This window comes from Chroicocephalus ridibundus, chromosome 19, assembly GCF_963924245.1.
Source record: "Chroicocephalus ridibundus chromosome 19, bChrRid1.1, whole genome shotgun sequence".
NCBI classification, from domain to species: Eukaryota; Metazoa; Chordata; class Aves; order Charadriiformes; family Laridae; genus Chroicocephalus; species Chroicocephalus ridibundus.
The window spans coordinates 4,245,102-4,311,728 of record NC_086302.1 but is presented as its reverse complement, the minus strand read 5'-3'; the positions used below and the strand labels follow the sequence as shown (position 1 = coordinate 4,311,728).

Here is a 66,627-nt window from a genome sequence, read left to right as displayed (position 1 = left end):
TTTCACGCTCCTTCCCACGGCAGGTTTTACTGCATGGCTGAGTCGGGCTCTCAAAGTCCACAAAACGCTCTGAAATTAGTTAGACCCCCCGGTGAAGGGATCTCGCACCGAACACTTCAAACCCGCCAACCCCTTGCACGGTGCCTGCAGAAGGCGCGTGTGCTGCTGCATATCTGATCCTTCGCGAGTGGGTGCAGCGAGACAAAGAGCCAACCGCTGCCTTCAAAAATTAAAAAACACAAACTACAGGAACTCCCAGTCCCTATAAGAAATATTGCCTGAGGAAATTAAAACTAAGAAGTAGCTGAAGCAGCATATGCCTGCCTACACCTTAAACCCGCATACACAAGCAGGAGCCGTAAAAACTCTCAGCATTTCCCTACCCCATGTCCTTGCATGGTGCATCCTGGCTTCACACGCCTGTTTGTTTGTCACAGGTAAATGTCACCCGGCACCCAAAGAGCAGTTTAAGTTGCCCGAGTGAGTGCCCCGAAGGACAAGAAGAAAAGCACGAGCTTCATCATTCGGGTTTGTTTCAAGCGTATCCACAGCAGGAGCCCGTGGATACAGATCAACCCATGCAGATCAAATGAAAAAATTCAGCTACAAGCCACAGGACGGGTATGAACGCTAAGGCAGCTTTGTTACCCTCATGTAACTTCATTCCCAGCGAGCCAGCAAAGCAGATAAAGAGAAATCATTGCGACCAGCAGAGCTAATAAAAGCCAGTTTCCCTAGGGCACATGCCCTTGTCCTCAAGCACCCCTTTCTCCGCTGCAGCAACCTCAGCTCCCCTCTTCACCCCAGGAGCCTCCCGACACCAGGCGAGGAGCAGCAGAGACTCCTCTGGAGCCACGCGCGTCCTTCATCCATCTCTGCCGCCAGACAGCAAGTACCTCGGCTGAGCCCTGCCCTCCAAAGGGTCTTCATTTAGATCTCAAAGGGAGATGATTGTCCGTGATGCTTTCTTCTCTAAGTTTCCTCTTTGGTAGGTACAGATGGAAAACACTCCCAAAATCTTTAAGAGGAAACGATTCCCCTTTTTAAGAAAGCAAACCTGAGACACTAACAAATGGAAACACAGGCAAAAAATGAACTCACAGCCCCGAGAGTCAAGTCCAGGGAACTCTTGTCTAGACCATCCTTCTTCCTCGTTAGACTCTTCCCAAGAAGGACATCACCCCAGGAACAATGTCCAAAGAGCTTTTAAGAAAGCAAAACTGAGACCCTACAAATGGAACCAGCTTGCCCAACACAGACAAGAAATGAACTCATGGCCCCGAGAGTCAAGTCCAGGGAACCCTTGTCTAGACCATCCTTCTTCCTCATTAGACTCTTCGCAACAAGAGCATCACCCCAGAAACAAGGTCCAAAGATCACGAAGCTACAGAGGAGCAGCTCTGTAGGCTGGTCAGAGGGCCCAGCTCTACTGCTTTAGGTTTAAAGGCAGTAAGTCTCTAACGAGACTTGAGCCTCAGACAGTAAATTGTTCAGGAAGATGACCGGGGTCTTCATCTTTTGCCTGGCACCCCACAACGACTGCGGGAGCATCCGGGAGTTTAATCTCTCCGTGGAAAGTGGTGCACACGCAGCACGACGTGCTCCGGGAGAAGGCTGCGTTGGTAGGTACCAGCACTGGGCTGACCGCAGCTGGCTGCCCTGCACGGAAAACGCATCCAGGTTAAAGCATCACACGGCAAAGGCTGCAGCAGGTATCGAACCAAAGGAGAAAGAGGAGCAGAAGCTGTCAAGGATGGGAGATACTCCACGCTGGGAACGGGAATGGGAAGTCAAGACTGTAAGGTCCATCTGCCAGGCAAGAGTCTGATCGACAAGCTTCCCATTCCCAGCTCATGTCGCTCTTCAAACTTGATAGGAAAAGGAAAAAAAGGTTAAAATAATGGCTTTCTGCTCCCACTCCAGCCGTCAACTTCTTACAAGATACTGAGAAAACCCTTCTCTGCGACCCACAGTCCCACCTTCCTCATGGGAAGGACTGGAAGAGGAGGTTTGGAATGCACGTGGGACGAGAGAAGCCCCTCTGCTGCCGAGCTCTGCCTCGCAGCTGGCCGAGCTCCCTCTTCGGCACACTATCAAACCTGCTGCCTTGGACTGTTTCACTACTGACAGCAGCTTCTCACGACCAGCTTTTTAAACCATACATAATTTAAAATCTTGCCGCGTTGCACATCTAGAGCTCAGCACCGTAAACGCTTTCTCCTCTACCCTGCATTCGACCCTGCATTCATGGACAGCAAAGGCCACTTTAACGAGCATAACCTTCAAACTCATTAAGAGGAGCAGTATCACTTTAATCAGACTGTTTAAAATAAGAATTCCATGTGCAAACTGACAAAGTCATTCTCCTAGGTCCTGCCAAGCCCTTTGCCATAGGCAAAGGAGTTGAGACGTCCCTTAGCATCAATTTTGTTTGTTTATTTATAAAGTTCACATGTTTGATCTTTGTTTAGCAACTGTTTTCATCTCTCTGTCCAGTGGTAAGAACACAGCGGTTCTTCTCTTGAGTCAAAGAATCATGAGTTCTCTTTTTCCAGCTCTGGAAACCATCCAGCATCAGCTTTGAGAGCTCATCAGAAACCGAGCTGACGGAGCGGGGCAGGATGTGCTGGGAGAAGGGTTGCCTACCTCCAGGCTTTTCATTCCTCACACACGGTTAAAAGCTTGGCTCTTTAAGTTAACGCTCCTCAAAAGTTATCTCCTGCCACTCGCCTCATTTACCTCCCCCAGTCTCTGGTTACTTTTGAACGCTGCGATCGCGACCCCAAGCTGCTCAGCCACCGCACGCTTTTGGCAGTCTTGGAAAAATACTCACCCAGACTAAAGCGCTTTGTTATTTGCCGGCGTTTGCTGCATTGTTTTGGTTTTTTGGTTTTTTGGGTTTTTTTTTTCCTTTTCATTTTTTTCCATTCGAGATGAAACTGCTCGAAGCCTCCCCGCTACGCCTGCCGACCTCAGCAGACCACCGCAAACCCAGGCACGTGGGTGTGAACGAATCCCCAGTTCAAGGTGGATCTTGCTTTTGCAGGATGAATTCAGTGAAGGAAGGAAAGCCCTGGAGCGGCGGTTCCTGAACGTTTGTGATTAAAATGTCAGTCAAACTTCTCACGGACCACTCACCCTCCGTTACCACTATCCCCGGCTCCATACAAGCCCACCAAAGGCTCTCCTTGGCCTCCTGGACCACCTGCGATCCACCGAGAGGAGTTTGGGAACTAGAGTTAAACGTATTCTTGATTAATGAGTCACTACATCCACCCTTTCTCCTGGAGACTTTCAGAGACAGCAAAACTGTTTAGACATTCAGCTCGTACTCAGCCTTCATTGTAATGAGTGTCCAAAAGCCCTCAGGCAACCACGTCAAATGAGTTCCTTTTCCATCCCACTGAATACAAAGGTTTGTCCAGGTTTCTTCTTCCTTCCATAAAAATCTCGACTACCCTCTGACAAATTGGTTTATTCCTTACACCAGCAAGTACCTGAAAGAAATACTCACAGGGTCTCCTCGGCCTTTTAGCTACTCTATTTTGCTGTTTATAGGAAAACTGAGGAAGTAATTAGAATTCCACAGCACAATTAATATTACTGAAGCTTTTGGCAAATAGTATGTTTTAGCCTCTTTGGAGTAAGAAAACTGGAGCTCCTATAAAGCACGTTAGTTGCTAAAGACAAATCAATCTTCTGAAACGTGTGCAAAAGCAGCGTTCCATTTTTGACGGAGGGCTAACAAAATGCTAAGTGTATTTCTAGGAACTTCTTAGTGAAACGTCACAAAAGTAAGGTGATGAGTATCTGAAACAGTATTTCCGAACAAGGTGCCAACACTTCCAGGCCAGTGCCATTAGAAACGCATCTCAAGGTGAACCAGGGCTCGAGATCCCTACGTCTCCCCTGGCTTGGTACCAGAGGCTGAGAGCAACTGCCAGACCACCCTTGGGCTCACTCAGAACAGGGCAGAGTACAAACGGAAAGAAAACGATCAATTAAATACAACCGGGGTCTAGCTAACGCATGTTGGTGTCGGGGGGTGGACAGGACACAGGAGAGGGGCGACACACTCCGCAGCAGTCACTGCAGCTCTCGGCCTGCCCTGCTCTGTCCTCACGGCCGAGGTGAACAGACACCGACTGCTTTCACAATTGCCACTTATCACAGTCTTGGTAGTCCAGATCCTAAACCACTGGAGCTCATTACAAATCTCCAGACTAGTTTTCCTTGGGAAGGTGGGAGCGTTTTTGGAGAGGTAAACCAGAGCTGTGAAACCTGGAGTCGAGCCAAGAACTATTTGGATCAGAGCCGTCCCTGAGAACAGGGAGAACGCAGTGGTCAGAACCAAGTACGAAACATTCAGCCTCGCCGAGCTCCCCTCAAGCTCTTACGTTCCTTCCATTGCTCACAGCCAGCAGCTACACAGAACAGTTTGGGAATGGGCTCCACGGCCTTCACTGAAGCCAAAAATCCATCTCTTTCTTGCTAGGACATCCAGGAGACACCTTCCACGCCAGCCTAGGCAGTCATCTGAGCTGTCTTAAACACAAAATCCAGCAAAAAAATATAAAGGTTATTAGCTAGTTAAAAACAGCTCTTGAAGCAAATCATAATTATACAAAATATCCTAAGACTATTGCCTTTGCCGTGCAGGATGAGCACCACCTTCACAGCTCAACAGCCTTTCAGCCTGCTCTTCACATGAGGGTGTTACACTACCTTCTGGTCCATGGAATCATCGAACGGTTTGGGTGGGAAGGGACCTTAAAGCCCATCCCGTTCCACCCCCCTGCCCTGGGCAGGGACACCTCCCACCAGCCCAGGTTGCTCCAAGCCCCGGCCAACCTGGCCTTGAACCCCTCCAGGGATGGGGCAGCCACAGCTTCTCTGGGCAACCTGGGCCAGGGGCTCACCCCCCTCACAGCCAAGAATTTCTTCACAAGATCTCATCTAAATCTCCCCTCTTTCAGTTTAAAGCTGTTCCCCCTCATCCCTTGGCTCCCCTCCCTGCTCCAGAGTCCCTCCCCGGCTTTCCTGGAGCCCCTTTAGGGACTGGAAGGGGCTGGAAGGTCTCCCCGGAGCCTTCTCTTCTCCAGGCTGAACCCCCCCAGCTCTCTCAGCCTGTCCCCACAGCAGAGGGGCTCCAGCCCTCCCAGCATCTCCGAGGGGCTCCACTGGACCCACTCCAACAGCTCCATGTCCTTCTTGTGCTGAGGGCTCCAGAGCTGGACACAGGACTCCAGGTGGGGTCTCCGCAGAGCGGAGCAGAGGGGCAGAATCCCCCCCTTCGCCCTGCTGGCCATACTTCTTTTGATGCAGCCCAGGATGCGGTTGGCTCTCCGGGCTGCAAGGATGCGACCAAACTCAAATAAGGTGACTGCAAATCTTATTGCAAAGCTGATCGCAGTAAGAGAATACAGCAATGCAAGTATGTAATCCTACACCAAGGGTTTAATTGCTGGATTTGCTACTACTACAAGCACGCCTGTTACTTTCCTGCACTTGCTTAAACTCAGATGATGGCATCCCAGATTACAGGCTCCAGGAATGTCTTCTGGATTCCACAAATTTCCTTTCAAAAACACAAATCAGACCCCAGATGCACCTCAAACACTCACAAGGCAGACAAGAGATTGACATGATAACGCTTAGGAAGTTTTGAAGAAAACTTCCACTAGTGGCTGGTGGTCTTTGCTCTGAAGACCTAGTACCTAGTTAATGTGCTCCTAATAAAATAAAGGGCGTACGGTGTTTCCCACAGCTAGTCGAGACACATTTGAAAGCAAAAGACAGTAGGGAAACACGGCTGAAACTCAGGATAAGAGCACTGAGGCTGAAATCAATGAATTCTGTAGATGGGAGCAATTCAGTCTCAATTCAGTCTCAATTCAGTCTCAATTCAGTCTCAATTCAGTCTCAATTCAGTCTCAATTCAGTCTCAACTCTTGAAGCGGCTACTTAGTGGATTAGCTGGGTGGAAACAAGTTGAACCAAACATGAGAATTTTTTTGATGTCTTTTTTAATCAATTTTCACAGTTTAACTCCCAAAACCTAGCAATTCCACAGAAAAACAAGCTATCAACATTTATGTTCTGAAGAGTTTCCACTCAAAATCTAACCCCACCACACCCCCCCAAAAAAGACCCAAACAAAAAACCCAACGCCACTTTTCATGATTTCCATGGGACAAGTCATTATTTCTCAACCTGTTCGTAATTTTAAGAGAGTTCTGAACTTTGTTAAGGGGCACAGCAGCGAGGTATAGAGTTAGAAACAACAGGTATCCTGCCTTAAATCACACCACCACCGAAAAAAAAACCCAAACAGCAGGCCAAAAATCACGACTATAGTTACTGCAAAGCTTTGTTCTATAGTTTAGCACACCACATTCAAGTCGTAGCTTACACAGGCGAGAACTGTAGTCTTCAGAAATAAGAGAAAGATCTGCTTGGTAGTGAAAATATAATTTTATTTTTAACAATAGCTGCCAGCAGTATACTGGTATATCTGTAAAAGATGTTCCAGAGAGTGAAAGACATAAGCAAACTACAACAAATTGTATCAACTCTTCAAGTATTTCTGCAAACAACGCTCCAATTCTTGATGTCCTGTCTGGGGAGTCTCGATATTCAATTCTGCTCCACTATTCTCCCATCCCTCCCACCCCCTCCAGGAACAAAATGTAATAGTTGGTGGCACAGGTTCTGAGGCAGATCAAATATTTTTCACTTGGGATAAAGCTTTCTTCTGAAAATATTAATTGGATGCGTTCAGATAGTACTGTAAGTGGCAAAGAGTGGAAAAAAAAAAGTTGACTGTACTTAGCCACTTTTTGTTCTACATCGAGATAGGCATCAGTGGGTTTGGCTCAAGCATCTTCAATTTATTCATGTCTGTGCTCCTTTGATACGAAATGCTAATTTGCTACTTTAGCATAAAAACTTGATTACATCTCTCTTCTTATCATGGAACTGCACGCAACTCTCAATCAGTTTAGACATGCCCATTGCGGAAAAAACACCAATTTTATGGGAAAATGCAAACGTACAAGCTGCATGGCTGTGACTGTCCGTGGGGGACACTTACACAGACCAGCAGGGAACAGTAGATGGACGGGAAAGCTCCGGAGTGCAGGAAATTGTTTCAGATTTCACATGCCTCTCGTTCAACAGGCAGCTCTTACACAGAGGGAATCTCTTCAAGAAGGAGAGCTTCGTTAAGGGAAAAAAATAAAAATGAAATCATGCATATAGTATAATCTGTTCTCCCACACAAAACCAGGGTGAAGATGATGGATTTTCCCTTTATGTTCAGGAAATGCACAAGTCACCTGTTTTAATGGGAATTTAAGCATATTTCAGCTTGAGAATAAAGTAAGTTATTCAGCATGCTAATACATGCAACCAACTTGCAAACTGGAATGCCTACTTGAAAGGGTAACTGCTGTTTTTAAATTGTAGAAGGGGCTAGAAGCATCATTTTAAATTTAAACAGGGGGTAGATTAATTGCTGTTTGATGAAATTAAAAATGCATTTAAAGATCAGATTGTAAACAAGTTGACAGAAGTCAAGAATTTACATAGTTATGAAAGGGCTTTTTTAATTAATGTAGCGCTGGTGATTGGGGCCAGATGAAAGTGCTCTACCCACACCAGACGCCGAGCCTTTTACACACCGGCCCGGCTCTAACTCTGCTGCTCTGCAGGGATCACCGACGGAGGTGGAAGCTGCTCGCTCGCCACGAGATTCCTCTGCTGAAGGCAGCGAGAGGGTGGCCAGCTTCTGCCACAACTCGGCAATAGGAAGCCTGAAAGATACCGACTCCTTTCACACAGGACAGCTGAGAGCTCTCATAGAGTAACCGCCTTTAGAATTGCTAACCTGGTCCTCATTTGAATCACACCTATAAGGGAAAGGCTCCGACGCTCAATACTCCATTGTACTGAGATAAGAAATACATTAGTTAGAGCAAAAGCTTTAACTCTGTTTACAAGCTTTCAGACACAATCATTATAATACTTAATGCTGAATACAACATATTACAATTTTTGAAGATTGCCTACAAAGGAGAGAGAATACATTATCTATAAAAGACAACAAGCCTGGTATTTTAACAAGTTGGGTGTTCGTGCGCATTGATATGCAGGCAGCGTGCATGCTAGAGAACTGCACCAAAGTGCTTTCATGCTCATACACACATAATTGCCTGCTGAAGTGTGCACGCAACGGCTAATTTGCTTTTAAAAGGAGTCAGGCCTGATTACTACAACCTCAGACAACTTCCAAGGGCCATCCTGATCTGGGTTTTAAAGTAGAGTGAAAAACTTAACAAAGCTATGCCCACAATCGCATCGCTTCCCCTGTTTTTGTTTCTAAAGGTTAACTAACTATACGATGGCAAAGAGCACCACACCAATGAGTGTTGGGGTTTTCTTTATCCTGTGTGTCATTAAAAATGCTGCTATCTAACAAAAAAGGAAGTCAGTCCTTTTTCTAGATGTCACGTTGTAGCAAAGACTCAACCCCTACAGAGGGTTATTATGGCTGAGAAACTTTATTCAGGATGAGAACGTGACATTAGAATACAGTAATTATTAAAAGGCTACAGTTATGTTTTTCCTAACCAGGTCGCTCTGCAGAGTTTTCTTTCTGTGCCTCAACACCCCTGTAAAAAAATCATAATAGGGTTTAAGTGTATCTATGGTTGTCTTCGAAAGACATGCAACAGGATTGCTAACTGCCTTTATATTGGAATTCTAGCTCTAGAAAGGCAAGACAAGGCACCACAAGCCATGATACAAATATGGATCTTGTACTCTACCTCTTCTATGTCAAACTAACTTCATGGGTATATAAAGTAGCAAAAGCAGGATGCTTAGAAAAGTCAGGCTGGTTTTCATAAAGCCAGTGCTTACCAAAAAAATTAGTGTATAAAAGTGTTTATGTGAGCATTTCCATGTTATTACAGAACGTTAAATATTCCAAGAACAACCTACCAGGAATAGCACTTTCCAGCTTCTAAAATCAGTTAAATATAAAAGTATCTTTACAAAAAAATAGGCATATAAGTCTAGCATTCTTTGGAGTTGTTTATGATGGTCTTTTAAAAATAACCTATCAGTTTATTTCATGCATCAAAATCATTAATTTTAAGCAAGAAAACTATTCCCTGGTTTAGAAATATTTGAAAATTGCTTTTAAAAAAATTGTAGTGCTATTCCTCAGTGTTGCTGTAAAAAGATCATGTATAGTAGTGCAATGATTATGATTATGCAAAATTGCAGTCCAGGTGCACAGACAAGCAATTAGGACAAATTCAATGTAAAGGACTGGATTTCACGCACCATTTCTTTACAAGAGTAATTAATAGATTCCCTCTCAGGAAAAAAAATGCATACTATGATTTAAGGCAAATGTTATCTTTAAAGGTCACTTTAGCTTTCTTCAGGAAAGAAATAGCTTTAAAAAGTTCCCAGAAAGACTCCCACGTTAACAGCTATCAGCGTTCGGTCTTGCATCACTAATCATTGCACTGCTATTCACCATATACAGTAGCTATTTATCAACTAGGACCCTAATGTTTACGTGTACTTTGTTTATGACAGCACAGATTTTGTAAGTATCACCAGAAAGACCTATACGAAACAAAGGCTCTTAACTACCAAAAAGAAAGCCACTTGCAATTTTTAAGGTGAACAGATGGCAAGCATCCAGTTCTTCTGGTTTCATGATGTTAAAGGGCATCCTGACAATTATTCGTTTGCTGCAACTGAGAATTCGGGACCAACACAGGTTGCCAATTTAAAAAAAAAAAAAAAAAAGTGTTTTTTTAATCTCACCAAGATCTCAAAGACACAACTAAATACTAACTGGGAACTGTGAGCTTCCTGCTATAGTGCTCAAGCCTAGATTCAAACTTCCCTGATGTCTGAGGTCATTCAAATCCAAGTTTCACATCTGAGTCCATTCTCAACCAATACTGTGATTTCAAATACAAGAGAAACTATTTTTAAAAACATTTCCAAATATTCTGCAAATGGCTCTTTTGGATAATAAGTTCCCTTCTATATGTAAATCGGATAGACAGGCAGGTACAGTTCAACGTGTCACAGATATGACAATTGTGTATAGATGTTCTGGAAAAGCAGTAAATTCCAAAATACATAAATATTCCTTGTACCATATAGCAAGACAGTATCCTAAACCAATTTGTAGACAGGGACCGAACATTTCCAAAGAAAAGTAGTAGGGGCAAGATAACTCTTCATACTGAAGAATCCAGAGTTACCCCCGTGCAACATTAACATAACTGCATTAATGATATTCAAACTTGCTGTGAAAGGAGGTAAGGAAAAACAAGCCTATAATTAAGTCTGCAAACTTTAGGTAATTACTGTACCTGGTCTATCCACCATAACTTTGAATAACTGCAAGTTCATGCAAAAAAAATTGCTATCTTATATGAAAAGAGCAGTCTGTTAGAAGCATTGTTACGGAATATGCAAGAAGTCATTCATCTCTTTTGCAAGTGCTGGTTACTTAGTGAGTCTCTTGGCTACATCGCTGTAAGCTATTTCAATTTCTTTGTCTCCAGGACAGGTATTGGTGAATTCATCCCTGCTATAAGCATTCGTCAGGTATCTCCAAATCCCTGTCATTTCCTTGGGAATCTCAAAGTTGCGGTATTTTTTGGCCACCACCTAGAACAAAAGAATTAAGATTATGAATTTACATCCTTCAATTTAAACCACTTTTCCATCCCTTGTCGCTCTCTCGTTAAGCTTTTCTTCCTACACGTCCGCTCAGAGCCACTGCTAAAGTCAGCAGAGCCGGCCCCTCGGGCTGCCTGGCTCCGGCTGGGTTACTGTCCTCACCAAAAGAAACGCTTCTGCACCCAGGCAGAAAATTAATCTGTGGCTCCATCTGCAGTACAAAACTGACAAAGATCATAGGAGACAGTGCAAAGAAATGAAACCACGATTATACAGGCACGTCTTCACTCCTATAGTTAGCCTAAGCAACCTCCTTCTAGAGGTTTGTTTTTTTTAATACAATCCTTGTATTTCACATTGTGTCATTTACTTTGTTGCTAATAGAGCAGTTTTCCCTACACACGTGAGAAGACATCCGCTTCACACATTAACTGGTCACATGATGCTCATCTTTCTTCTTCTACCTCATTCTTTTAAGCATTGCAACTTCTTCCTGTGACCACATTGGTCAGTGCAGTACAATGGGTTTTGGCTTGTGCCATTTTATCATCTGCCACCCAGTTTGTCTAATGGTTCACACCTTCACTGAATTCAACTGCTCTATCCTTAAAACCCCTGTGAATTACCCAAATCTTACACAATTTCACGTATTGTTAATGCTGTAGTTAAACTTACATGGGAGCTTAAAAACGGTGGAAATTAGTTGGACCCCAGAATGTCATAAACCATAAGCATTTTGTCCTTCATTATCAAATAACAACACACAAGGCGCTTACCTTGACAATGTGCAGTTTGGGTAGCAGGTTGCAGTCTGCTAATGTCATTTCATTGCCATCCAAAAACTTGCGGGTAGAAACTGTAATATCCTCCATGCTGTTTTCATCTATTTCATCAGGGAGAGGAGAGTTCAGATACTCATCCAGCTTCTGAAGGGTTTTCAAGAGGCCACGTTCTAAGGCTACGGAGGAAGGAACAGTTTTAAGAACAAAAAAGAAAGCCAAACCAAACCACAGCACACAAATTTCAAAGCACGTTATTGTTTAGAATATTGATATTAGTAGTAGCTCTGAAAAACAAAATCCACATACTGTACTACCCAGAACAGACCATATACTGAGGGATTTTTAAGACTTGTACAATTTCTGTGGCAACACTACCGCTGGAGCTGCCTTCGTGGTCACTGAAACCAAACTATAATCCCTTTAAATATCACACAGATGCAGGTTATTTAAAGGCTGGCTTATACATGAGTTTGCACTAATTTAAAATACTCTAAGATTGTCCACAAGCGTTTATTTTTGGTTTAAAAAGTGGCTTATGTCAGTTTCTTAAGACTACTCCTAACTGGCTTAAACTCATTAGAATTAAGCTATGCTAGAGTTTATATTCATTTAAACATAATCTGTTTAAAGTCACGTGCTCAGCTAACAGCCACAACTAAGCAGGGAGAGTACCGAGGAGCTTTCTGGAACACAGCAGCAGAGGGCAGCACACCCCACAAAATTGAAAAGTATTTCCCACCGTTTACAAATATTTTGCCTATCTCCATTTGAAATAAAGCAGAAAGGCATTCTGATTCCCTGGCTTAAGTTTTGCCTCCAAGTACACCGAGGACAAAAGATTTGTACTAAAATATTTAAAGGTCTAATTGTGCATTCTTTATCTCTTATTGACCTCTCTCCTTCCATCTACTATGTTCGCTCTTCACAGAAAGGTCTTAATCCTTTAAAGAAAGCGACATGAACTGAGCTTAACTCAGAACTCCAAATGGGAGCCCTCAATCCCAGAAAGGTCAAATAACCAAGTGTGCAGAACGGCCTCGCAGCAAACGCGTGGAATGTCAACCGCTGGGGCACAACACACACTCTCCATGGAATTTCCTTCTGGATGTTAAAATCATTTCTACTTAGTTCAAGAGTTTTTGAGTGGCTGTTGTGTGGAGAAGTTTCAATGGCAGGGATATTTACAAACCATGCATACCCTACTCAAACTCTGATTGAACGCTGTTTAATTGAAGTTCCCTTTGGAAGTGTTGAAATTTTTGTCTCAGACCATTAACTTTAAATAACCAAAGGTTTAATGAGAATCCCTCAAGCACCAATCGACATGCAGCAAAATTTGTCAGAGAGACACTTCACTGTGAAGCTGCTCTGAAAAACACAAGACCATAAAACGACACGTGCACAGCTATCAGCCCCCACATAACCCACCTTCATTAGCTTCTGGTCTAGAATTTTTGATAAATGCAGAAAATTTGGCAAATATATCCATTCCAGCAGTGTTTGATTCTGGATGCTTTGGTGAAAGTTTTAGGTACCTAAAAAGCAGAAAGAAGTAGATCTACAGCACACTTATCAGAACGATGCTCATTGTGTATTAACTAGCACAAAATGGCCCTTTTTAAAAAAAAAAAAAAGATTATACATATCTACATTTACCAATTTATCCATTTTCAGATTAACATGGAGGATTTGCTTCTTAAGTGTAATATCACACACTTCCATTTAAGTTAAGATTTTTAAACCCAACACTTTTTAATCACTTTTCAGAGGAATACCAAAGCACTTTCAATATACAGGTGAGGGAGCTGGAGAGACAAGCAAGAACTCCAAGCTATTTTCAATGTCTAATCTTCAGTTTATTGATGCCGAAGAACATCTTAATTGGTGCAGAAAGCCCCTTTGAGAACACTCCATCTAATCTACGGTGAGAAATTATCATTTTAACGCTTACTTGGGTGGAGCCAAAACATCTTCCAGGAACTCTTCAATCTTATTCACGTCTGTTTTCACTTCACCGTTGTAGGTTATGAAGGGCGGATGAGTGCCTGGAGCCAAATTTTGAAGGTCTGCTGGTTTTCTAGGATGAAATACAAACCAATACAAAAGTAAGCACGGGACATCCATGACTCTAGCTTTCATTGCTGCAATCACAAAAGCACTGCCTGAGGCTTTCACATCCTTGCAGTTTCAAAAAGATGTCACCAGTTTTCTTTTTTAAAAGTGAGTTTACAGCTTGATTAGCATTTTGAATATATACTTGATAACAATTAATTTAAAATGCTTAAAAACAACTGCTTTGTCCTACCTCTGGCTATGCTTTTTCTCAAGTCAATATAATGTTGATGGGGGGGGATATATGTACACCACACACACTCACTCTCTCTTTCCCAAGACCTGCAGTACAGAGTTTATATATAGCATAATCTGCGATCAGTGATAATCCTCCCCTTTTACACAGAGCTTCTCTGGAAATAAGCAAGTCTGAGATAGAGCAGTATGTATAAACCACTTATTATGTGCACACAGAAACTGGTTCCAGACAAGCTGAAGGATGCTTAAACATCACATTTAACAGTGATGCTTGAAGTTTTCTCCAGTGAAAAAACTGTTTACAAATAAAAGCAGCACACTTGGGCAAAGGGAGAAGAATCCCCCCTGTTAGTATGACCAGACACAAGAGAAACAGAGTGAAGCTAAAATACTCAGACATTTCTAAATCTTAAGTCAGTTTTGGCAATACCTCTTGCTATTCACTCCAGCTCCTTTCATACTAACCCTTATCAAGCTAAAACAGTTTATTTTATAAGCAATTGGCTTCTCTCTCTCCTCTAGCTGTGCCTTGATGCTATAGTGACAAGGAACAGCACTGCAGGCATTTATTTAGAAGCCTATATGTCAGCTGCACATATACATTCACCCCAAAATGCCTAACTAATGTAAAGCTCTTATGTCTGCCTTGTCAGCAGATTCAGATGCAAAGTTGAAGTCAGTAATGAGATGTGGATTCATTACAAGCTATAAATTCCAAAGCATAATCTAAAAAGCTGCAGCCAATTTTTTCCCCAGTAAATCACCACGGTATTAGTTAGTCCCAGGCTAGTGCAACCGTCTCAGTGCAAGCAGAAATAAAATTACTGTACCACTTGGCACTTCTTCAGTAGCAGCACTTAAAACTTCCCTCTGATGAAACTATTGACTACGGTCCAGGATGACTGCTCAGAAGGACGCAGTCTAACTTCTCTAGGAACCTCTCCACGTTTGAGAGGACAGTCTGCAACTCCTAGTTCCTCAGACCATCCCTGTGTACCAACACCCAACAGCACACGCTGTCTGGATGACGCATGACCGTAAAATTACAGTCAAGTTGAGCAGAGCACAGGCTACAGGATGCCCACCGCCTTCTGCTACCTTTGTGCCAGGTGAGGAACAACAAACCGCACCTCGGCCAGCAGAAAGTTTGCCAAGATAAAGTTGCCCCTTTGTTACTGTTTGAACAAATCCAAACGGGACCCTAACCCCTTGAACTGGGTTTGTACTTTGTACAATGCGGCTGCGCTTCTGAGCCAGCACCAGGCATCCAGCAACTGGATTTACTGGATTCTGGTTCAAGAAAGTCTCCTGACAGCACTGGAGAGGGAAACTGGGTTAGTAATATACACAGCCATGGTCACTAAGGGTAGCACGAGGGACCAGCGTTTTCAGGGATAGCACTCAGACTCTGCAAACTAAGCACAGTTTTGAAGTTTATCCTCTAGAAACGCTGCTTTTCAAATGAAGAACTCCTGCCAGAATTTCACGTCCTGCCCCCTGCTGAGCCTTTGAAGCAGGGCAAACAGCAACAGTATATAGTGCCAAAGCACAATTACGTCAGATACAAGCACTTGGCACTATATGTAAAACAGAATAAGAAAACCCATTTTCATACTTAAGAACATTAAACACACTGCTTTTAGCCAGGTGACAGAACTCTTATTAATACAAGAATTTAACCATTTTCAGTTTTTAAGCTTCCAAGAAGTTATTTCTCACTAAATCCTGAGAGTAAGAGGACAACGGCAACTATTAAAGTCTGTCATCGGTTAATGCTTTAAGTAGCTTAACACTTCATTTAAATACAGCTTTGTAACCCACAACAATTACAGGAAGTCATTGTGGCTCACTTCCAATTTCACATGTTGGCTAGATAAAATTCCTCAAAAGGAATGTTATTTTAAAAACAAACAGGCAAGACCACCGGATTTGCAGCAATACTATTAAAGGAAAGATTTATTTCAGAAACAGACCACTCCAATGAACCAACAAAAGAAGTTTTCCAACGAATCAGAGTGCATCTCAAGGATCCTAGAGCATTTTATTAACCCCTCTTGCCACTCCAGCCAGACCACCTGTATCTTCCGAGAAAAAAGAAAGCACAGATTAACATCCCACAGCCAAAGCCCAAACATAATACAGGGTTTGACTTCCAGTTTGCTACTCTTGCCAGCAGATGATAAACAAACCCTGGTTTACCACATACAAGCCACAGCCTTTAGAGCACCACAAGTACACAGGAATATCCTTAAAAGTCTAAGAGTACAACTTCCCTTAATAGTCAAACAAGATGGCAATTAAAAATATTATAGTGAAGTTTACTTTGGAGATAAAACTGGATAACTTTTTCTTTAAACAAAAAAACAAAACAAAACAAAAACTTCTATAACCACTCAAAACAATTCCATGATAGCCAGTACCTGCCCCAAAGTTTACAGGGGTATTTGGAGGTAGGACCAAATCCTTAACTATCTGGCTATCACTAGCTAATGAAGTGGACAGGCTCTTTAACACCAGAGTTAAGGTATAAACATTTCATGGCTTTGCCACAAACCAGAATAGCAATTAGCACTCAAATAGTTTCTTGGAGATCAGACAAAAGTCAGCCCCCAAATGCAGTATGCTCTACAGTGATTTATAATTTATGCAAGTACTGCAATGAGTGTCTGAAGAGTACTGTGAAAAGAAAAAATGCCAGCAATAAAAATACCCCTGTCTCCAGCTCCTGAGCAGTATTTTACACTGCTGAAGTTGCATTCACCTCTGGGCAGTCTTTTAATATTTACTAATCTCTTTATTTAATCTTTGTCTGTCAACATAATTGTAAAACCACACAATAAAGACATTTAAAATAGGATTTCAAAACTTAACTGAATGCAAGCTGGCCCTGAATGTTGCTACAAGCCCAACAAATGGTTTATGTACTGCAACTCTGCTCCAGTCACCAGAACATGTCCAATCTCTGAGCACTGAAATGCCGCTTCTGAAAAGGGAAAGAATAAAGCCTCTGTCTGACTAAACAGAAGCCAGAAGTGCACGATTCCTTTGAAAGGGCGGTACGTCCCACTTCGTTTGCCTATGTGCATATTTTTGTGTTTTAAGAATAGAACTGAGAACTGCAAAATGTTCTTTTGTTAGCACAGTGTGATGTCCAATGCAATTAGGGAAGGGAAAAAAAGAAATACACACCACAGAAGAGTCAGACAAATCAGACTCAGTTTTTCCTGTGCCCCAAGTTACTTGTGAACTTCTGTACCCAACCATGACCTTTTAAGCCTGACAAACAGAGCGAGCTCGCCTTTCTGTTGGGCAGAAATTACACTGTGAAGCAGCAGCATGGTTTGCAAGCAAACCCTTTTTCTTTCCTTGGCCAGCAAAATAAATTCAGGTGCTTAAAACCATTACTACCCAGCTCTTCAACAAGTCTGTGTCTTTAACAGGAACAAAAAGAAATTTGGCTTGAATACTTGTAAAAGCAGTTTCTTGTGACAGTATTAGAAGCACTGAGGCAACATCTAGCACCTATTATCATTCTGGCAATGCTAACAGGGGAAAAAACACCATCTGGTACAAAACATTTCCACTTGAGCAGTTAGCCGAACGTGACATTGCGCAGCTACACTACTCTACAACTAGGTATTAGACAATCCAGAACCTGAAATTTGTATTTATGAAGCTTTATATAAAGTATAAAAGGAATTAAGTTTGTTACCAACACCTATTCAAATCTGAGTTTGCTTCAGTGGTCCTTTTCCTTTACCAGAAAATACATTCAGTGTACAACAAAAAAAGTAGAGTTCACTTGACCTACTCCCATGCATTTTTAATTTACACTTATTTTATGTTTTGTCCTTCCCAATATGAAAAAAAAAAAAAAACCCAAGTGAAAGAAAGCTTTCCTTCTGTAAGAAAGGACAGTTTTGAACATCTGCAAACAATTTATATTCTAAAAGTTAGTCTTATATCCCATTCCTCCATCCAATTAACTCAAAGTTGCCCAAGGGACACAAATAAAGCCAATTCATCAGGCATCTTTGGCATTTTAATGGTATCTCTCAGACTGGTTCGGCAGTAAAAACGCTTCCAAGTATAAAATATCTTTCAAACTTCTTCTCATCCCCACCCTCCATTCCAATTAACTGCAATAGGTTAAATAACACCATCAAGTCCAAAACTACAAATGGTACGCAAGAACAACTCCTGAGGTTTCCACGAACCACACGCAGTGCTAAAGGGAAGATATGATATATTTGGTTCCTGTGTGCTGGCAGCAACAATTATATTTGCAGTAAAATCCTGAATTAGCCAGAAAAAGTCTTTGAGCTGCTACAAATGCACACCCAGTTGACAAAAGTTGCTTTCTCCCCCTCGGTTTGAGTGTTTGAGGGTAAGGTCTGCCTCAGCCTTACTACACATGGAAATATTTAACACGAGTTGCCAGCGCTGAAGCAGCAACTTCAGTGATTTTTTAAAAATCAAACAAGACACCTCCTTCAAAAAAAAAAATTACAAGAGGGGGTTAAGTCTAGCAGGGTGATTTCTTTCTTACACATTTTACACTTTTCTCATTGGAGAACGCTGTATATTTCTATTGGCTTTATTTCTGAAAATATGGTTTGTAAGCACTGGCAGTCTCTCCTCTCTCCAGAGAGCTCAGTGACTAACATCGCATTACATTACTGCTGTGAAAACATTACTTCACACCAAAAACAAACACAAGGCCTCTGCTGAATGTAGCATTACCACTTCTAAAGTACACCGAACCTTAGAAAATCACAACTCCTGGATTCACATATCACCCTTCTTACCCACTAAGCTATTAATTTCCTAGATGGAGAAGTTGCAATTTAGGTGACACGCACCATCATGATATATTTGGCTAACACTATACAAAGGCAGAGTATTTTACATTTTATTCCTACCCATTTCATTTCTATTTCACTCATATTTACCTCATGGGCAGATAATTTTACAATGTTTTTATTCTTATTGTATAATAAGCAGTATTATCTTGAAATCTTTAAAAAGAAGAGTAGGTTGCACATTATCTGTGACAGTTATCCCATAATCATTGGAGATTTGATCAAAGATTGGTTGATATAAAATACCCATCCAGCAGTCTTCACTTGCACGGTCTCAATATGAAGTTAGTAAGATTCAGTATTCCATTATAAGAGACTTCATGTCAGCTATTAGTTTTATAGAAGTGCATCATTTAACAAATTCAAGAGAATTTATCAAACCAATTCTTCTTGATTACAGATACTTACAAATAACCATCAATGAATGCACCATTTACATCAAGGGTAACTCTTAGTATTTATGAGGACAGATTTCCCTTTTAATTTCAGAAGATAAGCCATGCAAGATCTAGAAGTCCCAAGCAAACATTTGTTACAGCAAGTGTACTGTACTCTCGCTTATCAGATAAACCAAGTATTTCTTACCTCTTCAGGTCAACTGTTGTGACGCTAAACACCACTCCCTTCAGCCAAAGAATCATGAACAGCCTCTGCGAAAAAGGACAGTTTCCTATGCTTTCGCCATCACTGCCAGCCTGCAGAAGAGAACAGATCATTAATCAGAAGGTAGGACTACGTCACCTACACAATTCACGAAAGACCTTTAAATAAAGACAGACTCAGTAACAGTTCACGGGTTTTGTTGCCTGTACAGTCTTCACATCACCAACTCTACCAAAGCCCTAACAAGCTCAGTCAAACCCAGTATCATCTTGCAGGAACTCTCCTTTTCTTTCAAAGTCCAGCTGACACACCTGGAACAGATATCCTCAAGGCATCTCCATATAACGCACAAAGACGAGCACCCTCTTTTTTAATACTCACACCTTCCAATGATTTTTTTGCTGCAGACATAACCAGGATTTTATTACAGTGAGATTTGCGTATTCGCGAAGTCAGCTAACCTACTTACTCGTCATGTCCTCTAACAGTTGCTCACAAAAATCTATCAAAGCAAGATTTCAGACAACAAAATAAGTCACCTTTCACACTTAAGGTGATCCAACTGCTCTTAGCAGTGAAGAAAAGGCAGCTAATCATATTCGTCTGAGCAGCTGCACCTTTTGATGGCAGTATTCCAATGTCAATATTGTTCTTTGTTCTTTATTATTCTTTTTCCTTCTTCTACAAGACATAGCTAATTAACTGTAGTCATCTTCCAGTTTATTGCTTATCTCTCTCACTGTGTAGTGCTACAGCAAGCCAACTGCAACCAGGAACTATGAATCTATCACATTGCAGGTGTTGTAGGGAAAGACATAACTGTAAGTACATAGACTTCACTGACAATAAAGTAATATTCCAAAGCCATTTTTTATAGGCAATTTATCAATAACTCTTTGTCCTACCACAACAAAGGTCCATCACATAGCAACAGTAAGCCACTCCAGGGCAGCCAGTGATGGCATGCATCTCATGATTGCTCTGACAATGAAGTTATGTATTGCTGAGTTGGAAAATTTTAGTTTTTAGTGGGCTAGAATTAGACACACGAAACCTTGAATCTTGTTATAAAATTCAATCCTCTGAAAAGAAAACTGGTTCAGTAGTTAAAAAAGCCACGTATGTCAGATTATCTTGGCACGTACTTTACATCAGACAAGTTTCAAAGGATTTTGCTTTTATTATTAGTGATTATTAGTGAACTTCAAATAATAATTTTAATCAGTACAATTCTCAAAACCTGGCTAGTTCTTTCATCATTGCTATTACCGTTCCCTGAGCCGTTTTAAAACGTACTGTAGGATATGTTGGCTGTACCCTTCAGAGAAATGACAGAAAACAATTACATTCACTAAGCCCAGGCTATTTAGAAGCCGAGCTGCACAAGTGGAAGGGCTGAACACAAGGCCTGAGCACTGACTGGTGGAAATCCAGCATTTTAGAAAAAGAAGGGGTGAGAGGGGCTCGGTAAGAGAAGAAAAGCCAACAAAAAGTATCATCACAGGAGAACTAAGCTTTAGGACCAGAACTGACTACAGAAAGGTTTAGACACTCAGGCAAAGGAACTGCTTTTTCTTCAATTCTCTGCCAGTTCCCAGCCATGCACTGAGTGGGGGCCACAGGGGGGAGAATGAAGAAAGACGAAGAAAAACTTTGCTAGTTAAGAAGAGTAACAGTAGGATTTTCTAGCAGCAGGATTTTCAAAGATCAGGAAAATAAAAAGCTTTTCAGCGAAACCGTCTTAAATTCAGAAAGCTATTTTATTTTTTAAAAACTTATGGTGGCTTTGCAGATAAGGCTGAGACTCCTTTAATAGTTGTCGACAAATACCAGGACATGAGGATTCATAAACGTACGTTCTCATTTCTACAAGCATCCCTCCTGTCAGAGCTGACTATCCTTCTGAATACTTTGTTGTGGACAATACGTAGAGCCATTTTTCTTCAAACTTTTAGCCATGTCATTAATGAAGATTTGAAAGAAAAAGTTGGGTTTCTGCTATAAATTACAAATTCTCTCTTTTATCTTTGGAAAGTAAAGTAAAACTTGCAGCAGATTAACGATACTAGATTGTCTTAAAAGTTGGCATGTGACTTCTCAGTGTTCAGGAGACTAAATTCTAAAAGCATCTACAAAAAGGACAAAACAGTCAGTTTGGTTACTCTGGGCATTCTGCTTCATACTAGCTCAATCCGCAATTTTCTGCTGTACGTGTACCTGCTGTGAGGATTCCAGCTACTGTATGGAAGAATGTTCCTACCTCCCGGGATGCGTACATGTGGAAAGACTTCACCCTGCACTCTATTTACAATAGCTATATGGTTTTACGGATGTTAATATTTAACCGCAGTGCCATCCCTCCAGATAGCAGCGTATATTTCAGAATTTTCCACCACTGTTACATTACTGTGTTTACACTGGAACAGACATTTCCTGCAGGTAAATTACAACAATGTAGATTTATACTCATCTACCTTTTTTTTTTTTTTCGCCCCGCATGCAAGATCTTACCTACCTTTGAAAAACAATATAGAAAAAGACTGCACTTCATCCCGTCTAGGGAAAATATGGTTTGTACTGCCCAGGCTAATTCACACTTTGAAGTAGACTGAGCTCAGTCTTCAAGTTTTATGGCAACTTCCACAACACTGTTTAAACCAAAGCACCTGAGTTATGCTGCAGTAACAGCACAGGCCTGCATGCCCCCATCCAATTAAGCTTTACCTCGCTTCCTCTGATGGAAAAGCTACCAGACGTTTACTAGAAAGTGAAAGGAGGAATGTGGACATCTACCAGCATCAAGCCATACCTCGAGGAACTGTTCACTCTGCTGCTCTCAAATGACTCTGATCTGCCACCGGCTGCCGAGCTCAGAGGGTCCTCAGCCTGTTTGGCTCACCCGAGTGCTCTCACCTAGTTGGGATAAGCTCTCCTCACTCCTCATCTTTTATTTAGCACTTCTGACCTCAAAACCAGAGACCAGAGCTGGTGCAATATGACATACGTTGCCTGAGAACTCATCTGATATGGACTAAGGAAACCTTTGAATAGAAAAAATAAAGGCATGTAACCAAAAGAAGAATCACTGGGATGTAACTGCCTGCCACCAACATACAGATGATGCTCAGCACCAAATGAAGTGCAGAGGCTTGGCTTCAGTACCGCAACATCAACAAACGCAAGTGAGGCATTTCCTGAGGGGAATATTAAATAAGCACTAGTCAGCTCCCCTAATTTCAAACCAATATTTGAAAATGCATGACTAGTGTCCTAATGGACAATGGGCAAGCACCTAGAAGCCAACTAGTTTTTCCAAGTCACTTTGTTAATTTGTGAATTGCAAAACATGACTTTAAAAAAACCTCACTGCAGAGGTCTGATTAAGAGCTTTAAAGATTTATGATCCATCACCAGATGCAGAAAATAACTTACTCAGAAGCCGAGAAAAAAAAACTTTTGGCAAAAGATTTATATGAAAAAGCAAAATGGTTCCCCTATGCACAAAACAGACTCTTTTTGCCGACAGAGCCAAATATGAAAATTTGATATTACAAAACTTCAGGGCTTCTCCTGAGCTCAGGAGTTAGTTATACCATCAATCAATTCTTTGGCTGCCCAGGTTTTGCTGCCTGTCAACGTGATAGGGAATAGCAGTGATGCTCCATTAGCAAAATAAAAGTTCCAAGGGGGGGGGGTGTGTGTTTAATGACAGAGATGTTAAATTCCTAAGTCTGTCTACTATAAAAACGTTTATCAGATACAACAACAAAACAGTTTGAAAAAAATCTAGGGTATTGGATTAAACCCTACGCCCTCTTTCATATGATATAATTCCACCATGGGGCTTTATTATTTCTAGTAGAAGATTTACAAATTGCAACTGAAATAAACCAAACTCAAATTCAGAAGGCAGTTTTGTTTATTGTACTAAGAAAAGAAATCTTGGCCCATCTGGAACCCAAAGCAAAGCTACTTTTAAGTCATAGAACTGAACAAAAAATGGTTTAAAATGTAAGGCATAGCACTGAACTGTGCCTTCATTAAGGTCCATTTTCCTAAGCCAAAACCAATACCAAAACCAAAGCGACAAATGAGGACCAAAAAAGGTCAAATGAATTTACACTGTAATGCCAACTTGTACCGAAACTTTTCTTCTCTCCTAACACAAGCGTAACATTCAAAATGAACAAACAACGAATAACATCTGCTTTTGTTTAAGCAAGATAGGCTTTTTGGATTATTTGAATCGGAAAAAAGAATTATAGCCCGCTAACATACACTGCTTTGAACAAAACCTAATGCATTTTCAAAGCTGCAGCTGAACAGCTAAACTCAGCGTAGACTTTTATGTCTACATTCAAACGTTTGTCCCACTTCTGCTCCAAAAAGTTCCAAGTTATTCTGAGCACATACTGGAAAAAGAATGCAGTCAGAATGCCAAGAAACTTTTGGCTTCAGTGCTCTTGAGCCAAGGAATTCTGCTATGTAACTGTTTGCCCGAGAGGCCCGTTTTCTATCTTCTCGTATTTGATGCACCGAGAGCTACAGCCCAGCTCTGTTAACACCCAGTCACCAAGAGCAGCACCACGCTGGCGATGCAACACGTTATTATTCTTCAGTCACGTAAGGTTTTTTTTTCCAGACAGAGACATGTTTGGTAGATGTTTCCATGAAAGTCAGTTTTGACTCTGGTTTTCTCTACTTGAATAGAGCTGTGCTGGCAGTAACTGTAAACCCTTAAATATTGCAAGAATATTCTGAAATTCTACATAATTATCGTGCAGGGGGTTAATGATAAAACAATTGTTGCTTAAGCCCACTAGCAGAAGCCAGAAACTTGTCCTTGTCTTGTCTTTGCATTCAGGCCATAATATTCCAGGATATCTTCGGTGTCTAATCTTCATCAGCACCACAGGAAAGAAAATACTAAATGTTGACTTCTCTATACTAACATCAGCCTAGATTATTTGTTTATTCAACAAGATTATACTCATTGTATACCAAGAAGCTTTGAGTCTTTATTTCAAATTCTTTCTAAAACCAGTCTAAAAATCTTTATTACTAAATAATGCCAACCTTCCTACAATTAGGACTAATTTCCAGTTATCACTAAAACATCAAGCTACCGTTATCCACTGAAGGACATGTACTCAAGAACATCATCATACATCTGTGTTTCACTGAATGCCAGGTTTTTACTTTTATGGATTAGGACCAGACAGAAAAAAAGGGCATCACCACACACAGCAAGGAAACATGGTATTTTTCACTTGTAAATATTTTGCTTAATGATTATACCAATTGAGAACTAGCTCTGAAGAGCCTGGCTTTTATTTACGCTGCCAAACACAGTGTTTAACTTGACCATGACCCATGGCCAACTCCCGCCATGCTAGAGATGCCACCACACAGTATGAAAAGCTAACAGCTACCATAGAGGGTTTATCGCAGTAAGAAAAAACTACAGATATCCAGTTGCCTTGAACAAAGTTGTGTTAACCTCCACAAACTGACTGTAATTAAAAAACTTCTGAAAAGGTGGCAAAACAGACCTTGTTAATTCTAAGATGTGACAAGGAGAAACAGCTGGGCGTGCACACAGCACAGCACTCACCCTACAGTATTGTACGAAAAACAAACAGGGCTGCTTTTTAAAGAAACCTAAATATGAAGGTAAGTGCAAATAAGAATGAAGGAGTTACAAGGCAGTAAAACACATCAGTATGCTGAGAAGTCAACCTGGTTTATCATAGCCACAGTAAAACTACTGGCAACTCCCAATGCCAAGTAGCTCAGCCCATGCAAGACTGCCAGCTACTTGGAAAAAAAAAAAAAAAAAACCCCAACCAAAATCTACTTATCCCACTGTCTGGAAGATAGAGCTTTGCTGATCCAGCCAGTGCGGAAGCCACCTCCTCCCTTTCTCTTCCCCTGAAGCAGTGATTTCATTCAAATGAGATTGTTTTTCCCAAAAAAAACCTCAGAGAGTATAAGTAATCATACATCTGTTTAAGCGGCTAAACAAGCTAAGGGGGAAAAAAAAGAAAAAATTAATTGTGAGATGTTTGTCTTTCCAGCTGCATAAAAATTAGTTTACTCCTAACACAAGAACCCGCATGTATTTACCAAGGTAGTGCTGAAGTTTACTGAAAGACTAACAAGAAAAACAGACAAGCAAAGAAACACTTAAAAGGACACAAAGCCCTTATTATATAGCACAGATCCGAAAGACTCAGGAGTAAAACACAATTCTAGAAATCTTTGGTCCCAGAGGCCTGCAAAATTGTTTCAAACGGCAACCAGTTAAAAGGAGCGCACCACAAGTTTCCCAAACTCAAATGCCTGCAGAAGGAATAGTAAAGTCAAAGTGCAACTGATGAGAAACATAATACAGTTCAGTCTCTGCCTACACAAATACAACAAAAGAAAAGGGCAGAACACTAGAAGACCATTTCCTAATTTATCCAAAACTATGAAGGGAATTCTCTCCCAAATTTGACATACCAGGAACAGGAAAAGATAAAAGTTTGGATGAAGAGGGGAAAAATGCATTTTAGAAATATCTCACAGAAGACCTTTCACCGAAGACAACTACTGGAGCCATTTGACTATACCATCAAGGAAGTCTGCACTCCCTCGAATAAGAAATCTGCAATCTGCAACGTCTAGAAGATTAATGTTCCAACAAATAAACAGATCGGGGAAAAAAGAAAATTAGAGGGTATGTTCAAATTTTGAACTCAGCAATGTTGAGTTCCAACAACAACAACAAAAAAAATCTGTTGGGGGAACTACATGAGAAAACCAACATGATGCATGCCCACTACCTTAAAGCAGCACATAACAATCACTCTTGCATGTTTCATGCAGAGTAAACTCATTCAAAAAATGTGTAAATTAATAACAATCCCATATGGACTACTGTTTTGAGAGGAGATGGTTTAAGGTAAACTAACAAAGTAATTCAAGTGAAAAACATGCAGCAATTCAAAACTCCTGAGATGAAAGAAAACAGAAAGGAGTGGTTTAATGTTCTACACATGAATACCGAAAGTGGTCTAGTAATATCAGTCTAAATCCTTGCAGCATCTACTCTGGCCTTTATCTTGCCAAGCTGGATAAACAGAATTCCATGCTGTTTATTGGGCGGTGTTTTCAGATAAGATGTAAAGAATTATTTCCATGAAAGGACTATAACCATATTTGATGTAACACCAATCAAACGCCTCCTCCATGTGGTGCCACTACACCAACTGCTTTGTGTTTCTGCTCGGGCAGTAGATGGATGAGCTTCGAGGATGTTATATGTAAGCCCTCACCCTGCAAGCCAGAACACATCTTAAAGGCTCCCAACGCCTCAAATATTAACAAAGCATCATTCAAAAGAAGAAAGCAGGTGACAAGGTAGGAAGCTGCAGAGATCAGGACTGAAAACGCGTTGTCTACAACACGCAATGTTCAATTCCTTCTCCTGCTTTCAGACTAGCGAGTTTGAGCAAGGAGTTGTTTTGTGGTTTTATGGGAGGAACAGGTCAGGGAGCAAACTCCAGTCAAGCCCTGAACTCTGAGGCTAACTAAATCTGGTTCAACCAGATTTAACCCGAGGGATGACAAGACGAAAGGGACGCTTCCGCCTGTCAGTTCACCTTTTATCTTCCCTCTCTAGCACAGCGGATAGCTGGTGCCCCAACTTACCCGTGAGAGCTTTTGTCTCTGTGTGGTGTCTTTTCTTAACAGATAAAAAAAAAAACCTGTTGCACGTTTAAAGATCCATGTCAACCTCTTAAAAAGAGTCAGGAGCAAAGGCAAGTCTCAAGAGAGCTTCAGGCTGCTGGTATCTTAAGTACCAAGGCACAGGTCCTGTGTATTCCAGCTCACACCACAGAACAGCTTCTTAACAAACCTGTCTAATGTATTTTGAAACTTATCCCACTTACTTACTGCTAACATAAGTTAAAAAGTCACTCAAGATTCAGTCTAAGACCAAAATAAGCTTGCAGCAACCCTTAAGAAGATTTATTCACACTATTAAATGTCTCTAACAAGCAGGCTAACTCCTGCAATTCTTTCACAACGCTAAGTAGATTCTAAATAAAACATCCAGCATCATTCTCATCACCTCAGAGGTCAGCAGTTTGGCACCTTATAACTTCCCTTACTATTACTTTGTTCCCCTTTGTTCACCACGTTGTGTGCTGTCAGTAGCTGAGCCCACAGCATCGCATACACTGCAAGAAGGGCACTACCACTATGTCTTTTCTACGTCACCTTGTTCTCTAATGCCATTATTAATTAACCTCAATCATAAGTTTTCCCAATACCTTTCAACTGCTTTTGAACTCCAAAGGTATCTTTTTTTTCCCACAAAGGAAGTGACAAGATAAGCACATATCTCATTATGGGCCACCTAAAAATAAGAAATTATCTTCCAGGAAACAAATGTACATTCATTTCCAAACTGAAGACAGCCGACCTCAGAAAGCAGCAAATTAAGCTTACAGCATCTGTAACACAGTCTTATCTTCATATGAACAAAACTGATTAGTGTAACCCCTTTATTTGACCTTTATAGGGGAATTTTAAAAAAGCTTGGTAACACCGTATCAAGTTGGACTTAAAACTCTCAAATCACAACCACCACACACCCCCCAATTTTAGTTCTACAGAACAATTCAGGTAATCACTGCTCTCTTAAACAGACAGTTCTTTAAAAAAAAACACAGGAAAAATAGAAAACAAAAACCTATAAGGCCAGTGCTCATACCTGGAATTAACTGCAAATACAAAAAGCCCGAGATGATTAGTCTATATTTTCTATATGCTGATCGACATCTAGCCCTCCCAGGGAAAAAGCAACCTTAGTTACCACTGCCTCTTGACGAGCTGTATCATCTTTGCTTAATTTGCAATCAATCCACCTTCCACACCAGCTGAAATTCCTGTAAACTCAAAAAGCTAAGAAAAAAAAAAAAAGAACCGAACTCCCTGCATTTACTTGACATCTGACTATTAAACCAGAGAAAGGAATGTTTATCAGCCCATTCAAGCAGCCTCTTAAATCATTACCTTTCCGATAAGCCACCGTTGTGTTCCACATTTGACTGACCATTTTAGGATGATGCTATTTTGAGCTCTGTGATGCTATTCCCAACAAAATAATTAGCAGACTTGTCTTCTACACCTTCCCGCACATCTTGTATACACTGCTAGCCAATTCTCACTGTAAAGCTTTTGGAAAAAAGCTATGGGATCTTCATGATGTATCAAAGTAACTTCACAATTCAGTGGAAATTAATTAAGCACTTCTAGTTCTTTGGAGAAAAGAAATTATCCCATGTTCATCCTTTGGGAGAATTAGCTGAAGAGGCAGAACGAAAACCTGCATTAAATACTTACTACCATTTTCTTCAGTGAAGAAATTAGCTTAATGTTATGAATACATAAACTTGGTATTATTGTGCACAGCCACGCACATGACCACCTCCTCGCCTGAGACAGGAGAACTAAATTATTCATTAATGGCAGAAGCCTGGCATCCCTTCTCTTCTGTCCCTCTTACTCCAGTGGCAATACCTTTAACAAAGTGATCCAGTCGTAACAAGCCTCAAGAAGATAAACAGCGACAAACTGACTAAAATTTGCAGTGTAACAGCTTGACAAATTCTTGTAATATTCCAGTAGGAAACCGTAAGAAGGCAATTAACTATACAGCATTAAGGGTTTCTTTTATAGTGCTTGAAACTTGCCTTTGGGTACCTAGCATATAAACTTGGAATAGGCATTGTATACGACAATGATTCTCTCCCCCCATTCTTAATAAATTTGTTAACAAAGTACAGTGTGTGCTTTGGCTGCAGCCCAAGAGATCCATTTCCAGAACTATATATATTTACCCATCTATAAAATCTATAAAAATTATAGGAAAGAACTGCAAACCTTGTCACTGGGGCTCAGACAGCCAAGTAAAATTTTTATCTTTGGCATTTAAGCGTTCTTCAAATAAACCCCTGAACATGCATCACTGCTGCAGGACAGAAAAACAATGACCTGTTTATGGTATTTCATAACCTAATTTACAGAGCGAAGATGAGCAGCGAGTTGGACAGATGAGCAGAGAGGAACTTCCCCCCGTGTACTGCTCCTTCTCTACTAACAGCCACGTCACCAAGTCCCCAGGATGGCATCGACTGAACCCTCCCAGGAAAAGAGCCCAAGGCAAATGCCCAAACGAGTTTCACGTCAAAAAGCTACCCCAACAACAATCACCCGGGAGCGTCAAAATTCTAACAAAATAAGGAATACAGCTAGAACTACAACTGCCTCCAAATCAGAATATAAACCGCAATGGCCACAGAAGAATGTGCCAATGAATGGAATGTTGCTCAAATTCTCAAATCTCACCGAAAGACAGCTGCAGTTTTGAACCTGTACCCCCTGCTAACAGCATATTGAAAGGTTCCAGCAAGGAAAAATGTTATCTTAGACTGAAAATGGCGTTGGAATTTTTATTTTACAGCAGCTAAAGCACAAAGGTTTCGAGGAAGGCTTGCTCTCTGTTACTTCAGGTTCCAAGGCAAGCAGCGTGCAACTCGGTTACTAAAAGGCACCTCTATGAATGTGTTCTACACCCCTTGGGAGATGGTATCCAAGTTCTTCAGTTGCAGAGTAGAACTTCCTCCTTCAGGACATTTTGCCTTATCTCATTACGTTCCAGTACAGCATGTCTCACTAGGGAGGCTAATACATCACTTTGAAAGACTAAAGAAATACACTTCTGCTTGCTTTGATTTTATTTTCAGACAAAACCACGTAAAAAGCTATTTCCTTTATTTAAGAAAAGCAGCTCTCCAAAGTACAGAGCACCAAGCTCTAGCCAAAATAGTAATGCTTTAACAGAGCCAGAAAACTCTGAAGCTGATCCAGTAGCACTGACTGATCTCATTAGCCCTTCTCATGAAAATATACAGATATGACTTCACTCCTGGATTACACGCTATATTTAGTTTATACCTAATATGGATATGCAGTGTACAGAAGTAAGTCATTTCCTTTCCTCGTGTAAAGTTCCTTGCCCTTTGTCTAGCCAACAATACAAGGAATAAGTTTGAACTCTCAGAGAACTCGCACACAAAGACATTTGTAATTAGGAGCACTTTAGCTTATGTTTTTCATTTCAGCATAAACAAACACGGCATTCAGAGCCCTAAAAATCAGATTGTGCCAGAAATGTATGTTTGACCTGAATTTAAAAAAACCAAACAACTCAAAAGCTTTTAAAAAATTAACTATTATCTTTTTTAGGAAAAAATATTCTAAATAAAGGATTTCAAGCTCCTGAAGTCAAAGCTCTACTTAAACTCATATCTAGGCAGCATAATGATTTGGGGCTTGGGGGTTTTAACTGTTAAGATGTTCACAAACTCTTAATACAACAAATGAGCACAGAGTGAATACATAGCATCTATTTTAGGAGTGAAACTATATCATTCCGAAGTGAAGAATATGCAAGGTAAAAAAACAACCCCCTTGATTAGGACAGCAAGTCATTTGTTATAGGCTATTTACAAAGAACTTTGAAGATAAAAATCAAAATAGATGGATAACAGGTACAGATGTAAACTTTTTACACAGTCAACTCACAACAAACCACCATATTAACTACAGTTTGTGTCTTAGACAAACTAAGTGTCTACACTGGCAGACAAAACCACCTTACTTTCTCCCACGCTGTTCAGCTAAGGTTTTATAGAATTGCACTGCTCAGTCAATTATCAGTCGCAGGGCAAAAGAGAACATTTACCAAAGAAAAAGACAACAAATCCAATTACTGCCAAGTACAGTTATCCAGTCTTAAAAGTAGTTCTTGTGGATTTCTAAGTGGTACGTCCAGCCCAGCCAGAACTTGGAACTGATGTAGCCACTGTTATAAACATGTGTAGGCCTTGTGTTAGTCTCATCACAATAAATTTAAAAGAGAATCTGAACATGCTCACACTAGTGAGAAAATAACGACAGCCCAGGGTTCTTTTTGTCCCTTTTAACTAATGTACACTTTTAAAAATAAAACTTGCAATCTCAGAGCACAAAAGTCATTTTCAAAGTACATAGGTTACTATTTAGCCAGAAGTTCAATGAATTGCCCAACTAGACTCTTCCAAACACAAATTTTTGTTAAGAGACAACATAGCCTTCAAAAACCCACAAGTTGAGGTACAGAACCAACTGCTTCTCTGCTCACCCTGTTCACGTTAGGACAGAGAGTAATACTCTTTAAACAAAGAACTCCCTCTTTCCTCATTGTTTCCTTCCACAAGATTAGGTCAGGATAACCAGTGCGAGACTAGACAGTGACACTGAGTCACTTCAGGCCGTGAGGGTAATGATTACTAATTTCCTAGGATGCCAATACTGTCATGGTGCTGCCCACTGAAAGATTATCAGACCCTCCCACTCACTTCCTAACAGCGAAACCGAGTTTACACAAACATTCCTCATACCTACATGTTACGTCTAAACATTCCACCATCACTACCTACAGACAAGACATCACTTTTAAGAGGATCTTCATTCTCTTCAAATATTTTCACATGAACTTTGGTATTGTGTCAAGTATACTCTTCCCTGCTTCTGTGAATTCCTTACATACACCCATCGACTGACATACAAAAGCATCAAGAACCAGACTCAGAGTGCTCACATCCTTGATGTGCATTTACCCCTGACTTTTGGTAGGTTCCAGGCCCTCAAGTGTGCCCCACAATACGTGTTCCAATACACAGGCTTCTCTTTCCCCTTCAATACACAGCCTGAGACTTTTCCCATCTGGGAAAACTGAGGACAGATCTGTCTTTTACAGCAGTATCCATGCTCAAAGAATGCATCCATGACATACAGCACTTGTCCACACCATGGAGAAAATGATTCAGAAGCTCCGCGGCAGATGATGGTCCAATCCCCGCCAGCAGATGAGCAGCCTGAGAAGGGCAATGAGTTGAAATTCAGGAACTCGGCCAGTTCTCAGACCTCTTTGTGGGGAAGGGGGGAAAAGTGCACGAGTGTCAGACATCTTTCAACTGCAAAGTAAAACACAAGTTTTCTTGAAAATCTAAGTGCGCTGTCTAGATGTTAATCATTGGAAAGGGTAGGATAGACGCCAGTGAATAAAACCATTACTGGCAAAGTGCATTCAGGAGCATTTTGACTGAGGAAAAGCTAACTCATCTGTGTAATCCCTTTGCAAATGATTGCTAGGAGTTAAACTTACTTTCCAGCGTTTTGCAAAAAATGTAACATTTACACTTGAGACTAGCTCTGTATTTGTAAGCAATACTGTACCAAGTGCACCAGTTTCTGTATTAGCAATCAGATTCAAATCAAAAAGCTGAGGAGCTTTCTGGCAACAATAACTTTCCCAAGCAGAACTTAAGGGAATATAGTTCGCCGGCCAAAGGAGGAAAAGGCCTGATTTATAACAACTAAGCACAAGATATAACAAAGACGGTTATGCCTCAGTTTATAAAGGGGTCCTTTACAATACCCCAGTATTTGCTCACAAGAAATAAGCCACCCATGAAATTTTGCTAGCTATATCAAACACGTATCAAAGGCAGACTGAGAAAGTTCTCGGATGCTGAGGTTATTACATCAAAACCTCCAAAGGATGACACTGTACGTAAGGAGGAGACTTATCTAATAAGATTATCAAGTGACAAGCCTGCCCCTGACGAGACCATCTCCAAGAAGCCACACTGCATGTCTCTAGTCTTGTTATTTCCTTATACTGATGTTCCTTTTAATTTTACAGATACGTTGCAGTTGCCAACCCCACCCCACCACCCTAATGACGACAAACAAGACCATGGGATGGTTTGTTATAAACCAATATACAGCACCCACACTACTCCAGAATGACACATCAGAGCTTACGTAAGGATACTCATAGGTAACAAAAACTGCAAGACAAAGGCAGACCTGAACACATGCAATTCAGACAAATCACACTCCTCCTCCTCTCACCCAGCCCTGAGCTAATATCAAGTCTGCTTCTGGAGATGCAGATGCACGCACCTTTCCTGCCACGGGCTCCAACATTTAACTGAACAAAACAGACCTAGATCTCAAATAGTTCACCTACCAAACTGCTGTTTAATTCAGATATACAAAAATGTAGACAAGCTTCTGTTACACTCATTGGGAGTGTTTTAGAGTAGGGTATTTATTAAATGTGAAATCACAGGTTTTTTTCTACTGACAGTACAATTCACGGGTAAACAGACAGCAGACACTATCTGATTTTCAAAACAGGTGCCCAATTTCGCAATGACGTCTTATTTGAAAGCTGCCAGAAATCCAAGGTCTAATTAATTTGCAAGTATACACACGTTACACAGTTGAAGAAGAGAGCACCTTCCTTAATAGTTACCTACATCTACTATAACCTGTCTCATGCCAACAGATATATGACTATGAAATTCTTGTTTGTTGAGTTTGTTGGGTTTTTTCTTTAACACTGAACTTGTTGATCATCTGCATCTTCACCTTGCTATTACAAGAGGAATGCAATCACTCAGTGCCCTCTAGAAACCAAGGGCTGAGCTTTGAGCAGCTTCCATCCCCATCTCCTTCGTACACTGTCATAAAGAAACTGCACAAGTAGTTTTGTAAGCTCTGCCCTGTGGTTTCCACAGATGAGTGGATCTATTTGACCAAGTCAGTCCACCACACTGTTTATTTACAATAAAAATCCACACACAATCAACTAAATTAGAGTTATTGCAAGTGGCGTATACGAGCTGTATTCAGATCACAACGCTGGAGTTTCTGCATGTACATTCATTACAATGCAGCCTTCACTACTCTAAAATGCCACTAGGGCATATAAAAATATTCTTGTTAGACAATGGAAGCGGGCCTCCCTCATTAATAAAACATGTGAACATATGAGGAAACCAAACGAAATCAGATACATCACTAGTTTCTCCTAATCAGCCCTCAGAGGAAAGACTTGAAAAATATTTACACATCGTTTAAAAGAGACCGCAGGCAGCCCACCAGCACTGTAATGAAAAAGCGACTCATTATATGAGACCAAGAAACAGATTATTCACCTCAGTTTCAGAACTGTAACCCATTTTCTTACCGAAGTATCCTAATTCTGCACAGACGTTATCACAGGCTATGAAAATACAAGTTACAGCAGACCGATACACTGTCTCCTTGAATAAATCAAAGCAATTTGCTGGTGACAAACAGCCCTATATAGTTATTCATAATTGAAACCTAACCATGTGTGCACTCCTCCCCATGCTGTGCCCATCCTATTTTGTTACTGATCACAATTTAATAAGATTCAAACCCAACATTTTGGGGCATGAAGCCAAACGGTTTCTCCTGCTTCACAGGTTTATTTCTCAAGCTTTAATCCCTACCTTTGTTTCATCTTAGTCTGGCTGCTACAATCCTTTGTACGCAGGTCATACAGTTACCGCCCTTCAGCCGCAGGCATTTGGCAGAGATTTCTTTTTTGGTCAAGAAGTCTTTCCACTACCTCTATCTTAAGAGCTTTGCTAGCTAACAGTGCACAGGTAGAACCAAGACCCTGTATACTGTTTGAAAAGCGATTATCTACATTGTGAAATCTTGTTCTGACGTTCACTCCGTAACTTTAGACTTTTTCTAGATTGCACCCCTTTCAACCAGGCGAAAACTGTGCAACAGACAAAGGCAGACACCGAGCTTCCCATTTTCAGGGGGGAAAAAAGACGACTAAACGAAAATGTAGTGCTCTTCTACACAGCCACTATTAGTTTTATTAAATAAATATTCTGCTTGCATTTTATGAAGTGACCATCTTAATGAGACAAGTAGCAAACAAGACTTTACAAAGCTTTACATTAGCTTTACAAAAACACTGTTCCGATAATACTTAACAGCTTCAGTAAAGCGTGGGACAGGCAGCAACACCCAATGAAACAACTGTTTTGGTCTGTCTGCTGGGGTGGGGGCTGTTCTTCCTCTGCAGGATTTTACAGGGAAATAACCTTTACCTGAAGATCATGAAGGCAGACAAGAATAACGCCTTTTTTAACCTGAACTCTATCCTAAAGGCAGACGGTATACAGATTGCAGCAGTCATTCATAACACTGGGAAAAGGCTTCCTTGAGGGAGCTACTACTCACTCATAATCCCAAATATAGCCTTCTTAAATCCATGCCAATAAGGAAGTTTCAATTGAAATGGACAGAAAAATTCCCTTTCATATAGTCTTTTTCTTAGTCTTTTCTTAGTCATATAGCCCTTTTTCCCTTTCACATAGTCTGACATCTTTATAGGCGCAACACTGATTTAATCAGAATCAATACATTTTTCTCACAACCAATCTTACACTTTCTTGCATGTTATTCCTCATGCATGAAACATCCTCTTTAAACCAACCCACAAAGCCTATTCCCCCTCCCCCCAAATCCTTCTGCCATCAATCACTGTTCTAATTTGTTTAGAAATAAGAAAAATCGTCCAACAAACTTTAGGACAGATGAAGATAAGTTAGCATGTTATATTAAAGAAGTACTGCTATAAATAATTCAAAGTAATCTGTAACTTAATTGCTGTACTAGTAAAAGTTCTAACCTCTACACTAAGAACCTAAATTCTGACTAAAATCAGGTCTGGAATCCTCCGCTGCAATGCTCTCTCTGTGTCCCGTTATTGCCTCTTGAGACTACTAAAAAATCCAAAACAGGGAAAATTCAATACTTTTAGAGGATTGTTTAATAAATAAAATCTATATTTAATAACTTATTTGCAAAGCTCTACCTAGCTTGCCGGAAATATTCACGTTTGTCATCATGGCTTTTATACTAAGCAATTCCCAAGATTTCAGACAGAGGATTTCCATTATTTTCTCGCTGCAACCTACAGAAACTTCATCTGAAAAAAAAAATAAAATACTTTGTTTCCAGCGAGGCTTTCTTCAAAGTATGCTTAAGCACAGAAAGATCAGCACCATTTACTCCGAAGTAAAAGGAAGATGCTGCATCACTAGAGCCCCAGAAGATGAAAATATTGCATCATACTGCGATACGTGAATGCAAAACATGTGGAGATACCATATGGTGGATCTCTGCCAGATAAGGGCAGCGCAACACAGGCTCATTCTTCTAGTTTGGAAGAAAAACAGGCGATGCGTTTAGACGTTCAGTTTCTCACACAAAAGCAGAACTTCTCGGGCAGGGGACTGAGGGAAAAGTAACTCGTGTTTGTACGGCCTCGGTGGGCGCACAATGCGGAGCGAAGGGCGCGGGCCGTGTACTGCGGTGCAGGGAGCGAGTGACCCCCCCTCCGCCCCCGCCGCCCACCGCCCCCCCGGGCCCCCGCCGCCCCGTTTGCTCCCGGGAGAGAATTTTCCAGCAGCCGCAGGCGGCCGCGCTTTTCCCGAGGGACTTCTCCGCGGGTCCGCGTTATCGCCCGGCTCCATCTGCTCACACTGACTCAGCCCCGGCTCCCCGCACTCCTCCTCCCTCCTTCCCTCTCTCCCCGCCCAAAGGGCCCTTTTGTACGCGGCGGCCCCGCACCGCCGCCACCCGCGGGGCGTCGCCGCCGACCCGGGCCGGGGCCGCCCTGAGGAGAATCCCGCCGCTCCCGGGGCAGGACGGAACTCCCCGGGCCCAGCACGGTGGGGGGGGCCCGGGCAGCGGGCGAGGGGACGCAGGGGATGCCGGAGGCGGCGGTGCCGTTCCCCCCGCCTCAATCCTCAGCAACTCGCTGAGGGAAACTTGGAGCCCCCACACACCCCAGGGGCGGGAAAACGGCGGCTGGGGGAGGGGGCGCCCAACGGTCTGTGCGCGCGCGGCGCCGAGACGGGACGCCCCCCCCTTCACACACACACAGACACACACACCCCCCTCCGCCCTTTACCTTGACAAAGAGCTCGATGACGGGCTCCTTGTCGCCGTCCTTCAGCCCGTTGACCGGCACCGACAGCGCCATGCTTCCCGCCCGCCTTCTCGCCGCTACCAGCCGGGACGGCGACCCCACTCCGCTCCGCGCCGCGCCGCGCGCCCCACCCGCCCTGCGCGCGACTGCGCCCCGCCCCGCCCCGCCGGGGCCGCCGAGGGGGCGGGACCAGCACCGAGGGGGCGTGGCCTCACCGGAGGGGGCGTGGCCCGCGCTGAGGGGGCAACGGTTTCCATGGCGGGGCCGCTGAGGGGAAAAGGGGGGGACCCCGACGGGCAGGGCCCGGGGTGGCGGAGAGACGGCTCCCCGGGTGGCGGGGGGATACCCCCGCGGCGGCGGGGGACACCCCCGGGGTGAGGCGGGCTGCTGGTGCGGTGCCCGATGACCTAACGTCTGGGAGCGGCCTGCTTGGGCCGGGCCTTGGCGCAGGCCGCGGCCCTGTGGGCGCCGCCGGGCCCGGGGAGGGGGTGTCGTGTGTCGTCCCCCCCGGCGCCGCCATCGCCTCGGCCCCGGGGCTGCAGCCCGCATCGCATGCGGGGAAAAGCTTCAAAACTTAAAACTTCCTCCTCGCGGACCCGCCATACCGTGGATCGGAGCACCAGAAATAGCTTCTTTCCTGGCTGGGGGAAAAATCTATTTGGAGTGGTAAGGAGGAGTGTTTCCAGCCTAGTTTCTCCCTCGCTATTAAGGTCAGGGACTGAGGAGCTGGACAGAATTGGGCGAAACGTCAGAACGAAATGAAACCGTTTGCCCTTTTTTCCAGTCTTCTCACCAAAATAGCACAAGGCAGCACACAGCCTGCGATCACATTTTCCCCATGCGACTTCAGGCCTGCGGAGCCCAAGCCGCTGCGAACAGAGCGGCTTTTATGCCTCGGCAGCACCCGCCCTGGCTCCCAGTCCTGCCGTTTTTTCAGGAGCTCAGACTCTATTTTTAATAGTCTGAGTTCAGCTGCACCTGAATGTCTCGGCAGAGCCGTTCCCAGGGTAGGATGCACTGGGGCTGTGGGATACCCCGAGGTGGCATTGAATGACTTGCAGACGCAGCTCTTAACTGCTTTTATGCTGTCTGTGACCCGGCACTGGGACGAACCTCCCTGTAATTTGTACTCAAATGCATCCGTGCAGCCAGAAATGGCTCCGGATGAAATGGTTACCAACAGAGCCTTCACTGGTAATAACAAAGCCTCATATCTCTCCAGGCGTTTTACTACCCTCAGTTCTGCATAACCGGATGTCTTTAAGCAAATTTCATCTTTGAATGCCCTTGAATTGTTCATCTAGAGCAGGAAAAACGGCTGTCAGCCCCTCTCCTGGTGCTGATAGGGCTGGGCAATCGATGTGACAAAGTCCTTTTCATTCCCTTTCCTACAGCTTCTGCACAGCCCTCCTCAGCTCAGCCCCCTGGGTGGAAGATTCGTTTCTGTTTTTGCAGAAAGTCCAAGGAATCTCGCTGATTCATGGGGTGGGACAGTCTTAAATTGGAAATCGGTGTGTCACTGTAACCAAACCGATCTGGGAGCAAGGCAGGACCGTGCAGTCCAGCCCTGTCCAGGAACCTCCCTGAATAATCGCCCTTAAATTAATTGCAGCCTGTACCACAAAGGACATCGTCGTTAGAGCGTGGGTGGGATAGATGGGAGGGAAAAACATTTCCCTTAAATGGGAAAGTCACAGAGACCTTCCAGAAGCATCAGGTTTGGGGCTTTACATGCATTTTTTCCACACGGCAAAGTAAGATATTTGCACCAGTTGGGCCCAATGTCCCCGGTAGATTCGGGAACTGCGAACGGAGGGGCTTTTATTACAAGTTTGCCATTGTAGCACGCTGGCAGGGGAAAGCTGTTATCCTCTGTCAGCTGGGAAAGACAAGAGCTGAGTCCTCTGAACCGGGGCTGAGCAGTGCCGGGATAAGGAACGCTGAGACAGATACTCCCCGCTCAGCCGAGGAGCAAGCCTTCGTCTCTGGGCTTCACCATCCTCCTCCACAAAAAAGTTTCAAAATCACAGGGTTTTGTAAAACTTGAAATACTTTATAAACCTCCCCAAAGCAAAGAACCACCTACTTTTGAAAAGGCAGTGTTTTTAGTACAATAGCTCTCCCACGACACCACTAAAGGTACGTGTGGAGCAACAAATTTGAGGTTTGTGAGGCACTTTGTGCTTTTTTATGTTTTACCAGCCATACAAAGGAGCTGCCAGGGACGTGTTTTTTTCCTCACTACCACTGAATTTCTTCTCCAACAAAAGAGCTCGCATGCTGTTATCTTGCAGAGCTGCTAATAGCTAGCTTATTTCATTTATATCCAGCTGCACTAGTCGCGTCTGTTGCTTAATATCTTTTCAGTTATTTTACTTTTAGATGACATTTTCCTGGTTTCCAGCTGGCACCTACTAAACCCCTCATCCTCCCCATTCAAATGAAACCTCTTTCTCTAATGATGCTCAGAATGGTTTTGAACGTTAAAAGCTCTCGATTCTTTCCTAGTTCTGTAATTGCTGCTTATGTTATTCCGGAAGATTTATTATTTTTTTTCGCAATAATACTTAGAATTAATTTGCCCCAGCTTCACAAAATAAATAACCAGTCCTCCTAACAATCCATAGGGAAGGGAGCGTTACCCACCTTTTACAGCTGTGAGGAATGAGTCAGAAAAGTTAAGTGACTTATTCAAAGCTAAATTTGCACCGAGTCAGGGAGTCAGAACAAAGCGATTTTGGCCCCCCCACCTATGCTTAGATCAGTAGGTCACTCCCTCTATATTATTTTATGCCGTATTGAGAAGGCTCATTTCCATTTGGCAGAGCAGCAAAACAGCATATTATTGTTTCACTTCTCTAGCACTTTTGGCCTTTATGCAGCGATTTTCCATCTCAAACTTTCCAAGTGCTTTTGAAACTGGAGGCATCAGATGTTAAAGATATCAAAGCCAAGCGCTCTCCTGCCCCGGCCCTCGCTGTGCACATTCAGCCGGCGGAATTCGCTGCCGCCGTGACCCTGGGGTTCAGAAATGGCTCTTTATGTCTACAGGGAGTTTTTCGGGCGCTGGAGGAGCTCAGCATGCTGGTCACGGTGCTGCTGAGCAGGACCCCATGCCGTATGAACATCCCGGCTTTTAATGAAACTGCTTCGAGGAGGAAGGGTGCTGAGGAAGGGTTGGAAGGCAGAATGGCCCATCTGTTGCTGGCTGCGGCTGGAAGCGAAAGCCCAGCCTGAGAGTCGGCTTCATTAGAGCTCTTTAAAGCAATGGTGGATGAAGCTGCGAGAAGAACCTGCCCACAGACACCTATTAAAAGAAAGGCAAAAACGACACGCCCTGGTTTAAAAATACCAGTGTTCTCATTCCGATGCTAATTCAGGTTCCTGGGCTTGTCTGCAGGCTGGGATGCTGTGAAGTCCTTCCCTGGAGACTTGAAGCGGAAGAGCAGTGACCACAGGCCCGGAGACCACGTGTCCCAGATGCTCCGCCGCAACAGTACCCCTTTAGCGGAGTAACCCCATACACTCCAACTTCCTTCAGCCTCCCATCCAGACACCAAGCGATATTTTTTGGGCTCCATCCATCACTTGCCACCTAGGACGGAGTATTCTGTTCCGCTGATATTGCTCATTCGTATTTTATTACCCCCGTGTTGAGCAGCGTTTGTTTTTGAAGCTGATGGGAGGCTGTTAGCCCGCCAGATTCACAGGGAGTGCGGGGGAAATCAAACTTCTGCTTGTGTCAGACTGTTTGCAGTTTGCTGTAGCTCCCAACCAGCTGTCCCTCGATAGCTCATTTTCATCCGGAGCGGATGCCAAATTTTAGCATTAACTGCAGGCTGACGGAGCTGGTCTCACAAGGCGCTGAAGCGAGCAGCTGAGGAGCCGCAGCGCTGCGTGGAACCGGACCCGGGGTTAACGTCTGCCACTGGTGAAAAATACAGTGGAAAACAGCTCTCTGCTGCGGGTTGAGGCAGAATTACAGGAGCTGAGGACACATCCCGTATCATTATGTGGGAAGGTGACTTCATCCCACAATTTCTGGGTCACTCCTCTTTTTTGCATGGTCCAAGTTAACACTGCTCCAAGCAGAGAGGTTGGAGGACTAAATGTTTCTAGGAAATGTTAATCAAGAACTTTTAGTGGCAGTAATTGCAGCTTGGAGTCATTTAACAATCGATGTACTTTCCATGCGGTAGCATGCGCTTTTTTTCTGGTTACTGGCATATGGTCCTTACCCCGGGGAACTGGACGGTAATTAATGCATTTTGTGGTTAAATGTTTGGACTCAGCATCTCACGGCGCCCGAGGAGAAGGGAGGTAGACAAAGCAGGCATTGTCTGCAGGTCTCCCTGGGCTGCCGTAGGTCCCCTACATTGGGGCACAGTGGGGGCAGGTTTAGGGGAATGCTGACGCGGGCAGAGTTTTCACCTCACTTCTTTTAGTGCCGCCGAAACACTGGGAAAGTTAAACTGCTTGGCACCTCCCTGTGTTTGGAGGTGATATCCAAGGAGGGGAAAAGGAAAGCTGGCTCTCAGGACCACACATGCAACAGGAGTAATTGAATGCCCGACTCTCCTCTTTCAGCAGGAGGCTGTTGCCATGCCTCTTGTCTCCTCTTCCTGTATTTCTCACTGCCCTACTTTTAAAATTCAGATATTGGCCTTTTCTCTACCGTGAGCATCAAGAAACAAAGATTTCAACTTTGCCCTTTTGTAGAAAGGGACCTGGAAAGGACCGAGCGGCAGAGTTCGAGCCTCAGTTAAGCGTGAAGGGAACTGGGAGCCGAGTCCAGGCGCTGGGAAACCTCCCGGGACGCATCCCTACAGCGGCACAGCGCAGACGCACACGCACCAGGGCACCTGGGGTTTCTTCAAGAAAATCCCCAAATCTATTGCACTTCTGGTTTTAAAAGTTATTTGGGGAAAAAAAAAGACACTGTTACCTGTGCATGCTTAAATAAAATCTGTATTTCCCCACCCATATGTATACAAGTCGCCTGAAAGTAAATAAATTAAGGTCATTGCTGTTTTCTTTTAAGGTTAGTCTCCGGGTGATTCAGAGAGCTGGACTGATAGCGTGGTTTGGTTAAAGAAAAAAAACCACTAAACAACCTGCTTCTTTCAAAATAAAAATACCGAGTTTGCCTGGCTTTGGTTGATTAGGGGGTTAAATCAGCCACACTACCCTGAAGACAGCAATCCAACGCCACCACCTAGGTTTTCCTCCCGCGTTTCCATCAGCTGAAAAACCTGAAAGTTGCTGGTAGCTGGGGACTCCCCTAATGAACTCTCCCCATTACAGCCCAGCAGCTCCCAGCTGGGTTTCAACACCGCGGACTGGCTTCTGTCATGGAGCTTAAATGGAAGAAATGCTGTTTGATGTGGCTTTTTAATGGTCTGCAAGTTCTGTAAAAGACCCCGGGGGAAGACGTGGTGTCGAAAGGCAGCGCGGCACCGGCAGCCTCTCGTGTCCTGCGTGTGCCATTGTGTGTGAGCGGAGCAGAGGCACCCGCCCCTTCCCCAGCTTTCATCAGCCCCCAAACGGCATCTGCAGAGGATCAGTCCAATTAAAGTAATGACACCATGCCAGTGCATTTTCTCTCTGGGGTGCAGGCTAACATCAGAGGGAAAAAAATAATAAATCCGACACCAAAACCTCTTCATCCCCAGGCTTGCTTGATCCAAACCCGTGCTATCAGTGTAGGCACCTGATAATGATTCTGAGATAATCCGTCCCATTCTATGAGATTGGAAACCATTCTATGATAATCCAACCCAATTTATTGCAAGCCTTTAAAAATACAGACCACTCTATGTGTTTTCTTCTCAGCAAAGGTACTGCTGATGTTCTTTGTTCCTCAGCAAAGCTTCAAGCATGGGAGAAACCCTTGAAGGCGAGCAGGGGGCTACATTCTGCTCGTGAGCAGATGAAGGCGCGCGGTGCTACCCCCTGCCGGGGCTTGGAGCCAGCAAGGGAGGGAGAGGACAAACCAAACGGCTCCTCCGAGGCCTCAGCAAGGACCCCGGCTCATTTCGCTGGGATATGTGCTAAGACTCAACTCGCACCCAGGGTCTGAAATCTCTTTATTTCCATATCTGCACACTTGGAATGACATGGGCCCTGCCCCGACCTGGCAGAGTCTTCTACTGACCTGGCTGGTGTGTCAGCGGCGATCGCAGTCAGCTTGCTTCAGAGGGGCCATCAAAACAAAACAATGCAATTAATCCCTCCTCCTCGGGGAACGGCTGGATGAGGTTAAGTGATTTGCCCCAGGATCGCCTGCAGAGCAGCAGATCATTCAGCAGTGCAGGTAGAAACCAGTCAGCATCGGCAGTTCTACGTCGCTGCTAGCTCCCACGGCCGTTCCACCCATGACGACGAGCATCGGCCCTCCAGGCTCACTCTCTTTCCTTCCCAGGTGCCAGTGTCCAGCCCCATTTTGCTCCCCATGAACACCAGCCCATCCTTGGCACAGCCCCGCTGACCTCAGCCGTTTGTTCTTCTGGAGTTTAAGATGGTCCAAATGGACCTACACCAAGAAGTCGGGGCTGGGCTTGGTGTAGCCCTAGGGTGGGTGGCCAGGAGATACGGTCCCTGCCAGACCCTCGTGCATGAGGGAGGATTTTCCACCTCCCCCTCGCTGCCCTGAGCACTTACCTGTTCCTCCATCACACGCAAGAGGGAGGCGGGTCCTTGATCCAGCCCGGGTGGAGATGTGTCCCCATCACTCGTGTCCTGCCCCAGGTAAGGAAAACACCAGTGCCCTCCTCTTCCCCCTGGGAAGAGCACTGGGGACTGGGGTACCCGCCCTCACGCCACAGCCACAAAAGCCCTTCGTGGTGCGATGCTGCTTTGGCAGCCGCCTCTCCCCATCTTTTCCCCGGGCAGCAGACTCGGGCTGTTCCCGCAGCGCTAAGCCCTGAACGTCAGACAAGCGCCGTCCAAATCCCTCAGCGGATCAGGCAGCTATCGGAAGCAGCGAGGAACCCAAATTGTCTCCCTGGGTTCATTTGCCCCTCCAGGCCTGGCAGGCAGCAAGAGGCTGATGAGACTGTTTAATTGGTTTTTTTTTATCACGTAAGGACAGCTGGATTACTGGAGGCCAGCAAAGGGCTGCTTGGGGGCTATAAATCACAGCCCAAGCCCACGGTGACAGGGACAGCGCTGCGTATGGGCTGGGGACTCGCAGGGAGCACCAGACGTGGTCGCCGAGCGGGTACGTGACGTTACTCCCCCAGAAACACGAGTCCCTTGCAGGCTGCTGCTCTCCCAGCTCAGCCCCACGCCTCCACGGAGGGACCTCCTGGCGCTGGGGTGAAGCCGTGCGCCGCGGAGGAGGCATCCGAATTCCCCCGAGCCTTCCAGGCGGTTCTTTGGGCAAAGTCCACGTCTAAGATTAATTACATTCATAACAAGGAACAAAGCAAACACCCATCACGGAGCCAACCTGCTCCAGACTGATGGCGTAAGTGCCGATCTGACTCCAGCGGTGACATGATGAATGTGGATTTTATTTCCTCCTATCTGAGTCACGGTGGAAGGAGCCAGATTTTTTTCAAAGGGCTCGAGAAAGAAAAGGAAACACGGTCGGGACAAGAAGCCAAGATCTCGCAGTTCTACCAGGACTTAGAAATATAATCTTTTTTTGATAAATTTATTTGTATTGCGCAGCACGTAGAATGCTAGCAGCTCTCTAAACACGGTGACAGAAACTCCTCCACCTTCTTTAAACCTTGCAGCCCGCGGTGGCACAGCGGTGCCAAGGGAATGACGTCCCAACGCCCTGATGTGCCGACAGCAGGACGGAGACCTGAACAGAAACCTCCTGAGTCACGGCTTAAAAACTCGCAGAAGCGGCTGCGGTCCTCGTCGAAGCCGTGTCGGCCCTGCAGGTGGGGAGAAGAACAATCCTGCAGGGCAGAACCAGAGCAAAGATTTCCCAAATCTTCCCATTCCAGAGCCGGTTATCCGCAGCACGCGCTCTACCTGCTCAGGCTGAAATTCTGGTATTTCTGAACACCGGGTATTTGATTTTGCAATTTTAATAATCACCTCTTTAGGCCAGTGGTTTTTCTGTGTAACGATCGCTATAAGACACTCTTCAGGCTCCGACTAAGTTACGATAAGAGCCATTTAGAGCCAACAGTTTGGGCACAAAACGGGGACAGATATTTGAGGGCTGGAGCCATCCCTCTGCCTGCAGCCCAAGGGCCACCCGAGCAGACCCAGGCCCCACACGGCATCTCTCCGATCGCCAGCACTGCCGAGATTTTCCCCTTTTAAATCCTTTTCATCTGTCCCAGCCATTAACGGCAGGATTTCTAAGCGACCTGCATCGCTTCCCTGGCCGCAGCGAGGTGAGCAACGGGATGGAAACGGAGCCGGCAGCAGGCGAACGTTGGCTCCAGGGTGGGTAAAACACGAGCTGCTGTTCTCCAGCCCTCCCAAGGAGACGCACACGGGATTCCTGGGATTCAGGTTTCCTTTACTGATTTAACACTTGCCCCGGGTAAGCAAACGAGCAATTAGCAAGGCTGCATCTGTGATGTCATTTAAATTCAAATGACACCCTGGCTGCTCATTAATCGCGGGGATGTGCCGTTCGAGACAATAAACCCAAATCCTCTGCTGGCAGCGGGCAGAAATCCCACTCTCCGCACACCCCTTGTCCCGGGAGGACAGGGCCAGGCGTGCAGCCCCACACCGGGCTGGCTTCAGGGGACTCACCCCCGGGGCAGACAGATTTCAGACTCCCTGAACATCCTGGCAGCCCCCCCGGTGCTTTGTACGGGAAGGTCCCCGCTGCCCCCGCCCTGTGCCCCACCATCTGCCTGGGCATTGTACCGCTAATCCGCTCGTCACGTCGGAAGACGCCTTGCTTCGCATCGATGGGCACGATCTGGGGGAAAACTCAACGTGCACAACTGCTCGGGCGTCAGCCCAGCAGGGCGAGTCCCTGTTTCTAGCGCAACAAGCCCACGCGAGGCTTGGTTACGTCCAGACCCGCCTAAATCCCCCCTCTCGGCACTCCCAAAGGGGCCCCGTCCCACCCAGGACAAGGCTCCAAGGGGTTATTTCCTTGCGAGCTCCATCTCAGCTCCTGCACACCACGGAAAGCCGGAGCATCGAGCCCACCCCAAGGCAGGGCGGTGGCAGCTCACCCGTCCTCGGTCCCCTCACCCAAGGTCCAACACGTGGCACGTCACCACGGGGGCCACCACAGCTGGTGCTGGCAAATTCTGCTCCTTGCTTTTTGTACCCTCGACATCTCCATCTCCAGGGACCACACAGGCAGGGAGAGGACGGTGGCCGCCATGGGGACACTGATGGGCCACGGTGGCAACACACGGCCCAGAGGCCACCATGGGAGGAGCTGGAGAAGGTGCTGGTGCCACCTGGGCTCCGCAGGCACATCCCCACCTGCAGTCGGCCAAGATAAACCAGCGCTGCTGGGTGCATCCAAACTCCACCTCGGTTCCTCCTTGATACGGAGGAGACCCAGGCGGCACCATGCCAGGATCCACCCAACTGCTCTCCCAGCTGGAAAACTGGTGTCCAGCACAGGCAGAAGTGGGGTCCCAGAGCTCCGAGCCCCCCCAGAACTCCCGCTGCGTCACTGGAAAACCTCTCGGGCACGATGGCAAAGCACAGGGGGAAAATTGCTGCAGAAAAAAAGGGGCTGATGCGGGCAGGGGCTTCAGGGCATTTTTTCCTTCCTGCGGGGGCCTCCCTTCCAGCAATAGATGCTGATTTCTTTTGACAAAAATCAGAATGTTTGTGGTTGATACCGGGTGGTGTAACACTTCCACGGCAAAGCAGAGCCCTGGGGATGGCAGCAGGTGCGGGAAGGAGTGGGGGGGACCTGGACCTTTTATAACGCGGAGATCAGACATTTCCCTTCAGGGCGGGAGAACGTGGTGGCGCTTGTGGCCGGAGCACCGGGGCTCAGAGGCGGCAGGACTCGGCATCCGTGTCTTGTCCCGGGAATCTCCCACCGCAGCCGTTCAACCTGCAGCATCGTTACAGCTCACCCAAGAGCTGGGGGGAGCCGAGGCCCCTTCCGAGCAAGAGCCCAGCGGCCGCGGGGCTCACAATAGCAGCACTTAGAGCCACAGTCCTGCCGCAGTGACACGGGGAATGTCCCGATGGAGCCCGGTGCCAAAGCAAGGCCAAGCCGGGCAAAGGGAGCGGCGAAGGACCGCGGCGACGGCCGGGAGCTGCAGCCACTCCAGCCCGAGCCCGTCCCGCACGCTTTCTCGGGGGGGAGAATGGCACAGACAGGAGGGCGTTTCTTTTGCCGCTTGCTCGTATCCCTGCGACTGTAAATCTTCGTTCCTCTCCTCTGTTTTCCCCCGACTCTGAACTTTATCCAGGTTTGGGATCCGGCCATGGGGGACCCCAGCACCAGGTGCCCCCAGGGGGCTTTAGGAAGAGTGTTACAGGAGTGAACGCATCCCAAAGCCATGGGGTATCCCTGCCACGGCACTCACGGGTTCTGCTCCTTGGTCCCCCTGCAATGAAGTTGCCTCTTTAGCTGCCAGAAGTCTCAGTTATCGGAAAACGATGTTAATCGCATGAGCATCCCCCAGCATTTTATCAATATGAATCTTCATTACGCCACCAGGGAATGCTAAACCCACTGTGCTGCTGGGGAAACTGAGGCAGGAGGGAGGGATCCCATGAGCTGCCCAGCTTTACACGGAGCCAGCATCCCCAGCTCCGCACCCGCCTCATCTCCCTCCTCCTCCTCCCCCAGCAAAAAGCACCCAGAAAAGGGCACTGAGCAGTAAATCAGATCGACGTTTGCTGCGGTTTCTCCTCGCTGTGGCGCAGGCAGTGGAAGGCGCTGAGGGCCGGGAGGAAGGAAGCAGCAGCTGGAGAAAGGCCAAGTCCCCCGTGGCAACACGGCGACCTTGAGACAAGGTGCTCTGGGCACGCAGCGGCCGTCGGGCGAGTGATGGAGCAGAGCCCAGGCGACGGAGAGCAGCGCTTTCGGCTGGGGCTGACGCCTGGAGCAACCCCGTCAGCCCCGTCCCGAGCCGGAAGGAGACGCCGGGGTGACTTAGCTCATGGGATGCTCCGGCTGAAATAGTCTCATCACCCTCAGGAGGGTGAAAGGCTTTTTTTTTTCCAGCGGTGAGATTTACCTTGGGGTGGCCCAGGGAACCCAGAGACCACTGACATGAGCCCTGTGCCGGCAGAGACGGCTTCCTCCTGGAAAATGCCCTGTTTTCCCACAAAACATGCGAATTACTCTCTTTTCTCCCAGATATTTTCACTTATCTCTGTCCCGCATCATGGCCAGGTGTCCACTTTCCTCGTCTGGAAAGAAGAGTCGGAGCTGAAAGCGGAGTCTGTCTCGTCCCGAAGCTGTGGGAGCCACTGCCTTTATCCTCCCGCATCAATAATGGATTCATTCACAGGCTTGTAATAGATTAAAAATAAATAAATAAGAAAGAGCTCAGTTTTGTTTTGCCAGTCATGCACCTAACGCAATTTTCCCTCCTCGTCCCCTCGCGCCCGTGCGTGTGGACTCCCAAAGATTTTAATAAGCTGGAAAGGCGCCAAACCATTTCCGTCTCATTAAAAAAATATCATCGCACTGACAAAGGCAATTTTTTTCACCTCAGTGGCCAAATCCGCTTGCGGAATGAAAATCCAGCTGACAGAGAGACTATCAATTTTTAATGGGAGGTTTCCCCCCTCCAGGAGAGAGGAGGCATTGGAGGGGGGGGGCGTTATTCACAGAAGGGATTGACATTTTTCGCAACGGCTCCACGGGCTTCGGTTTCACGTGGAGCGCGGAGCCAATTATTTTTGAAACCTGAATGAGGAATTACAAAACGCTGCTGCTTCCCCCCGGCATGAGCTTTCCAAGCAGCGCCGGGAGCCCGGCACAGCCCGTCCCACCGGGATCGTTCCCTTCTCCCACCGCCCGCTGCCGGGGCAGGGCAGGGACACCACGATGGCAGCGGAGCTTTGTGCTCCCGGGGCCGACCCCGCGCGGGACACGGCAGCAGCAGAGGTCCAGGGTGAGGAGAAAGCTCAAAGGAAGGTGTGGGCGAGCAGATGAGTGCTGCAGGTGCCGGGGGAGGCTGGTGGCAGGAGCTGAAGCGCGTCCCCGGGCGGCCATCCCCGGACTGACCTCGGCAGCCAAAACGCCGTTTATTTTAGTTTAACCACAACAATTTACACAAGCTGCAGCTCTGCCCCTGGATGTAACACAAAGCTTTTGCGGAGGAATTGAACAATTCTTTCCCCCCCCCATCTCCCCCGGAGCTGCTTTCCCAAGATAGCCGTTTTCCGTGTTTTCTTTTAAGTAAAACAGAAGGATTCGGAGCTTCCCAGGCTGGGGACCGGGAGCGTCGCCCAGCCCAGCGCGGGACCAGCAGAGGTGGCTCCTGTCCAGGGACCAGCCCCTCTCCCGCAGCTGGAAAGAGCGACCTCGGCACCCGAGCATCTGTCGCGCAACATCCCTCTCCGTTTCATTTAAAAACACGAGCCACAACGTGCTTCCCGTGAGGTTCGAGCAGCAAACGGGTATTGTGTGGGGCCAGCCCAAGTGTCCCGGGGAGGGGAAATGCTGATTTTAATTAAATAAGGTAATAAATGCTGGATTTATTACCTTAACGCAGTGACAAGAGCTGTCTCCCAAGGGGCTGCGCCACGCTCCCTTGTCGCTGTCGGGTGCCGCGGCCCTCGGGGACTCCAGCTCCCGTCTCGTCTCCCTTCTCCCGCGGGACGACCGCTCTTCCCGACGCACGCTGCCGTGCTCAGCGCCGCGCACGAAGGCGGCATCGGTTTCGTGAGCGATGGCCACCGAGGGGCAACGGCATCCTGCCTTTGTGTAGGAGGAAGGAGGCAGCCGGACCCCGCGTCCCTTCTGCTCTTTGAGGCCTTAACGCCGTGCCCAGGCTGGGAAACAGATGTGGGGAGTTAAAAACAATTCCTGTCCCCTCCCCGGGGCTTTGCAGCCTCCCCCCGTCCCTGCTCGTGGCCGCGAGGTCAGATCCCGCTCCACTGTGCGAACCCGGTGTGATCCCGGATGAGAAAAACGCACCATTCTTGAGGAGTCTGCCACAATACGAACTCCAAAGTTAATTACTTCGTGATTAAAACACCTGGCACTAAAGGCTCAGAGTCTGCGGCAAACCCCGTCCCGGAGCTGCGCTCCCAGCTCCGACACCGGTCCCGGTTTGGGAGCAATTTACCGCAGCGCTGATTTTTTGGATTTTTCAGATTTTTCCAGATCAATGTCAGCAGAAAACAAAAGCAAAACGTGGCCGAAGAAGCCGGTGCGTATGGCACGCGGTGGCTGCTGTCCCCGTGAGTCACTGTGTGCTCTAATCCCGGTTTCACCCGGCCGGATCAAGGTGTCAAACCCTGACTCACCTCCCCGGGAGTCGGCCACGTCCCATTGTAAAATCCGACACTCCCAGCTAAGGAAGGGTTTTCGCAGCATTTCCCTTCCCCGGGACGCTGAGGCTGGCTCTGCACAAATCCTCTTTGCTGCTCCAACCTCACGGGAAGCAGGTTGCGGCTCGTGTTTTTAAATGAAAGACTCGGGAGGGGGAAAAAAAGAAAGGAAAAAACCCCACCTCCTTTCCAGCAGCACTTTGAGCTCCGCGACGGACGGGCTGCGACCCTTCTCCAGTACGGAACGGCTTTCGGTTCAGCCCCAGGCTGGTGAAATACAGGCAAACCCGCCCGCCGATGAGAAGCGAAGATACAAAAATCTAATTAATGGGCCTCGTTTGCTGCTCCAGCCGCACAAATTCCCCCGACGGACGGGGCCGTCCCCATCTGGGCCACTCTCTGACCTCCAGCGTCGGCCAAGGAGCCACCGGGCTCCGCTCCCGAGGAGCCGAGAGCTCCCGCCTTCGCCCGGCTCCAGAAGGGCGCGGGGGCACCACAGTTTCCTATCAGCCTGCTGGAATTCATTGCAATCACGAATGTTCATCCTGGTTTAAAGTAGCATCTTTTCAACTCGTCTGTTCTTATCCTATTTTGCATTTGTAGTTCCATTTTTCTGAAGGAAGGTGATGGGTACAGCCTTTAAGGCTGGGATTTACATTTCCACAGCCTCTTAACTCTAAATTTAAGGCTATTTTTTGTAAACTCGATGCACCACCCCGTACACTTTTACACTTTTAAGCTGTTACCGCACGTAGTTGACACACGCGTGTTCAGATTTTGTTAAATACATCCTTTTCTTTTTTTTTTTTTTGGTGACCACAACTCCAATTTTTACTCATCGTTTTCCCCAGCCGTATTCAGGTGAAAGTTCATTACAACAAAACGTGAGAACATTTTTTTTTTTCCCCCCAGTTGTTTTGCAGCGACTGATGATCTTAACAGCCATTTTCCTCTTCAAAAGCTGAACAATTGAACAATCCCCAGCCCGTTTCGGGCGGTTTGTGGACAAGCCCAGCCCAGCAGCTTCTGCGCCGCCCGCAACTGAGTCCGTTTGAGGAATTCCGCTTTTTTTGCCCTTTTTTGCTCTTCATTCCAAGTTCCAGACGGCCCAGACAGAGCTTAGACCAGTTTTGTTAAAGTTTGGTGTATGTTCTGTATTTTTTTCCTTTGGAAAAATGTTTATGGCTCTGCCAGGCCGCGCGTCTGGTCTTCGTTAATGGTCAGCAGCAGCTGATGCTTTAACGAGCAGGGCGATGAGTCCAGCACCGTTTCCTTCCCACTCCTACTTAAGGACTATTTTACAACCTTAGTAACGCTTTTCTCCCACCAAAACACCCAGATCTTTGGGCCACAGACTCGAGTTCTGCACTGACATTCTTAAAAAATGAGGCTTCGTGCCCAACTTCCAGCGTCCTTTTCTGGAAGTTTCTACACGGAGTAACTTTGCAACAGGTAACGCTAAATTGGGCTTTAACAGATGTAAATTTAAGCAGTCATTCTTCCTGAAACAGGCTTCAATCTAATTTCGCTGGGAACGGCGGAATCCCACTCCGGAGGCGGTCCTGCCCTCCTGCTCCCAGCCCCACCGGGGAAGGGCACTGGAAGCGCATCCCATCCCGGCCCGGCCGAGCGCGGCTCCCGTCTCCGCTTCTTCAAGGACAGCCCGAAAGCCGCAGCCCCGCAATAACCTAAGGCAGCCTGCACCTAAGGCAAAACACCAAAATACCTTCCTTTAAAGGCAAAAACACAGGGATCCCCTAAGCCGAATCCCTCTTCTCGTAGGCGCCTTCAGCTGCTAAATCCGTGGAGCACACGCAGCATCCGAGCTCCCTCCGGCACCCTGCCCTCGGCAGCCCCTGTGAAACAGCCAAACGCGTTAATAAATTTACGGTGGTGAATTGAGGACACCCCCCTGAACAAAATCGGATCAGCTCCAGCTGGGCATCGGGGGTTCTACTATTTTAAGGCCAATTAAATTACATCCCGCTCTTCCCAGCCACCTTCCCAAGGTTTAATTCGGGCACACAAAGAACTTGCCCACGTGTCTGCAGGCTGGTCGGCCTCCAGGCAACAAACGCGGACTATCGCAAGCGGGCTGTGAGATTTTCTGAAGCCTGAGGGATGGCAGCTGAGCTTCACTCTTAGCAGAAGGAAACGCCACTGAGTCAAGCCAGAATTAAACCCGAACCAGAGAAAGCGCAAATCAAACTGCCCCTTTCAACAAAAACCGAGCTTGGAACAAAGCCGGGGTCACAGGAGACAGTTTCTGTCGGTTCTGCATTCGAGAGCGTCACACAGCGGGGAAGAGGCAACGTTCTTGCTGTGCTTTAAGCAGCTGATTATCTGATTTCGGAGACGGAAAGAGCGCAGATAAGAGCGTGAGAGGAGACCGTCTACCCCCGGCCAGCGGGGTGCGGAGTCGTCGCTCCCTTCTCGCTTCCTGCCGCAGCTGAAGGGGCTGGAGCAGTTTCCACCTCCCTGGGCTCATTCTGGGAGAGCTGCAGGAAAGTTCCAAAGTCAAAGTCTCGAGTAGAGCCTGGAAACACACAACTGCCCACGCCGTTGTTCTCAGATTTAATAATCTTTTTATTATCCTTAAACAGATATAGTACCTCCACAGTAATTTATTACAACGAGTGAGACCTGATCAAGAAAAACAAGTAATTCCACTGGGAAGTTCTGTGAAGGACAGGGGAGAATAAAAAAATTGTACAAGAGGGAAACCGAGTCGCTGCTCAGGAAGCGAAGGGAGCTGGAAAGCCAGGTGGGAAGGGAACACCTCGGAGCAGCCGCTCTCCCTCCCCTGCCAAAGCCTCTCCTACCGATTTGGAGCCGGCCGAGCAGCGAGTGGGGTGTCGCGGGTGCTGCGACTGCCCTGCCGGGTGCTTACGCGACACGGAACAATTTTATGAGCAGATGATCCCACACTAAAACGTAAGTTATCGCGTGCGACAACTGAAACGAAACTCAACCAAAATACGGTTCAACGCCCTCCCGAAAGCCACTCTCCCACCAGTGCTACTCTATATCCAAACACACGCATCCGAAGGTTTGATGTCGGAGGAATAGAGAGCAAACGCACACGATGTTTAAGCCGCTCCTCCCCCTGAGGGCAGCCCCACCACGGCCTGCACGAGCCAGTCCTGGCCTCTGCTGGGAAGATTAATTTGCGTCAGACGACGTGGAGCTGAGCAAGGCTGAGCTTTACCGTGCAAAGTTTTACAGTAAAACTGTAAAAGGCTCTGCCGTACCGCTGTTATCGATCATTCAGATTACATCAGCTTTCAGGCAGTGCTAGACATTTTCCAAAGCAGCAGCAGAACGGGTTTTGTCCTGAACTTTAAGGCGATTCCTAAATTAGTTTCAGAGCGTAAACCCGCGGTCGTGAAGCTCAGGAAGCTGATCCACACAGAACTCCCGACGCAAACTCCCAAAGTCACACAGTGGAAAAATTTAATAATCCAACCCTGAGCTTCTACAAACTCCCAACTACTGCACACACACCTGCCCTTGTCCATCTGTTGGCCTGACAAATACATCTTTGTTACGAACTACAGACCTTGACCTGACAGTGACTCACTTCGTCCTTACGTCCACTCCTGTGGACTCACTGTCATCTGAATTACACAGACAAATTAAACACACATTTTTAATATTTTGTGCGCAGTTAGATATGGTTATTTCAGCACGTCGTTTATCTAAACACAGGTATCTGTCATTTCAGGAAGGGAGCCTTGATTAACGAGCAAATATTCGGCATCGGCAGTTTCAGAATACAAAGAGCAAGCGAGATGCACGCAGGAGAGGCCCAGGGCATCGCACACGGCTCTCTCCGAACGGCAGCAGCGCGGCTACAAATACAAGGGTTGAGAAACAGAGAGAAGAGGTCAACCAAGAAGATCGAGTGGCGAACAGTTGGGTTTGGATGAGGAGATCTCAATTACAGAGGATCAGGAGAGAAACCCAAGGATGGAAGTCAGCAGTTCCCCCAGACAACGTGTGACAGGACCGAGACCGCCGCCGAAGGCTGGCTGTCACCCCAGCCGGGGGATTCCGCGCTACGAAGTCTCTGTGCAGCCGCGCTCAGAGCGGCGGGAACAGCCTCACAGCTCTGAGACGACATCAGCATTGAAACGAACGGCTAAATTGTAATGAAAATATTAAACTAAACACAGTTTTGAAGTTATACTCTTCTTAAAGAGCGTATTTAATTGCTCTTTTTAAACTTAAATCACTCTTTATGGATAGATGTTAAAAAAAGGGGAGGAAGGAGCACCTAATCATAGAAACTCCAAAGGAGGAAAAAAAGGTGGGGGACACCTGGGTCTTGGGAAAGTCTGGGCTGCCTTCGTGAGCTCTCCAAAATCAACAGCCAGGTCCTTTATCAGAGCACAGTCCTGCAGGCAGGAGATGAAAAATAGGCGTAAGGGAAGATAAGCAGTCAGCGACTCGGGTACAGAATATATTTCAAGAACTTCTACTAGTCCTAAGATTAGAAGGCACCCAGAGGTCACAAAATTCAGAGGAAAGCGAGACTCAGATTCTAAAGAACAAAGCATTAACTCCTTGAAGGCTACACACGGACAGTCTTTTAAGACTGGATTTCAGAATCATTTGTGAACGTCCCAGGAAAACAAAACAAATGAAGGAGGCAAAGAGATGAGCACAACACAGCGTCGGGTTCTACAGTTTCACAAGCACCAAATTCACTCAGATGTACTTTTTAAAATCTGTTTGTCCAGAAAGTTCTTGGAATTTATTATACACATTTAATAACAGATGATACTCAACATTCAAGTGTTGTTGAACTAAGTTTACAAGCACTTTAGCATACAATGTATACTTATGCTAAGAAACAAAAGATTCAGCATATCAGGAAGTGCAGAAGGAAGCTACTTTAAAGATATCCCCTTCAATCCAGTATCTACATTAATACCTGTTTTATTTTAAAACCCTACACGATGTCGAGTAAAAAGACTAATCAAATATCTACACTTCATTGTGCACATCAACATCTACTTCAGATGCAGGACAAAAAAAAAAAAAAATATCTCAAAAGCACGTTCCATTCCTCCTTCCAGAGGAACCTCAGACTTCAGAATTGGCTTGATTTCAGAAACAGAGCTTGAATTTTTAAAAAAATTCGACGGTAGCAATCCAGCAAGTTTCAAACATGATTATGAAAAAGGCAGCGAGCCACCAGGATTCTTCAGAAGAGCATTGAAACCAGTGTTTACGTGACTGAAAGCCTGTAACTTAATGAATGCAAACCTGCCACTAATTTTTGGCAGGACCTTGAAACATTTTACTTGCTACGACCAGCGATTTTCACCAGCAAATATTTTGTTTGTGTCAAGCTTATCCATCCGAACAGAGCGCTGACCAGGTAGACTGATTTACTCTTGCTTTGCAAGAACACCGACCCAGACACAACAGCAGCGTCACTGAATTAACAAAGGGCTGTTTCTGCTACCCCAGGACAGTTAAAAACAAAAGCCCCAGTTTTTCAGAAGCCAGCATATTGGATCAAATACTTTTTCATATCTTGTATTCATTAACCCTGTACAAAAGAAAGCTGATTAGCAAATGTAAATGTTCATATAAAAATAGCCAACATCTGTTTAAATTTAGAAATTTATTTTGTTTAATCCACAAGCTTTATATAGCTTTAGTTAAAAAAACAAAAACAAAAAACAGTGAAAACATGACAATATCCAAAGTTCAGGTTCCTCAAACTTTCAAAGACCACAGCTCTGAAAGTTGCTTATACCATTCAGAAGAACCGTAACGAGACAAGATTTATGAATGGGGCAACGACATCTCACAAACAAAATTTATGTAACTGAAGGAATTTTTTTTTTTTTTTCTGGGACTGCTGATCATGGAAACTGCCCTTTAAAAAAAGAACATAAAAATACAAATGAAATTCCAGTGTTCCAAATCAACATGTTACATCAATATAAACCCACAGTGTCCTGGTAAACAACATGCTTTCATTTATGTACCATTCTAAATTGCTATTCTTGATTTGCTTTAATGGAGACTATACAGGCAACAGTAGAAAGCATTAAAATATATGTACTTCCTCGGTAATTCTGCAGTGGTTTTACTTCTGGGCAAGCTTACAAACCACAAAGGTTAGTAGCATAATGTAAGTGGATACAAAAGAAGTCAAATGAGACCCTCACGAATTATGCTAAAGGCTTTGTTGAATTTCAAAGAAACGAGGGAATTGACGGTCATGTTTAAAACCTTCAAAACAAATTCCTACTGCTTCTAAAAAGTCTCACTCTAAATGAAATTATGCTGACTGTCAATGAAAGAATGTCACTAGTACACTGTGGACACCTTTTGTAATGTAAATCCATGCCCTTTGTACATGGTGAACCTCAACCTAGCAATTATTACAACAAATGTTATATTCTAAAGCTCAAACACATTTAGCAATTTGAAATTGAATTCTGAGTACAAACCAAATAAAATGTACATTATATCAAAGGATTCGGCCTAGGATGGTGGTGACACTTGCGCCTTCCTCATCGACCTCAGTGCCTTCTCCCGCAGGTGTTTTTCTAGATCATCAAGGTTGTCTTCGGGTTCACTTTCCGTCTCCTTCAAACAAAGATAAAAGCATTTCTTCAAACACGGAAGGCTAAGCCAGGCTGCAGCCCTCCCCGCAGTGCAAATCGTCAAATCATGAGACACTAAGAACCGTTTCTGAAGTAAGAATGCTCTTTAGACCATCAAGAGCACTATGCACATTCGCCTCCATCTATTTTCTTATATCAGACTCTGAAAAAGTAAAGCATAATATTCCTACCTTTTTGGGTTCTGTCTCTGCTTCCTGGTCTTCCTGTGCCGAGGTGGTATCAGCTACAGCCACAGCAGCAGCTGCTGCAGCCGCTGCAGCCTTCTCCTTCTTATGTTTTTTGTGTTTCTTGTGCTTTTTATCCTTTTTATGCTTCTTATCCTTCTTTTTCTTCTTCTTCTTTCCACCCCCTTCTTGATCCGAGTTCTGTAAAACAATTCAACAGATATTACAACTCATTCCTAAGGCTTCAAAACATTGTTAAAACAAAGCCCACAACCATCCCGGGAACTTTGAACGGACTCAGCAACATCTGAAACTCAGTAAACTCAACACCGTCTTCAGAACTGAGGGGAAGTCCCGTTCCCAATCAACTGATAGAAGCAATCCTAGAAGACAGGTATCGTAACGCATGGTCAGGCTGTGTCTGTTCCAGACAGAACATAACACCATGCAAACTCAATACGCTGGTCATAGCAATGACAGGCAAGGCTCTTCATAAAAATTAATACCACAGGTGCTGCAAATTCTTTTTAAGTCTTTAACTATGAAAAATCACTCCAAGGATTTTTCCTCCCCTGTGAACAAGCTTAGAGCTTTTCAGCAGCCAAGACTTCATGAAAATAACTACCCATATAACCCAAAACAGTACTGCTTTTATTAGCAAACAAATACCCTTGCAGGTGATGGGCTCTGAGTTGGGCTTTTAGCCTTTTTTGCAGGTGACCAGTTGGCAGAAGGGGAACGAGACCGAGCAGGGGATGGAGGTCCTTGATGTTTTTTCGGTGCTGGCTCAGGTGATCCTGATGCAGACCGTGATGAGGACACCCGTCTCGCAGATCGTGGACTTGGCGTGGAAGCCCTTAAAAAAAAAAATAGAAGGCCCATAATTAGAGATAAAAGAGGCAAAACAAGAATGTAAAAATTAACAAAAAAGCTAAATGAACATATATGCTTAGAACTTGGCTAAGCTGCCACTTAAAGAATTATTAGTTATTTTGCTGGCGTATGTTACAAAAGGCAAAGCAATCTAATACCACTGTGGATCTGTAATGCAAGAGGATATTGCAACTTAATAGCTTGTTAAACAATAATACTATTGTTGTTAGGAATGATTGCTACCTTTCTTCCGATATGACTAATTTATAACCACATTAAAAGTCAAGAGAATACCAATGCTACTTTATCAGCCAATGCAGAAAGAGTGCAAGACATTACATTCAGCTACATTTTCTTTCTGAAAGAATTAATAAGCCAGCATCATACTTTCGACTATCTGCTCACAAAAGCAGCATCACACTGAAGAAAAATGCTAAAATTCTAAATGCTTTTTTTTTCCTCATGGATGGCCACTTATGAAATGACATAAACCCTCTTTAATGCTTCACCCCATGTTGCACTTTATTGTAACAGACACTTCCAATCTAACAAACTTTTGAAAATCCATGTTATGCTGGTGGAAGCTGAACAGAACCACCAACACTTGAGCAATAGCAAGATACAAGAGCCATTTTAATGGGATTCCCTATGTATACCCACTGCATTAAAACAAACCCAAAAAACAAACCACCCTCACAAAACCACCAACAACAAAATTGGATTTTTTACTTTGTCTTCTTAGGTTCTGGCGTTCTTGACACCCTCCTGATGGGTCTAGTGCTTGGAGATGGAGACTGTCTTCTCTGGGGTGAAGCTGAAGCTCCCCTTCGTGGTGGTGGTGGGCTTGCAGAGGTATGAGAAGCTCTAGGCCGTGGTGAAGGTGAATGCCTTTTGTTTTGTGGTGGAGAACGTGTTTCCCGATTGGACCTACTGGGAGGAGATCCCTTCCTGTGCTTGGAAGATATCGAAGGTGAACGCCTTTTAGCGGCTGGCGAGCTCCTTTGTTTTGGCGGTGGCGAATGGGAGACTCTGCGTTTTGACTGTGGAGAAGGTGATGCCCTTCTTTTAGGCGGAGGGGGAGGAGAGGCTGTTCTTCTCTTAGGTGGTGGAGAAGGAGAGTATCGTCTCTGTATCGGTGGAGAGTATCTCCGTGGAGAAGGTGAGCGTCTGCGTGGGGGTGGTGATGGAGACCTACAAAGAAAACAAGTGTTCAGGTGCCACCTTACAAGCGTTTCGCAATTCCCCCAAAGAGGGGAAAAAGAATACTTCTAAAAATTCTTTAAAACTTACTTAATACCAAACTTTTTCAAAATCACCTTAATGGGTGTTATTCAGTATTTGATACAGCAATCAAATGATATCCAGGCCTTGCACCTACCACACAAAGTCTCACTAGCAAAACTACACTCGCCTCAGTAACCGTCAATCAAGGAACTGGCTGCCTCAATCACGGCGTTTCTTTTTACATGTCACAGTCGGAAGTCAACAACGAAAAGCAACCACTTCACGACAGAAATGCAATACGCTACCTTCGACGAGGTAATGAAGGTGACCGCCGCCGCCTAGGAGGAGGGGCTGGTGATGGAGAGCGTCGCCGCCTGGCTGGTGGGGGCGATGGACTTCTCCTCCTCCTACTAAAGAGATAAAGGGATTTCTCAGAGAAGTTGCAATTAAGCCATGAAATCATTTTTTGTTCTTCTGCTTTCACTATACAAAATCGTCTTGTTCATACACCTCAAAATGAAATTCTGTTAGAACCACTGATGGAAAAAGACACACTCAAGTCTTTCTAGAGAGTGTGAGACAAGACGTATTTTACTGTAATTCTCGGAGCCCAGTACAGCAGCCAGGAGACAACTTCACGTTATGCTTAACCTGGTCTATTCTCATCTTGTAGCCAAAGCAGCAGCTCAACTCTCCCATTTTCTTCTCTGAAAGCTCATTTCTGCTATTTCCCTTGCACTGGATCTAGTGATCATCTAAGGAGTTGGAACAATTTACTGATCTGCCAGGAAACTAATCTAACAAAACCACCTCTTTGTTGTCATGCAGTGACACAATTGCTCGATCCAACACAGGGAGGAACTGGGAATGCCCAGCTGTTTCAGGCAGAACAAAACTGCGTTCAGCAGCAGGCTGAAGTTGGCTCAGATTAAGATCATATTAAACAGTGTGAAACTCTACTCTTGGAAACAGCTTTTATTTATGGATCTGAAACCCAAAAATGACTTATTTCTTGAAATGCAGAGAAAAATCAGAGTTGTTGCTAAACTGCAGCTATCTGGATTAAAATTATTCACAAAATGAGCCATTTTCTGCTCTGCAAGGTTTACAACAGTCTTCTGGGAGGAGAAATTTTAATCAAACACATACTTTCCTAGAGTTTTAAAGGAGAGGAATATTGGTATATTTTGTAAAGTAAAACATTCCTTTTTTTAAAAAGCAACTAAGATAAAATGACAGCATAAAGGAAAAAAACTAAGAGTAATGAAAACGCAAAGCTCATCTACATAAACTGAGATTTGACTTCAAATACGCTGGCTGTTGTTCTCCAAGGAAATGAGTTACACTTTTTATAAATAAGAGTTTGCGCCAAAAGACAATGTTCTTTTATGATCCGAAAGAATGCCAGCCTTCAAATGTCATGGCTGTCCTAATTAAATGTGTATTTACACAATAGGCAGCAGGTGAATTTAGTATGTTACAAAACAGAGTAAGATCTTCGAATTCCAATCTGCTTTACATAAAATTGTTTGAGAAGATCCATAATTAGAATGGTCTACAGTTGAAGTAGTCATACTTAATCTCACACATCATTACACGTGCTGTGACTCTATTCTAGCGAGGTCTTAAATACAGATTGCTCACAAGGGTTATTATATCAGATTAGTAAACCCATCAAGCACCCAGTGTCCTGCACCTTCCTATATTCCAAGATCAACACAGAGCAAACAATTTCACAAATAAAAGTGTTAACGATACTGCCTACACAAGAAATGAGAAAATAAAGTGTTCACTACTAGTCTGCTACTTATCTACTACAAATATTTCCAAATATCTAATAAATTGAGGAATGTGACTTTTTTTAAAAAAAAAAAAAAAATCTAATTTTCTGTGACCCAGAACATCTTAATCACTTGTTGCAAGTCTACAGGAAGGTTTTAGCCAGAACATCAATGGCAGCAAAAATACAAGTTAATGCTGTCCCAGCTTTCAAACCTGTCTACGTGGAGTAAGAAAACCCCTGAAGAATACAAGCATTCAGTTGTTTTCAGGTGTCAGCAAGATGCTAATAATGTTAACATTATTAGCTGTAACAGGCTTACATGAATTAACAAATAGTGAACAATGAAGGAGACAGAGCAGGTGTTCCTCTTTTTCTTTTTTCTTTCCAATGACACAGTCCCAGATCCAACACATTAAGGAACACATCAGTCTGAATTTCCCTCACCTACTTTGAGTGTGCAAGTCCAAAGGACAAAGGATGGCAAGTACTTATCCATGACAAAATAAATGAGAGCCTGACTAAATGATTTTCAACATGTAAATCCTATTTAACAGATTAATGTCTAACCAACCTTTTCATCACTGGCGATTGCCACCTCTTTTCCATCTGCATCCTGATAGCAGTGGAGGAAAAACAAAAAACAAATCTATCTGCCATATATTTGAGGCAAAAACGAACATATTCAGATAAAGTTCAGAGTAATTCTTACCAAATGAGCATAACAAGTTTGGGCAAGCTGGACATGACTTAATTCTGTTGTGTATTTGCTGACAGTTGCATAACACATAAACAATATTAAATAGAAAAAAAAGACATCAGTTACATCCAATTTAAGAAGAAATTACCGAGGGGAGGATTCCTTCTGTCGTTTTCGTGGAGACGGTGAGGGACTGCGTGAATGTGAATGGCGTCGGCGTCTACCAACTTCCCCATTCTTCACATTGGATCTTTTAGGTCTTTCTTCTTCAGATGAAGATGAAGAACCAGAATCTATAAATGTAGAAGAATCACTCTCTGGAAAATGATTCTCACAACACTGTTAAGACATTTACTGATAGGGTTTTATACTGCACTTTAAACTATGAACCTCCTCTCCCACAAAATATGAAGCCTCCATTTAAAAGCAGTTCAATTAAAAACATTAGTTGAAGTGATAAATAAATCCATCAGAGCTGGGCAAAAATATTTGCAGCAACCTAACCATCCACACAAAATTTCACTAGCCAGGTAATTTAGAAGGTGAACTACAGTTACTTATAGAAACATTAAGCGGACAAAAACTTATACCAGGCCCAGGTTAATTTACTCATACAAGAGTCCAAAATATTAGGAAATAACCTATTGCAACAACAGATTAAGTAATCCATAGCAAACAATATTTGTGTGTGTGATGTTAAGATTTTAAAAGTGAAACTTTTGAAGATAAGAACCCATTACCAAGAGATGTATCATAACCTTTAAAAGTTATAGTTTATCCTTCATGAGCGATAATTAAAGTGACTTCATTACGATTGGTAAATCTATAATTAAGTTTACAATAGCACTGCAGTGCACGTAGCAAATAATTTTAATCAATATTTGAACTTAACATTAACTACTTCCTGCAGAAGTAAACTGCAGTCCAGTTTTAGGAAACCTATGTCATCCATACCAGATGAAGACTGTTGATTTTGCCTCCTGTACTGACGCCTCTGTTGAACAGAGTCTGCTGCAGCCATTTTACCGCCTTTGTCTTCTTCTGAAAAGGTACATACACAGACAGAATATTTAAACTGAAGATACAAATCTGCCTTCTTTAGGCAGAAGCAAAGTCATGCTACAGTATATGATCAAGCATGCTTTCCCCCGCCAAATCTTAAGGTAACGCTGAGGCTGGAATACGCTTTGCCTGAGCTTTTCCCAAGCAAGCTTGGACGGAAATATCTGAGGCAGTACAAGCGACCATCTTTATACTTTGGAAAACTCTTGCTTTAAATGCCAGCCTATCGAGATGGTTCAGCACTTTACCACTGCCTTTTATTGTCATGTATCTTTGATTAAAAACCCCACTCAAACCGAGTGTTGAGAAGTGAGAGCCATACCTGATTCAGACAGTTCTGCTTTCCTTTGTTTTGGTGCTGGCGAAGGAGATTCTCTTTTTTCAGTACTCTTATGTTTGGGTGCTAAAAGACAAAGTCAAATAACTCAGTTGCAATTCATTGCATTCTTGCATGCTTTTCTGCTCATACAAACTGTACACACCATCTTTGAGAAAACAAAAGCGCAAAATGACAAAGCTGCTAGAACACAAATTTTTAATTGATTACCTGATGATCTGCTGGGCGAAACAGAGCCACGGCTTTTTCTTGCACGATTCGACTGCTGGGGTGTTGGAGACCTACGTGGTTTTGGAGGTGGACTTGCTGGTGGGGATGGTCTGTGCCTCCGCCTAGGAGGGCTTGCCGAAGGAGAGAGCCTACGCATTTTACGAGGAGGACTGGATACAGTTCTTTTAGGTGGTTTCTTTGGTGGTGATCGGGAACGTGAGGAGGAGGAGGAAGAGCTACTGCCAGATAAGGATGCTGATGACCGTCTTCTCCTGTAAATCAAATATTACATTAGATTCTGACTAGCCAGCTTAAGAAGTGTTTGAGCATGAACACAGAATTGTATTTGTTTGCAAGCACATTATATAGAGCCACATACAACAGCACTTCCAAAACATGGTGGACAGCCTTCAACACTTGGTTTGTAGAAGAGGAGAATAACCACCAATCTTTCACAGTTATTTTAAAACTACATAGTGAGCAAAAAATTGTTAGTGTTACCTTTGCTTGCTTTCTGTCAATCTACAGACTACAACACTAAGCTTTTCTCCTGGGAGAAATTAGTTTTGTTTGGGCTCTCTAACTTTTGGACGGTTAAGAGAATTGTCCGTGTTAGCACATGTGATTTAACGATCTTCAGAACAGATCTGTTTAAGAGTTTAGTGTGCAAGTACACTAAAAAGTTTTTATACCAGGAGGTAAAAATTTCAGACAACTTAACAACAATTCAGAATCAATCTACCCATTCTTATGCTTTAGTCTTTCATCTTTACTTTGCAATTTTAAAAAGGTAGGGCCTCTAGAATTCTGCGGCAAAATTTGTGGCAAGTTCTGTTGCAATTGTGTACCTGCAGAATCCACCTTTGGCTGCAGAATTCCTGAGAACCTGGAAAAAAGAAACCCTACCTTGAGTGAGATAAACATTTGCTGAAAGGGAGCTCTTGTACATCTTGCAACATACATGTTTGATACTTTTCACAGTTTTCCCAGTAACTGTGTGAAATGAACGTCTTTACAAACTCAGATAAAAAAAAAAAGAAAGAATAGTCATCACCTTGTCATAAAAAGGAGGAATTTCTCCTTCCTAAAAAAAGAACTGCTGTACACAGGAAGCACCACTTTAATTCTCTTCCTACGAAGAGGATAGGAATCTATTCTCTTCCTGTGAAGACAAATGTCTATTTTGACAGTGCCATAAGTGCATAATTTTCTTTCCAAGGCAACTCAGAGCTTTGCTACTAGAACAACCGCTCATGCCATCAAAAATGTAACATCCAGCACTAGAGAGCAGACCTTGAAGATTTTTAAGTAAAAGAACGTGAAGAAGAAACACATTTCAAGTCAAAATTTATTTTTGATTTTAATTTCTTGTGATGGAAATGTAAGTCATAATTTAAAAACTCACAACAAGTAAAATCCAGTTACTCCTTGTAATTTTTCCCCAAGCAGGAAAAAAGGTAATAAGACTTTAGCAAAAAAGTAGTTAGAGGTGTCATGTAAATCTACGCTAGGAGCTAGCCAGAGCCAACTGAAGAAACTGCTGCTCTGAAATTGCTGCTTTTTGAAAAGGTGGAATTCTCATCACCATTTCAACTCAAAAGAAATCATTTCCCAGCTACTATTATGTTCCCCCACAACACACTCATGAATATGACACTGCAGTTTATACATCACTCAAATCGTATACCTGACAGTACTAAGGTAAGACGAACAAGGTATTTTTGATAACTCTTATTCCTCACAACTAATGTTCCCTTCAACTTTCAAAGTTTAATGCTTTCAGTTATCTCATAAAGGGGAACCTTACCGCCTCACAGGGGATCTGCTTCTTCTGTGTCTGGGTGGGGGAGGCATTCGCCTTGGAGGGCTCCTTCTCCTTGGAGACGGCCGTCGTCTTGGGCTTGGTCGCCTTCTAGGGGAGTAAGACCTGTCACAATCAAAAATTCAAATGAAAAGCAACTATCTAATTTTCAGATGTGAGGAAATTTATCCTCAGGGCACTGAATGTAAAGTTGCTTTTCTCCAAGTGCATCACATTAGAGCACTTAGATTATGATGCAAAGTGAAACATTCAGACACAATCAATGCTTTAAAATTTACCAACACCTCTCTACTAAGAAGCAAAATAATTCAACAAAAGGGAAAAAAAAAATTCATCATTTACATCTTCAGCATCAAAGCTGTCTCCTAAAAGACTACACAGTTCTCACTAAGTAAGTAGTGCTATACTCAGCATTAAATACCCCATTCCTTCTCCAGGCAAGCGTTAGTCACTGTGAGCATCTTCTCACTAACTGACAGGAAGAAAACAACTCCTGAACACGTTTATCCATTGAATGCATTTTTCTTATTTGGCGTAAAACATCCATAGCTCAACATCTCTAAAAACATCACTACTTTAACTGAGAACATTGCATTAAGTGGCACCGTCAGGAGAAAATATTCACTTCTCAACCTTTGCAATCAAGATAAATTGAATCAAGTCCTACCTTGACCGTGATCTATGACGCCTTCTTGGTCGAGAATGAGATGGAGAACGTGATCGAGATCTTGACCTTGACTTGGACCGAGTTGGGGATCTTTGACGAGTCTTCTCTTTTTCCTTCTCTCTCTCCTTCTTTGAATTACGTTCTGGTGAAGTTTCCTTAGTCTCTGGTACAGGAGGTTCAGGTTTAGGAGCTTTTGGGATATCACTGTTAAAAATAAAGAATTTTAAGCACATACAAACCGCAGCCCCTGGAGTAACAATTTAGAAGGTGCCAATCTATTCCCTACAATGAACATTCTACTGCCCATCCTCTGACAAAATGATACACATCCCTCTCCAAAACCATGAAAAGAATTAGAACATGCTACAATGAGTCAAAGAGAAGAAAAAGTAATATACAGGCTATGTATCAACTTGCTAGAAAACAAGATGACATCATCAGAGGTGGAAAAGATGACCAGGACAATGAAACCACAGTGGCAGCTAAGCATTTTACCTTTAGAATTCTA

At 44.4% G+C, this 66,627-nt stretch overlaps 2 protein-coding genes across 11 annotated transcripts in view; both read right to left on the bottom strand.

Moving 5' to 3' along the window:
- Positions 1–6,455: 6,455 nt before the first annotated feature.
- CLIC4 (chloride intracellular channel 4) lies at positions 6,456–37,362 on the bottom strand. Of its 2 annotated transcripts, none has more exons than XM_063355821.1 (6): positions 37,194–37,362; positions 19,259–19,368; positions 13,453–13,578; positions 12,930–13,036; positions 11,496–11,677; positions 6,456–10,707 (listed from the first exon to the last, which is right to left on the bottom strand). In XM_063355821.1, the coding sequence occupies exons 1-6, from the start codon at positions 37,263–37,265 to the stop codon at positions 10,543–10,545; spliced, it is 762 nt and encodes a 253-aa protein (XP_063211891.1). In that variant the 5' UTR covers positions 37,266–37,362; the 3' UTR covers positions 6,456–10,542. The 2 variants fall into 2 exon arrangements, with proteins under 2 accessions (XP_063211891.1, XP_063211892.1); XM_063355822.1 differs by lacking the exon at positions 37,194–37,362 and adding an exon at positions 28,041–28,239.
- A 17,997-nt stretch (positions 37,363–55,359) lies between these two features.
- Positions 55,360–66,627, bottom strand: part of SRRM1 (serine and arginine repetitive matrix 1) — a 19,630-nt gene continuing 8,362 nt past the window's right edge. For 3 of the 9 annotated variants that reach the window (XM_063355660.1, XM_063355668.1, XM_063355669.1), the window contains 12 exons: positions 66,120–66,323; positions 65,438–65,557; positions 63,631–63,902; positions 63,406–63,486; positions 62,976–63,062; positions 62,170–62,314; positions 61,896–61,937; positions 59,847–59,951; positions 59,047–59,508; positions 58,114–58,300; positions 57,451–57,645; positions 55,360–57,242 (listed from right to left, as the gene is read on the bottom strand). In XM_063355660.1, coding sequence (XP_063211730.1) covers positions 57,138–57,242; positions 57,451–57,645; positions 58,114–58,300; positions 59,047–59,508; positions 59,847–59,951; positions 61,896–61,937; positions 62,170–62,314; positions 62,976–63,062; positions 63,406–63,486; positions 63,631–63,902; positions 65,438–65,557; positions 66,120–66,323 — 2,005 coding nt within the window. In that variant the 3' untranslated portion in view covers positions 55,360–57,137. The remainder of the gene's footprint in view (positions 57,243–57,450; positions 57,646–58,113; positions 58,301–59,046; positions 59,509–59,846; positions 59,952–61,895; positions 61,938–62,169; positions 62,315–62,975; positions 63,063–63,405; positions 63,487–63,630; positions 63,903–65,437; positions 65,558–66,119; positions 66,324–66,627) is intronic. The other 6 variants (XM_063355664.1, XM_063355662.1, XM_063355663.1 and 3 more) reach the window with 6 other exon arrangements.

Excerpts from the sequence above, each read along its gene's own strand:
- CLIC4 (XM_063355821.1), bottom strand. The coding sequence starts at position 37,265 with ATGGCGCTGTCGGTGCCGGTCAACGGGCTGAAGGACGGCGACAAGGAG. Across the intron at positions 13,579-19,258 it reads ACAACAGTTGACCTGAAGAG|AAAACCAGCAGACCTTCAAA; the intron begins GTAAGAAATACT and ends ATTTCATCCTAG. Across the intron at positions 13,037-13,452 it reads GATGTTTTGGCTCCACCCAA|GTACCTAAAACTTTCACCAA; the intron begins GTAAGCGTTAAA and ends TCTGCTTTTTAG.